Below are 71,648 nucleotides of genomic sequence, written 5' to 3'. Positions count from 1 at the left end.
TTAAGCTTCCCACTTCGGCTCAGGTCATGATCTCGAAGTCCGTGGGTTTGAGCCCTGCATCGGGCTCTGTGCTGACAGCTCAGAGCCCGGAGCCTGCTTCGGCTTCTGTGTCTCCTCTCTCTGCCCCTCCTCCACTCGTGTTCTCTCTCTCTGCTTCTCAAAAATAAACATTAAAATTAAAAAAATTAAAAAAATAATTTCAAAAGAAAACTTATAAAATTACCTTCAGAATGTTTTTAATGGCATTTATATTTAAGATGAGTTGTGGAAACATTTTAATGTAGTTGCTGTCGGGGCGCCTAGGTAGCTCAGTCGGTTTAAGCGTCCGACTTCAGCTCAGGTCGCGATCTCGCGGTCTGTGAGTTCGAGCCCCACGTCGGGCTCTGTGCTGACTGCTCAGAGCCTGGAGCTGCTTCAGATTCTGTGTCTCCCTCTCTCTCTGACCCTCTCCCGTTCATGCTCTGTCTCTCTCTGTCTCAAAAATAATGTAGTTGCTGTCATTGAAGTGGTACCTGTAGAAGTTACATGTCTTAGGACCTACAAAGGACTTAAAGGTTCTGTTCTCTCTCCACACCCCAGAGCCTCATACCAGGCTGGTCTGGGTTTAGAAGAAGGCAGTGACGTGGAACTGTGGTCCGTGGTATAGGGTGGAGGTAAGGGAGAGGCTGAGGGTCCCTGAGAAAGGCTGTTATGCCATATAGGAAAGCAGTCAAGGATCCAGCTTAAACCTAGGTTCAAATCTTAACTCTGCCCCTGTGTGATCCTGGGCAACTCGCTAAACTTCTCTGAGTCTCAGTTTCGTCACTGGCACAAAGGAGACAAGCATGCCTCACTCATTGGGTTTTCATGAGAATTAGGTGAGAGGAAGAGTATCACGTGCTTAGCTCTGTGCCTGGGAAATAGTAAGTGCTCAATAAATGTAATTGTGACCCTCAGCAGTTTCTCACAGGCGAGGGAGAGGGGGGAGTCTTGATCACTAAGGCTTTTACTCAGCTTGAGCACCAGAGAAAATATTTAGTGAGTGGATGTTGAGTGGCTGCATTTTTGTTCTCACAGTTGAAGAAAAACAGCAGTGCAGAGAGGTTATGTGACTGGCTGGCTCACAGGTCCCAGGCGAGGATTATGAGGGGGTAGTGCTGGCCAGGGTGCGGTGGGGCTCCAGGAGGAGCTTTGCATAGGAGCCTCTGTGCAAAGCCCGAGGGACTGACGCCATTCCCAGGGTGCTGTGGGCTCAGGCGCCTCTTCTGCAGCTCCAGGACAGGGGGAAGCAGAAATTGCCAGCTGGCATCCCAGGAATGTGGACTGTTTTGGAAAGCTTGCTGGTGATGGGGGACCAATTTTATCTACTCTGCCAGGAATAGACAGATACGGGACAAAATCCCTGAGGGCTCCAGTCCGGTCACACACCGCTGTCAGAGGCAAAGCCACGGCCAGGACAAAATGAACTCAGGGTTTTGATTCATAAACTTACAGCAAGGGAACCCTTCTGCAGGTCACTTTTGTTTCAGCAGGGCTTGAAAGGTAGTAGGAAAGGACAGTTGCTTTACAGAATAGAAAGAGGAGATACTGAGACAGTCTCTGATTGGCAAGTGTTCTCTTAAGGTGGGAATTTCGGAAGCAAGGGGACTTTCTTCATTTTTTTAAATCTTTATTTATTTTTGAGACAGAAAAAGAGACAGAGCGTGAGCAGGGGAGGGGCAGGGAGAGAGCGAGACACGGAATCCAAAGCAGGCTTCCGGCTCCGAGCTGTCAGCACAGAGCCCGATGTGGGGCTCAAACTCACAGACCGTGAGATCATGACCTGAGCCAAAGTCAGACACTTAAGCAACAGAGCCACCCAGGCGACCATCAAGGAGACTTTCTAATTGGTCTTCAGGTATATGTGGTGGACCTTCATTGGCTCACTTGCTGCAGGGTAGCAAGTGAGCTGTGAGATATTAAAAAAAAAAAAAAAAGATTGTTTCATGTTAGAGGCAGAGGGTTTTTTGAGGCTGGCCATTTCCAGAAAGAGGTTGGTAGGGTGCATTTTTGCTATCAAATTGCCATCCTGACCCTTATGGGGGAGTGGAGGAGGTGGGCCTGCCATCAAGGCAGTTTTCTCTGCAGAGATTTGAACCAGAAGGGCACCGGCCAGGGAGCCAGGAAACCTGGATTCTGAGGCCAGCTCATCACTGACTGAATGGGTTGTCTCCCCAGACCTGTTTATTATCTGTACATCAAAGAGGTATGACCACCCAAGAATATCAAGTTGCTGACCCTTGGGACAAATCCAACCTGCAACTGTGTTTATTTTGACCTGTAATTTGTTTATTAAGATTGTTTGTTTTGTATGCTATTAGAAAGGGTATGCATTCTCCAATCCATAGCCCCCCCTCTGCTCCAGGCTGTATCAGACCTGCCAAGTTCCTGCTTTTAGGTGACCTACTCTGTCACTGTGGGCATCTGTATCTGTGGCTCCTGAACTAGGTGACTTCTGCTGCCTTCCTGGTCCTGGCCTTCAGTGGGTCTACCATTCTCAATGGGGCCTTCTCACTTTTGCTGCCTCCCACAGTCACCTCACGTCACCCTCCACAATTATTTGACACTCCGGCTTCTTGAGTCAATTATTCCCTTCAGAAAACTGCCGAGAGAAATGATAGAATTAACTACCCGAGAGAAAATGAACAGAGCAACAAGCTGTAACTACGGAGACCCACAATGGAGGCTGAACCCCAGGGCCCCACTCGACCTTGTCCTGCTAAGAGTGGTCTTGATGTCTCTCCCTGGTTGGAAGGGACCAGTCTGGCCAAGCCCGGTTCATGCTTAGAGCCGCAGCCTTCCCACAGCAGGGCAAGAAGCTGTCTCAGCTGCCTCTAGGCTCCAGGACCAGCAGACAAGGAAGCAATACCTTCCACCCCTCTCCTACAGCTGGCAGGATCAGGATCAGCACCCCAAAAGGGAAAATCCTTTCCTCACACACTATGCCCAGGAAATGGTTGCTCTGTCCCTAATTTGAGGCCCGGACACTGTTGTGTTGTTGGAGCCTTCCACCCATCCTCAAACCACGGACCAGATAAATCGAGTTGAACCGACTTCAAAGCAAACACTGAGCAGAGCCATCTGCGATTCATTCCTGTGCAGGCCCTTTTCTAGTTATGTAACCAGAGAGATCCAGACAGAAAGACATAGATTGCAAGAACTCTTTCTTTTTTTTTTAAAACCCCAAACCTTTACAGTATTGGGATAATTATGGCTTTCCTAGCGTTGATTGCTTTAAGCTGTCAGTAATTTGAGTCGTTTTCAGAGTCGATGACCAACTTTTTATAATTGCATTATATCTTCCTACTTCCATCCTTACATAAAGAAAACAGAATCCTGAGTTAACAGGGCTTCCTTCAGAGCACCTCACCCTGGGTACTTTGTCGTTGGAATGCCACAAGGACTTTTGTGGTCTCATGACACACTTGTTTCCCATTCCACTGTCTCATTGGAGAATGTCCCTTAGTCCCCTACCTGAAAGAAGAGGAAATGTGAACATGCATGGGCCAGGAGTTTTCAATGAGTCGTTCATACATCACCCAAAGTATTGTAGCTTATGGATAAAAGGCAATGAAAAATGCTAGAGGCTTTAAGATTATATTTCCTTCCTTCCTTCCTTCCTTCCTTCCTTCCTTCCTTCCTTCCTTCTTTTCTTTTCTTTTCTTTTCTTTTCTTTTCTTTTCTTTCTTTCTTTCTTTCTTTCTTTCTTTCTTTCTTTTGCAATTTTTACTACATTTGCAATTTTTAAACATTTTGTTTTCTTGGCATAAAAACTAATACCTATTAAAGTGAGAATTCTAAAAGTATAAAGATGAAAATAATTATCCCAAATCCTTGCCTGGATGGAGTATTCAAACAGTAGGTGATGATAATATTTTAGCACATTTATTTCCAGTCTTTTATCTATATTTATATTTATTTATATTTATACTTATTTATATTTTTGAGAGAGAGAGAGAGAGCACATGAGCATGCATGAGTGGTGGAGGGGCAGAGAGAGAGAGAGAGAGGGAGAGAGAGAATCTTAAGCAGTCTCCATGCCCAGCTCGGAACCTGATGCCAGGGCATGATCTTATGACTGTGAGATCATGACCTGAAATCAAGAGTCAGACACTTAACCAATGGAGCCACCCAGACGCCCCTATGTTTACATTTTTAGACTCAAAAGTATATTGCATTTATAATTTTCTATCCTGCCTTTCTACTTAAACATTGGCCCACATACTAAAAAACTATATAAGCTTACTTTTTAATAGTAACACAATTTCAAATGAAGTGGACGTACCATAATTAAAAAAAAAAAAGCAAATCCTCTAATACAGGACAAAGGTTGTGTCTACTGTTCTGCTACTATAAATGCTTCAGGAAACATCTTTAGCTATACGTTTCAGATTGCTTTCATAAGATCTAGTTCTAGAAGTATAACCAACTCTGCATCAAAGAGCATGAAAAGTTTTTAATGTCCTTAGTACATTTCAGAAAAGTTGAACCACCTTTTCACCATGAAGTATGAATATTTTTTTAAGCCTTACTTTCCTGATAAGTAAAAAAAGTAGAGTCTCGTGTTAGCATGAATCTACTTTGGTAACCAGTTAAAATAGCTGGGTTTTTTTCAAATCTTTTAAGCAATTTGCATTTGATTCCATCTGAAACATTCAAGCCCAGGGACTGAGGCTCAAAAATTTTGAGCTTTTTGGTGCAAAGATGCTCCCACCTCAGTATAGACCATCCTGTGGCAAGAGCAGCGAGGCAGAGAGGAGAGTTAGTTGACTAGGACCTCCAGAGGAGGAATAAGTCAGGAGTTGTCTCCATTCCTGGTTATATTAATTATCTATTGCTGCTTAACAAATTGCCCTCAGAACTTGATGGCTTGGGGTGTCTGGGTGGCTCAGTCGGTTGAGTATCTGACTCTTGGTTTCGGCTCAGGTCATGGTCTCACAGTCATGGGACTCAGCGCCGATTTGGGCTCTGAGCTGGGCATGGAGCCCCACTGGGAATTTTTCTCTCTCTCTCTGCCCCACCCCCCAACTCTCAAAATAAATAAGCTTGTAAAAAACTTAATGGCTTAACAGCGAACGGTTATTATCTCACAGTTTCTGTAGGTCAGAAATGCAATAGCAGTTTAGCTGGTGTTTCTGGCTTGCAGTCAAGTCATTGACTGGGGCTGGAGGAGCGGCTTGCAAGGTGGCTCACTCCCATGGCTATTCGCTGGTGGCCTCAGTTCCTCGTCACATGGGTTTCTCTACGGAGTATCCTCACAACATGGCAATGGCTTTCCCTAGAGTGAATGATTCAAGAGAGAGATTAAAATGGAAGCCTCTGTACCTTTTATAACCTCATAGTGAAAATGATATGTCACCTCCTCTGCCATGTTCCGTTGGTCATACAGACTCACACTGTTACAGTGTAGAAGGAAACAATAGACGAGTGTGAAGACCAGGAGGTAAGGATCATTGGAGGCCATCTTGAAAGCTGGCTACCACACTGGCTATGGGCTTTTGCCAGCTCCCTTTGTGAGGAGAGGAATCAGTAGCAGGACCCTTCTCTATGATTGTTCGCAGTGTGTTCACGTTCACCACACATAGTTTCGTTTTCATCACGAGGCTGGTATTCGCCAGTTCATTTTGTCTCAATGAAATCTGTGATTAAAAAACTCTTTGCTTATAGTTACAGATAGAAATCTGGACTGAGTGACCCGTGCACTTCAGAGCCTGGTGTCTGGTTGGGGTTGGGGTAGTGGTAGTTGTAAATCCAAGCAAACACTGCCATGCAGAAGCTGTCTGAGTCTGGCAATCTGGTGTTTGGTCACTCAAAGCTCAGTGGTGTGACTGGTGGCAGAGGCAGAGGATGCAAGAAGAGAAGGGAACAGGTGGACAACTGCTCAAGTCAGTCACAAGGTGGGATGAGAATCACAGGCAAGATTTAAAAAAAATTTTTTTAATGTTTATTTACTTTTGAGAGAGACAGAGACAGAGCTTGAGTGAGGGAGGGGCAGAGAGAGAGGGAGTCACAGAATCCGAAGAGGCTCCAGGCTCTGAGCTGTCAACACAGAGCCCAACGCGGGGCTTGAACCCACGAACCGTGAGATCATGACCTGAGCTGAAGTCAGACGCTCAACCGACTGAGCCACCCAGGCACCCCACAGGCAAGATTTTTAAAGTGGGAGTGGGTAAGCGAAACACAGGGAACCTCTGTCCTGGCAGACGGATGGGAGCTAGAAGGAGACAGGAAATAAGGTGTCATGGCTAAGGAATATGACCTGAACCTGAAAACATGTGTCAGTGGCTATGATCATTAAAGTGTATGAATATTACTCCAAAATGTTCTTGACCATCAATCTAGAATTAAGATGCTGAAGAATTAACCAAATCAGGTCTCTTTTCTCCCTACAGCCTTTCCTCTGGCAGCTTCATCAATCTTATACCTTCATCTACTTCTATTCCATGGTTGGCTCCTATACATATTTCTTTTTTTTTTTTTAATTTTTTTTTTTAACGTTTATTTATTCTTGAGACAGAGAGAGACAGAGCATGAACGGGGGAGGGGCAGAGAGAGAGGGAGACACAGAATTGGAAGCAGCCTCCAGGCTCTGAGCCATCAGCCCAGAGCCTGACGCGGGGCTCGAACTCACAGACCGCGAGATGGTGACCTGGGCTGAAGTCGGACGCTCAACCGACTGAGCCACCCAGGCGCCCCAGCCTATACATATTTCTAACCTTGCCATGTTTCTCTGCCACATTTCCAACTTCCCATTTGACATTTCAACCTGGTTGACTTAACAGCACTTCAAACTCAGTAAGTGCAAAACACAACCTAGTTTCCTTCAAAACCCGCTCCTTCTTCCCTGTTGTCTATTCTGATCAACACACCACCAGGCACCGCACGTTGAGACCTAAGGCTGGGGAAGCAGAGACGTCACATAGATAAGGGGTTTTCTGCAGTGAGTCATTTTAAAACTTTATGTATGAGTAAACATCGACAGTTGGCAACGAGCAAGTTGAACAAATGCGTTCATTCAACAAATATTTATTACACACTTACCATGTTCCTGAAGATACAGTTCGAGGCATGGGGGCTGATTGGTAAACAAATCAAGCAAGGTTCTCTGCCCTCGTGGATCTTTATTTGATGTGTACCAGGCTTCTGAGTTTGGCTCAGCCGACACTTTTACCAGATCATTGACTAAAGCCCGGCAGGAAAGATTCCCCTGCTTTGTCTTGAGTGTGTGCTGCCTATCAGCACTGGGTTCTGGAGTATTAGGCAGGGAGTAACATTCCAGAGAATGGCAAGAAGTAGCAAGATCCCCCGGGAGACGACAAGGCAATTGTAATGGGCTGAATAATGGCCCTCAAAAGATGTCCATATCATAGTCCTCGGAATTTGTGAATACGTTCCCTTACATGGCAAAGGACGCTTTGCAGATGTGATTAAGGATCTTGAGATGGCGATATTATCCTGTATTATCTGGGTGGGCTTGATATAATCACAAGGGTGCCTATGAAATGGAGGCAAGATCAAGGAGGCAGAAAAAGGGATGTTAGAAGCAGAAGTCAGAGTCATGTACTTTGAAGATGGAGGAAGGGGCCCTGAGCCAAGGAAGACAGGTAGCTTCTGGAAACTGAAAAGAGCAAGAGAACAGATTCTCTCCTGGAGACTTCAGAAAGAAGGTAGGCTTGCTGACACCTTGATTTTAGCCCCGTAGGACTCATTTCAGATTTCTGATCTCCAGCGCTGTAAGATAATAAATTTGTGTTACCACTCTATTTGTGGTAATTTGTTACAGCAGCAACAGAAGACTAATACAGCAAGCAAGTAGGCTGGCTTGCCACAACTCCATAGGTACTGCAAGTAGATAGGGAGACTCAAGTCAGTTTATCACTGACAACACGCAAACAGCAAGATCTGCAGGGAGCGACTCTCATGGAGCAGATTCCCTATCCCTCGGTCCCCTGGGGAGATGTGATGGTCCCAGAAGGTAGCTACGCATGTAGCTACAGTGAAGGAACCCAGGGCCAGGAGCTCAGCACATTTTGCATCAAGCAGTAAGCAAGCCACTCCCCGCTCCACCAGGGAGCAAGTGGACAATACACTAGCCACCCTACGGTCACCTTGACCTACATAATTGTCTACGTGACTAGCTACAGCTACAGAAGTGGCACAAGGTCGGACGACTGTTAGCCTAGCAGTTTGGCACGTTCGGCAAGGACGTACAGGGAAGCGCCGGGCCCATGCTGGGCTGCCTCTCTCCAATACAGAGCACCCTCCCTCTCCCCACAGACTGCTCGCCCAAACCTCAGCCCAGCCTTACCAGGGCTGAGAAAATTGCCGTGATTTACCGAGGAAACGTTCATTTTCAGTCTCCAGAAAATGCCCCTTTGTCCTCCAGGCAGTCCATTTCGGCTGCCAGGACTCAAAAAGTTCTTGCTCAAGACTGAGAGTTGGGCAGAGGTGTTCCCACTTGGGACTGCACGAATGCCCGCACAGTTCACAGTGGGCCAAGCAAGGCCAGCGGGCAGTCAGAAATGCTGCCCTGACAAGGCCCGCAACCTGACCAGAGCTGAGCTTCAATAGGACCTCTGTGCAGGGGAGCCAGTTGACTCTGGGCCCCCATGAGGGACCTGGGAGACGGATTAACAGAGCCGGCAGCCTCCGGGGAGGGACTGAATCTCGGCCTCGTCTCACAGCCAATCACGTGTAGGAGGGACAAGTAGCGTTAAGAGATGCCCTCTAAAATATTTTCCTTACTACAGGGTTTGCATTTCCTCCTGAGAGAACGCTACTGGGGCCTGGACAGTGATTAGCTCATGCTGACTCAAGGATTCCAAGAGTTTACACTCTAGCCTATCACGGGTTTAAGTGTGTGCACAGGCATGTGCACGCGTGCACACAGTTTTTTCCCTTTGTCATGGAAACATGTGCAACAAGGAAATCCAGAAGGCATTTGTTCTTTTTCTCTAAAACATCATACTCGAACATTCCCATTTCAGCATGTTATCTAAGCCAGCACCGCAGGGCTCTTCGGTGGATGAGAACAGGCTTGCTTCCTGCTGTGGATTGTTTTTTCTTGTGGTTGGTGATATGATTTAGGCATAACTTGGCGGTAGGAGGGCATCCCAACCCCCCTTACAGAACTGCAGCTACACCGTACTGCATGTCAACATCCAATCCCCAAACAAAATATATTCATTAAAAACATTTTTTTTAACGCTTACTTATTTTTATTTTTTTTTTCAACGTTTTTATTTATTTTTGGGACAGAGAGAGACAGAGCATGAACGGGGAAGGGGCAGAGAGAGAGGGAGACACAGAATCGGAAACAGGCTCCAGGCTCTGAGCCATCAGCCCAGAGCCTGACGCGGGGCTCGAACTCACGGACCGCGAGATCGTGACCTGGCTGAAGTCGGACGCTTAACTGACTGCGCCACCCAGGTGCCCCAACGCTTACTTATTTTTCAGAGAGAGAGAAAGAGAGTGCGCAAATGGGGGAGGGGCAGAGAGAGAGGGAGACACAGAATCCGAAGCAGGCTCCAGACTCCAAGCCGTCAGCACAGAGCCTGTTGCGGGGCTCAAACTCACGAACCGTGAGATCATGACCCTAGCCAAAGTCGGACGCTTAACTGACTGAGCCACCCAGGCGCCCCAAATAACAAAATATATTCTAAACTCCAAGATAAAGATACTGCTTGATTTCAGTGAAATTCTAAAAAATGTGTGTGATAAAATCCTATTAGCTCATATAAGTGGTTTAAATTTTAGAACTTAACCTACAGTACCCCCAAAGAAGGTTTGTAATCACATGCTTCAGCTAGTAACTAAAATGTGTGTTCCCAAAGGTTCAAGAAGTAGTTAACAACTATTCACATTGAGACACCTGAGTACTGACCCAGGGAAGGCAGCCACAGGGCAGGGACCCTTGCTGTGTGCCTCAAGCCCAGAATAGTACCAGGCACACAGTGAAGCCTCAGTTAGTGTTTGTTGAATTGATTAATGAATGAGATTTTTTTTTTTTTTCTTTGAAGGCTGGCCTGGACTCTGTTTTATCACATGAACTTAGAAAAAAATCTCACTGAGATAAAAGCAACCTGAAAAATAATACGTGTGGTCTGATCCATTTTTTTAAACTTCTAATTAAAGAAAAACACGGCATTTAGAAGAGCATAGAAGAGGGGCGCATGGGTGGCTTTGTTGGTTGGGTGACCAACTTCACCTCAGGTCATGATCTCATGGTCTGTGGGTTCGAGCCCTGCTTCGGGCTCTGTGCTGACATCTCAGAGTCTGGAGCCTGCTTTAGATTCTGTGTCTCCCTCTCTCTCTTCTTCTCCTCCCACCCCCCCCCCGCCCCCCCGCCCTCCGCCCTTGTGCTCTATCAAAAATAAATAAACATTAAAAAAAAAAGAGCAGACAGAGAAGAGCCAGCCTGGCTGGCTCAGTCAGTGGAGCACGTGACTCTTGATCATAAGTTCGTGATTTCATACCCCACCTTGGATGTAGAGCTCACTTAGAACTAAAATCTTGTGGGGGCTTGGGTGGCTCAGTTGGTTAAGTGTCTGACTTCAGCTCAGGTCATGATCGCACAGTTCATGAGTTCAAGCCCTTCATCAGGCTCGCTGCTGTCAGCTCAGAGCCCACTTCGGATCCTCTGTACCCCTTTCTGCCTTTCCCCTGATTGTGCTATCTCTATCTCTCTCTCAAAAATGAATAAACATTTAAAAAATAAATAAATACAATCTTTTAAAAAAGGATCTTCTTAGAAAGAAACTACTGAGAGATTAAACTTTGCACTGCTTGCGATGGCTACGTCTGAGGACCAAGGCTACCAGATTTTGCATAATTTTGGTATTTCCGTACTGTTCTGCCTAGTGAGGATTGCTGTGCTACATTTTTGGGTTAGAAAATAAGAATTTGTAAAAGACCTCTTTTAAAAAACCGTAAAAGGTTTAAAACACGTGACCCAATAGAAAAATGTTAACTTGAGAAACCAAAATTTCAGAAGGTTCATCACCTCCAAAGGTCATGATAATTTCCTAGCTTCTCATCAAATGATCTCTAACCCCCAGGAGAGTGGTAAGTTTTGTTTGGTTTGGTTTGGTTTTGTTTAAAGAATGCTATAAAAAAAAAGTTAGTAGAATGTTATGAACTCCATCAGGTTCAACATTTATTTATTCAACAAGTTTTTATTGAGTGCTGTGCTTACTCTATGAGCCAGTAAGTACAACGGGAACTGTGGTACAAAGAATAATCTGGTGGAAAGAAGTCAGGGTTCTAGATGGATTTTTTTTTTTAAATCACCTAAAGTCCCTGCAGAATCAGGACCTGAGACTGTGGCATTTCCTCTGTCGAGGTTGGTTATTGCCTATTCTCCATCTTAAGACTTTATTCCTACTTATCATCATGTGTAGAATGCCCAGTTAACACAATATGGTCATATGTTGTTTGTCCTGTAAATTTATCATAATTGCAATAGAAGATACATAACAATCTATACATTCGAAGAAAATAAACCTTCTAATGAGGACTCAAGTTAACCACTTTAGGGAATTGCTCTTTTTGATTGTACTTTAAGGCCATTAAAATATTTATTTAGTGATTTATTCATCCTGTAGACAGATGTAGAGATCGGTCTATTTTTCACACTACAGTGGCATTTTCTTTTTCAATATTCTCTTTAGCCTTGTGGTCAAATGTGCATATGATACTTCCTCATAGTGACACATGCAAAAGCGTCATTCATCAAATGGTATTCTCAGGCATACTTTTCATTATTCTTGCAAATATTTAAACATAAGGAAGCCCTATACTCTTTGTGCAATATAGAAAAAAATCAAAGATGTGATACAATCCGTCACCAGTGTGGACTTGGGTTTTAAGGACAGGGTCACCGTATTTCACATAAAGTTCCCTCTTGTTCTTTTTCCTTCTCCTCCCTCCCCCATACCAAATCCTTAACTGTACATGGTCTGATGCTAAATCAAGGTAAATGAGACGTGACCTATTAAAAAGGAAATGAATAATTCAAAAGAGAGGAAAATTGCATTCCTGGCTAGAAGCATGGACGTCATTGCTTGAATGTATGGGTTTATTCTCCCACTTCACTAGATGATTTTGCCTTTTGGGTGGCATGTCTTCCATCATCCAAATTACCTCATGAAGTCAGCAAAGTAAGTCAAACCATGCTTTGCTGCTATCTACTTTGAACTTTTTTCAAGGTTCTTTTTAATGAGTTCTTTTTAATTAATGGATGTATATATAGCAGACCTGTCCCTGATGGGTCTCTGAAAATAGTTCTTATTAAATTCCCTAAAACTTGAACTAAATCAGGAATTAAATAATCTGTGCAAGCAGGCACACAGGTCGGTGTTCCATGGGCAAAATTATTAGTAGAATCTCCCATGTTTTCTCCCTCCTCCTCTTCCTCCTCCTCCTCCTCCTCCTCCTCCTCCTCTTCTTCTTCTTCTTCTTCTTCTTCTTCTTCATATACTTTAATATAATTTATTATCAAATTGGCTTCTATACAGCACCCAGTGCTCATCCCATGTTTTTTAAGTACCAGTGGAGCCAGCCTTGTGTCCCATGGTGGACTACAGGTGAAGAGGTGGGGTGGACTCAGGAAATGGTCCCAGGCAGTTCTTTCACGTCCTTCGGGTTAGCCTGAGTGGGACAGGACTCATCCAAGAAGGCTGGGTCTGTACCAGTAGAGCAGAGTCAGAGGGCAGACATGCTTTGGCTGCAGGGCCAACAAAATATTGTCTATGATGCTCTCTATTACATGTCAGTGACCAACCATAAAACAGACTCTTAACTAGAGAGAACAAACTTGAGGGTTGCTGGAGGGGAGGTGGGGGGGATGGCTGGATGGGTGATGAGTATTAAGGAAGGCACTTGGTTTGAGCACTGGGTGCTGTATGTAAGTGATGAACCACTAAATTCTACTCCTGAAATTAATATTACACCATATGTTAAGTAACTGGAATGTAAGTGAAAACTTGAATGAATGAATGAATGAATAAATGTCAGTGACCAATGTGATTTTGATCAGACAACTCGCATAGGAACCAAAGAGAATTTGATAACCTACTGAGGTGGCCAGTTCCTTTAGGCTCTGTGTCCCTTGTCACTGTCTTGCAAATCGCTGCATCTGGTTGTTGCATAGCTTTTCGCTTTCTTTCTTTCTTTCTCTTTTTACTTATAACAAGGGGGAGCAGTGGAGAAAAAGTGTTTTCACACGTTATAATCATCGATATTTTCTCCTTATGAGATGAACAGCTTCTGGTATTTCTAGCCAATCAAGATCGGTGTTGAGAGTAAGAATAAGTAGATCTTACTATGATTGGAGCAATTATTAGAAAACAGACTTGGATCATGGAATTTTTTTTTTATTCATTTCTTTAAAGTGGTGGGAGGTGCAGGCTGGGGGGATGCTGTAGCGGGCATCAGAACACAGCTTGGAAAGCTGCTATTCAGTAAGTGCTCTTCTTGATAAGGAATCCGTAGGGCTCTTCCTTCTAAATTACGTAAAGAATGAAATCAAGACAGGAGATGTGTTTGCAGATGTCTTAGAAAACCTGCAGTGGAAACACGGGCAGTGAGCTGCCTGGGATGGCCAAAGGCGCGGTTCAGGTGAACTTTTGAGTTTGTGGTTTCGCAACTGCAGACCATAGTGTAAAGTTTCGGGCAAAGCCAGCTCTCTTCGCAAAAGGACTCAATGCTACCGAAGGACTCAGTTGTACTCGATTTACTAAGTGTGAACTGATCGCAGTGAAGTTGGTTCTAAAATAAGAGCTGAAAACATCGACAGCAACAGCTTGGTCCTAGAGTATTTATTTGGATCCTTGGAAGTGTCTGTGATCTGGAAGGATAAACACCAAACTGTTAGTCACAGCTACTCTTGGGGGTATGATGTGGGGAAGCCGAATGAGAGGACGGCATTTTGTTGTGTTTTGTTTTGTTTACTTTGCGCCCTTCTTGTCAGTAGGTATTGCACTAAGAAGAAGAAGAAAGAAAAGAAAGGAAAAGATTACAGTGCACTGAGAGAAGCCTCTGCTTGTTCTTACTGAGCTTCCCCTTACCGTATGGGTGCAGCTCTGGGTGGGGCTGTCGAGTGGCTAAATTAACATCAGACCGCAGCCTTGCAAGGGGGCAAGCTTCGGTAAGACTGCCCAGTGTGGAGGCGGCAGGCTCGTTCTCAGGGTCTCGAGGTGTGCTTATGGGGGCACAGTTCCCCCCGGGCAGAAAATAACAGGGGGCCAGCCACATAGCTGCAGGAACAGCTGGCGGGGAGGGCGTGCCAGCCCCACAGGGACAGGTATGTAAAAATGGTAGGTTCGAGGCCTTGGTGCTTCCGAAAGAGTCTCACCGCTTTTACAGAGATTCTGTGTTCCCACCCTTCACACCTACCTCCTGGCTTTTAGAATTTCTTTTAATAATGATGGCCTGTCTCAGCTGGGTTCAGAGGAACAAAACAACTATTTTTGGTGTTTTCATTTGTTTTTTCACTGAGTTTCAGAGAAAAGGAGATCCGACTTTCCTTGATAGCCAGACTTTGAGGTGGCCGAAGGCATAAAAAGGAGGAGCAAAAAGCCAATGCTGCTTTAAACAGAAACCCCTCCATCCTCCAGAAGGTCGTCTTCGAGGATTTTCTCTGAAAATCCTGGGAAGTGGGGTGGGGAGAGGGTGCTTGGTTATAATAACATATATAATCATTTAAAGATTAGCTTGCACTGTAATGCGCCTTTCCATGTGACAACAAACAAGGTTGGCGGGGCCTCCGTTTGCCAGGCTGATTTCGAGAAGCCTTTGAACACCGACCCTTGTGGTCCGGTAGAGGCCTCTGACTCACTGACCTGTCTGTGTACGGTCCACTTGGGAAACAGAAACTTCCCCGGTGGCATGGGAAAGAAAACACCAACCTAATCCTGAAAAGGGAACTTTAAACCAAAGCCCAACCAAGAAAGAGAGTGGGAGAGAGACTGCCAGCTGAGCCAGGCCAGGAAGAAAAGTCCCATTGTCCTAGCACAGACTGGCTAGGAGGCACACGCTCCCGCCTCGCTTGGCTGGCTCTACATGCCGACACTTCCAGGACCCCAGAGCATGCATTCCAGAGGTGGGCAGCCTTCATCCAGAACTCCGCAGCTGGAGGGAAATCACGCCGGAGGCCTGCGGGTGTCAGGAATGGGGAGGTTATGACATGAAGAGTCATTAAACACTGATGGGGCTAACCTCAAACCTACCAGAAAACAGGAATGCTGTGTCTGGGAGTGTTGGGTCCATGGGAGGAGAGGAGGGGGTGCGTCAAGAATAGGGCAGGTGGGAAAGGGGAACAGTCCCGGCTCGGCTAGAGGTGAGCCTGGAGAGCCCGCTGCAGGAGTCAGTCCAGGTTCTACAAGATTTTAGCTGTCTTCAGGGCCCTAGCAGCTGCTGCTGAGAAGGAGATCCACTTGCCAGAGCAAGGCAGGCACTCGCCCTGGAGGACAGGGGCTGGTGGGGATCTGCTTAAAAACGACAAGCTGGAAAGATAAAAAGCCCCAAGATAAAGATTTTAAAGTAAGCGTGGAGAGATCATTGACAGAACGACAAAGTGGGATGAGGCTGGGGTAAAAGTCAGGAGGCATGGATTTCAGCCTGTGACCCTGGTTAAGTCACCTGCCGGCTCTGGGCCCGAGGTCAGTTAGAGTGAAAGGGTTGGGCCCCGGCATCAGCCATCCCTTCTCTGCCTGGCGCCCTGAGATCCTCTGAGCATGTACCTCCCGAGTTCAAAGAAAGAGGCTTCCTTACCTGCCTACTCCTCCTCTCTTGTCATCCCGTCCTTGGGACTGCTCTCACGAGATCTCCAAGGCCTCCCCCAGTGGGAAGTCTCCCCACTCTGTGACTAAAACGGTTCACACCAGACGTCTCAGCCCCTCAAGCCAGACCAAGATGGAGGAGCGCGGCTTGGAGAACTTAAGGGGTCTGAAACCTGGGGAGGGAAGATGCTGTCACCACTGGTGACAAGGGCCTGAGAAGGGGAGTCTGGGCACACAGAAGACAGCCTACAGGACTCTGAGCTTCCTACCCTGGTCCTCTTTCCTCCTCTTCACCTGGAGGAGGAAAAATGGAAACTATTTCCAGAATTTAAGAACATTTTAAAATATGTCCTTTGTTATAAATGGGTTGCATTTCCAGATTCTTGTTGATCTAGGTGTGACTGTGAGAAGTGCCTGGGCTTAGATGCAAGCCTGGGGTTGGCCTCAGCTCCGACTCTATTTCTGTAGCCTTGGTGAAATCAGAGTGCCTCTCCAGGCCTCAGCTTCCTCACGTGGAAATCAAGGGATTGTCCACATCTCCAGGGTGAGCCCTGAGGACACCCAGAAGGACTACAACACTTAGTTAAGGTGAAGGACAAATCCATGGGTGGCTCCTTTCACCTGTAGTCAAATGTGGTCTGAGCAAAGGAGTGCCTTGATGAGGAACTCAGAATCCAGGCCCAGGACGACAGAGGGAAGGGGCAGATACTCAAAATGTGAGCATTTATCTCTTCCAACCTCACCCCACCCGGCCACCTTTAGTTATTAAACAACAACAACAAAAGTGAAGGGCTGGCTAAGTGACACGATCCCTGATGTCCTTGCAGACGTTTGCTCGTGTTGTGAGCACGAACCATCTTTGGCACGCTCTCCTCTGCCATCCTCTCCAGCTTTTCCATCCTTGTCCACTTGTAGCGGCAGGACCGGCAGGACCCTGAGCTCACACGAGTGACAGTGGTGCAGCGTCCCTGGGGGAGCTGCCTAAAAGCACAGCAGTCTCTGCCCAAACGTATGCCCTTCCCCAACAGCACAGACAGGCGAAGCGGAGGCCAGGTCTGGTTTTATGGAAGGGCCCCATGCTTGGCTTAATGCTCTGGTGTCAGCATCTTGAAAAATTTATTTTTAATTTTTTTTAACGTTTTATTTATTTTTGAGACAGAGAGAGACAGAGCATGAACGGGGGAGGGGCAGAGAGAGAGGGAGACACAGAATCGGAAGCAGGCTCCAGGCTCTGAGCCATCAGCCCAGAGCCCGACGCGGGGCTCGAACTCACGGACCGCGAGATCGTGACCTGAGCTGAAGTCGGCCGCTTAACCGACTGAGCCACCCAGGCGCCCCAGCATCTTGAAAATTTTAATGATTTTTTTTTAACATGGGGCCTTGCATTTCTGTTTTGCAGTGGATGCCACAAAGTGTGGAGCCAGTCCTAACAGGACACCTTGCCACTGGGCAGCTTCTGGAACAGAAGCTAGTGGGGACAGAACTGGTAGAACACCCTGGCCGCAGACTAAAGGGCAAGAGTTGACGGGATATGTGGACATGGCTAAATATACACGTGTGCAAGCACAGAACAGTGAAAATACACTTGTAACTCTCAGCTAGAAGGATTTTTTTTTTTCACCAAAAGCACAAACAAATGCATTTGTCCAATGTGGGTAGATATACACATGTGTGTGTATATATTTATGTACATACACACCTACACAAGTGTATACACAGAAATCCTTAAAATGGCCAGGGAGACCTTGAGCAATTTAAGGTCAAGAGCAAATCAAATGTCAACTTGCATGTGGTTTTGCAACAAGCAAATTTTTCTAAATCAGCTCATTCAAAAACGCTTGTAAAACATCTAGAGTTGGAGACCTTACGGGAGTGACTTTTAAACACAATATGGTGGAGGAGTCAGGGCATAAATCTGGTTCCGGACAGTCACTTCGCCAGAAGTTTATGTCTTGTTCATGCTCAGATCAGAGGGCGTTTACATGGTCACTAATAAGGAGGGAGATGCCACGCACACTGTTTGGCTACGCATAGACCCTTGAGAATGAGACCTTCATGGGATTCATCTTTGTGTCATTCACAGATCCTAGCAGTGTGGCTGCACAGAATCTGTTAAATCCACACTCGCCTCTCGAACGAACCCTCACCTCCACGTGGATGGGATTGTTTTCTTACTACCCACCACACATTTGATGAGGGTGGAGGAATGTGTATTTAGCTGGGTAAAAATATCACGGATCAGTAGAACATTTAACAACACAAGACCCGTGACTCTTATCTAGTCCGACTCTCTCATTTTAGAGATTGGAAACCGAGGCTCAACCAGTCTCAATGAGTTATCTGAGGTCATACAGCTAATCTGTACCGGAACCTAGCTCTTCTGACATCTAACCGAGTGAATTTTCCCACTAACTCACTCCGCCTTAAGAATCAGGAAGCATAAATAGTCTTAGGTGTTTACTCACCACTTATATATAGTCTTTGTAACCCTTCATTATGGAGGATAAAGGGCTCAACTGTTTTCATTGCTGCCTGCAAAAAAACTTCACAGCCCGCTGCCGTTGCTTTTCGGCCAGCCCCTGTGGAAGATAATTTGAGATCTAAGGCAAAATGAGAAGGAAGCAAGGTCTAATAAAAGCTTTTTATTTGTAGATTGGAATTAAGTACTCTGTGCCCAGACTGTTGGCTTCCTCTTGACTTCACGGTTGCCGCTTTAAACGCTTCAACGAGCAGAAAATTGAAGAGTAAGAGCGTCAATCACTCGGTCCTGCCAAGCGACACCCCCTCAAACCTAAGCGAAATGTGATATTTTGCTTGCTCAGAACAACTCCAAAACCACCTCAGCTCCATTCATACCACGGGTTTGGAGGAAGCTGCAATATTTTATGTCACCAGGGAGCATCCACCCCTTGATGGGAGTCCTTAAAGCTGAATTTCTAAAAAGGATCATCCCAGTCCCGAGGGGCCAATCAGATGCTGTCCCGAAGCCCCAGAGAGCAAAGTGTGGGGGCAGGACAGACATCAGGTCGCTGCTTTTGGGGAGGGTGGAGCAGTGACCAGACAGCATTAAGCTTTAGCCAGGAAATTAGCGAGGTGCAAATTGCATGGTGGTGGCTGCAGGGCAAGAGGAAAATTGTAGGCCATCGCCTGGAGGGAGAGAGAAATAGCAGGGTGGTATTTTGGGGCCTGGCAACAGTGGGCCACTGGGCATGCTCCTCGCTGCCTTCAAACACACACCTACAACAACAACAACGTTTCACTGAAGTGCAATATGCAAACAGAAAAGTGCACAAATCATGAAACGCGGTGAACTTTTGAAACCCTAACAGGTAACCTACACCGGGGTCAAGAAAGAGAACAGCCCCTTCTATCCCTTTCCCGTTGCCACCCCCCTCCCAAAGGGGAGCTGCTGCTCCTATTGGGCCTTGTCTTTTAAATGTAAGCCAAGTGGCAACTGAGGAGGAGACAGTGTGGTGGAGTTGCTCCAGACTCTTCCCACAACTCCACTGCTGCAGGCCCGGCCCGGCAGCCTGCTGGGTCCTAGCTAGCTCAGAAGCCTCTCTGGATCTTGACAGGGTCAGGCTGGGAGAGGAAGAGCGGGCAGGGCCTTGAGAGGAGGAGGCCTGAAGACACAAGTTGCAGCAAAGGAGGGGACCAGAAGGTAGGCTGCCCACACCCCTTGCCGCCTGGCTTCAGACCTGGGCTCTGCCCTGCCTGAGACCGATAAGGGTAATTCTCCAGTCTCCTCGTGGCGTCTAGGTTCTTGGTCTTACTTGACAGCGTTGGGCCATTCATACAAGGCTTCTCTGTCTTTTTTGGTGTTTTGGGGGTTTTCTCTCATTGTAGGATCTCTGGGTTGCCTTATCGGGGTCAGCCATGCTGGGGAGGATATCGGCTGTTTTGCTCTCCTGGCTTCCTGTCAGGCAGCAGAGTCAGGCCTCCATGGTGGGCAGCTTCCACACTGATTCTTGTGGCCCAGAGCCGTGGCTGGTTTTGCTTGTTTTGCCCCCTGGCTGCAGCGGACTATGGTTAGACACTGGCTCTGAAGAGAACCAAGCATGTTTTAAACAGGTTCTATGTTCTGGCTCTGAGTTTTGGCTCAGCTTTCGTCTGGTGTGTGGTAAGTACTCTTGGTGCTTGAGGAGGAGTTTATACCTGTGGGAGAGAAACCCATTTCAATTCAGGCTTCAAAAATAACAGCTAGATTCTTCTTATATTTTCAGTGGAGTGGTGAAGATACCCTTACACTCTCAAGGAGGAGATCTGTGGCAATCCTCACTGAATCCTTGGCTTGGGGAAAGGAGTTTCCTTGTCTCTCTTGGCGTATCTCCAGATACTTCTCAGTGAACCGCAGTTCAGCTTGCCTGGCCTCACTTCATTTCTCTTCTTGCTCAGGCCACCTGGGACTTCTCAGGGGTCAACTTCAATGAAGCCTTTCCAGTCCTAATCTTAAATTAGCCTGGTGTACTGTTGACCTCCCTGTCCACCACGACATTCTCTTCTCCCTTCATGCCTCCAGGTGTTTCTCCTGCATCTCACGTTCCTCCAAGCAATCTCTTGGATAATATCCTCTTCCATTGTTGGTGCTGAGCTTTCCTAAGGTGTTGTCTTCAGCTCTTTCAGACTCTGCACTCTTTTCCTGAGCAATCGCATACATCCACCTGGCTTCAGCCTTAGATGTAGATCTCCAAACAGACTTGTTTCCTTAAAGTTCTGTGGTGACCATTGGCCTCTTCATGGATGCTCCATAAATATCTATCACAATTGCTTTCAACTCTGGCTGCATATTAGAGTCATAGTTGCTTTAAAGAAAAAAAAAAAAACATGTGTGAACTTGACCACCTTAGCTATTGATTTAGTTGATCTGATTGAGACCTGGACATGATTATTTTTAAATCCTCCCAGGTGAGTCTGATGAGCCATCAGAAATTAGGAGACTAAGGGGCACCTGAGTAGCTCAGTTGGTTGAGCATCTGACTCTTGATTTCTGTTCAGGTCATGATCCCAGGGTCGTGGGATCAAGCCCAGCATTGGGCTTCATGCTGAGTGTGGAGCCTGCTTGGGATTCTCTCTCTTTCTCTCTCTGTCTCTCTAACATACTCTCTCTCTAAAATGAAATAAAATAAAATAAAATAAAAATAAAGACTTTAGGACCCTGAGGTACAAGGCACATATGTAGAGAGCTGGAGTGCTATGGACTTTTGCCTCTCCACACTAGGCCTTCCTCAAGGAAAATAAGTCACATCTCTGGCTCTTAGACTTTTCAAACATCTTCACAGCTGTTAACGGATGAATCTGTGGCTCCAGTGAGAGTTACAAGTGATCCTTGGCCTATAGATGAAAAAAATTGAGGCTGACAGAAAGGACTGGTTCAGAAGACCAGTTTCTCCACCCCTCCACCCCTTTCCCAACATAAAACCTTCTGTGGCCCTGCTTGAATTCTGGGGCAATGTTGGTGTTTTGAAGGCCTCAAGCTCAATTTGCCATTCTGCCAATGCCCCGAGCCTCTCTGACTACAGAATGACCAAGAAGACATGAGCAGAGGGCCTAACAGGAGATGTGTTTCTAGGCATAGTATCAGAAACCACTAGAGAAAGCAGTATAACCCTGAGCCTCATTCAGTTTCCCCGACAAAATGGGGGTAGCAGTTTTTGCTGTCAGAGAAGGTGTGAGAAAGCAAATGAGAGACGGTGAAGATGCTAAAATCCTGTCATTTGTATTCTAATGTAATCCAGAATTGAGTTTATTCATGGGGGAGGGGGTCTTAAATAACCATAAAGTGTATGTGCAGTAAGCAACTTTAGAGATAATTCTGTCCAACCACTGTGTTTTACAGGAGAGGAAACAGATCCAGTGGTTAAGGGATTCCGCCCGAGGTAACACTGCCAGCCAGGTGTCAGGTTTCCTAGTTGAGTGCTCACTTCCCCCAGACTTCCCCAGGAGTCTATAGTGCGCCCTTGTGGTTGGGTTTGAACCTTCACCCATCATCTTTCTGAACAGGGCACTCTGTGGTGCATCTGGTGACCTACCTTTTCCAAAGAACACCAATGCCATTTTTACCCCGTTCTGCCCATTGGGCTTCCCTCTCTACTCAAGATTCTGAATATAGGCGGTCTGAGGTTCTCTGCCTAAGGCTTTGCAATGTCCATGGCCTTCCAACCTCTGCCTGCTGTGACTTGAGGATATCTCCCCAGTGAGGTAAAATTTGGGGGCCAGGGAGGTGTTAAAGTTAGAAGGGACTCTAAAAGGCTGGATACCTGCTGTCTGGCAGCAGAGAAATCTCTGTTTGACTCTGGGCTGACCTTGGACCATATATAGATTTCTCTTTAAGCCTCAGCTTTCTCACCAATGAAATGGGCATCATCATGGTATCTACCTTGTGGGGGTTGTTGTGAGAATCGAAGGAGAGAATTTCCCTAAAGCAGCAGTACTCAGTTATGACTGCGCTTCGGAACTACCTGGGGAGCTTAAAACACACATATGCGCTGATGGCCGGCTCCCACCCCTAGTAATTGTGAATTAATTGCTCCAGGCATCTGGATTTTTAAAATTCCCCCAAGCGATTCCAACTGTGCAGCCAAGATGGAAAACATGGCTGGCTGTAAAGGGCTCGGCGTAGCACTGAGCAAGTGATTAGCGCTCAAGTAATTTGCTTCTCATATGAGTACAACACTGATGATCATTCAAATCTCCCTTCCCTACTAGACCCTCATAGCCCTCTGGAAGGAAGACATTCTTCCTTTTGGATTTTCTGGAAAGGCTCTTTCTCCCCCAACCCCCCCCCCCCCCCCCCCACCCCCCCCCCCCCCCCCCCCCCCCCCCCCCCCCCCCCCCCCCCCCGTCCCCAGTTCTGCCCAGAAATCCCATCCTGAGTTTTCCTGAAACACTGCTGCTGGGGAAGTGAAAGGCGTTCTGATGTCAGGTGACCGTTCACAGATACATTCCCATCCCTGGCGCCTCCTGGCTGTATCTACCGGGAAAGATTGTTTTACCTCTCAGTGACTTCCTCCTATAAAATAGGGGGAAACTGTCATGTATTAAGTCCCCAGAGGGGCTGGGCACTCTGCTAAGCAGTTAGGACAGTATCTTGTCTAACTTCTGTGTTGAAAATTATTAGCTGTGAGGAGGAAATGAGACAAAGCCCATACACAAAAAGCCTCCAGACACACCTGACCCTCAGGCTGCGCCGGTAGAATGGGACTAGTGGTCTCAGAAGGTTATCTCCGTGGCGCAGAGTCTGTAGTCACTGCCTGGAGCACCTGACAGAGATGGGGAAGGCTTCGGAAGGCGGAGGCGACTCTCCCCCGCCCGCTGGCTTTACCAAGGCACAAACACCATCTCCAGTCCGCCCCCTCCTGGCTCATTTCCGGCACCTCTTTCCACCCCAGCCCTGGTGGGCCGCGCTCGGACTTGAGTTCGAGTCCCCGGCGCTGGAAGCGAAGGCCGCTGCGAAGTTCCCCGGCCCTGACCCTGTGGGACGTGGTGGGCCTCCCCGGGGTGAGCGCCGCGCGTCAGCGAGAGGCGCACGCCGCAGCCCCCGGGCCACGTCGTGTGGCTGGAGCGCGGTCGGGTCCCCCAGGGAAGTGCCAGCTGAGCCCCTCGCGCGCGCAAAGGCAGCTGCGCGCACACCCCTGGGCGGCGGGCAGGGCGCCCCCGGCCAGCTGTGGGCAGGCCCCTCCGCTCTTCTCTCAATCTAGCAGGCCAGAGCCCAGTGCTCTCCGCTCCTCGCGCTCGGGGGCTGTCGCGCCGGCGTCCAGGCGGACGGCCCTTCCTTGAGGTTCCCCAGCTGTGTCTCTGAGAAAACAAACTGCTGCCCAGGCCGCGGAGAATCAGGCGGCGCAGGAAATCGCTCAGTGCCCGGCGGGCCACATCACCCTTGGCCCTGGCTCCCGGGCGGAGCACTCGGGCCACGGGCAGGCGCTGTGGGTTCAAGTGCGATTCACTGTCCTCGGCGCACTGCTTGGGGTTCCGTGCCCCCTTTGGGGGTGGGGGACGAACCGAAATCCCTGTTCGCCGCGACTTGGCTTCCAATCTCGGCTCCTCAGGAGTCTTCGCTGGAACTTCAGCTAAAGCCTCAGTTTCTCCCCGCCCGGTCCCTCTTTACGTGGGGTCGATTTCAAAGTCTGGCTTCCAATCCTTACCTTGCCATTTATGGCCCTGTGAGCTGGGACGGTTTACATGATCTCTGTTTGCCCCAATTCCTCAACTGTAAAATGGGGATAACATTCCTATCCAAATGGGGTTGTTGGGAGGAATAAATGAATGAATGTAAAACACCACAGTGCTAGGCACATAACCACTGTATGAGTATTAGATAGTATTAATAAAGTAGGAATTATAACCAACGTTGCTATATTATATATAATATGGAGTGTTGCTTTATTTTTTTTTTAATTTATTTTTGGGACAGAGAGAGACAGAGCATGAACGGGGGAGGGGCCGAGAGAGAGGGAGACACCGAATCGGAAACAGGCTCCAGGCTCTGAGCCATCAGCCCAGAGCCCGACGCGGGGCTCGAACTCACGGACCGCGAGATCGTGACCTGGCTGAAGTCGGACGCTTAACCCACTGCGCCACCCAGGCGCCCCTGGAGTGTTGCTTTATTAAATGAGATAATGTGCGTAACTTGCCAGTATTAAGCAAGAGGCGGATAAATAATGCATATTAGTGTTACTGTTACTCCCTGGGAATCAGATTTCTCCTCCTCCTCCTTCTTCTTCTCCTTCTTCCTCTTCCTCCTCCTCCTCCTCCTCTTCTTCTTCTTTTTCCTCTTCTTCTTCCTTTTCAAATAGAAGTATCTTGGCGTCGTCACGTGTTCATCTGGGGTTAAGAACTGCACGCATTGGCGCTACAGGCTCTATATAAAATGGACCCTGAATTCGTGCCCAGTTTTAATTTCCTTGGGTGTTTTGAAAAGGGCTCATCAACCTTGCCAGGCCAGTGCCGCGCTTTTGTTTGCAAGAGGGCAGTGAGTAAATTATATCCTGGGCTGAGTAAAGCAAGAAATAAACACATTCACAGTAGGACTCTTCGGATGAACTATTTTATTTCTCTTTTGTGTTTGTTCTTGGTCGTTGATGGTCTGCTGCAGACTAATGCGAGGCTGATGTGTCTTAATATTAATGGTTTGGAGCTGAAGACAGCCATTCTCCTCACGCCTTCGGGCGGCCCCCGGCAGGGCTGGGAGCCACCAGGAGGCCCAACCTCGGGCAAGGCAAGGTTCTTTTTGCCACTTTCTCCCTCTTGCCCAACACGTCATGTCTAAGTTCCTGGGGAAGCCTCTTCTGGGTTGGGAGTGAATTTAAACATTTCTGATTCTATGATCATCATTTTCTGCCTGACCGAAAAGCGGGCGTGCCCTCGCGTGCTGGGGTGCCTCTCTCCGCCTCGGTTGGGAGTATTTAACCCTTTTTTATCCGGGAAGGTTGCCTGGGCCAGCACCCGCATTCCAAACCACCATTCCATCCCCCCACTCAGGGCACCTGCTGTGAAGTATGAAAGGCGAGCACAGGCAGTCCTTGGCTGGAACGTTGGTGAAGGCAGTCTCGTAAAATCCAGCCAGGGCGGGTGATGAGGTCCACATCAGGGGCTGCCCTCTTCCTTACTGCCTGGGGCGCTGCTGGCCTGACAAAACACCGTCGGTAAAAGTAGGTGCCACTGAAAAAAAAGATAGTCACCAGCCTCTACCTGTGCAATTCAGTCGGAGATTTCTGTCCCTAGCATGGTTCCAAATTCATTAGGGACTGCGTGTCCATGCCCAAACCTTCCTCCACGGGTTTTCAGTGAAGGGCACCCGATCAGGATCTGAACAGGAGAAGGACTAGCGTCCAGGGCTGGGTTCCAGCATCTTGGGCTGTGTCGAAGTTCTGGGGACAGAGGGAAGCTGAGGAGAGAGAGAGAGAGATGCCCAGGGTGTGAGCTCTAGGTGGAACCAAGTTGCTGCCTTCTAAAGGAAGACCTGCCTCCACCTCGGCCTCACCGGAAAGACAAACCCCAAATTAAGCTTCATCCGGGCAGCTTTCGGGAAGGGGGGGCCTCGGACGAAAAAGCGGATGCTAGGCAGAGTGTGCGTCCCGGGAACCAGGCGCACCCGGAGCTGTTCGCGGGCGCGCTGGGTTGCCCGCGCCACCGACGCGCAGTTGTTTATGAACTCGTTGCGCCCGCGAGGACGCGGTCGGTGCTGGATGCCTTTCCTCGTGGAACGGAAGGGCGAAAAAAACTAACAACAACAACAACAACAACAAAACAAAACAAAAAACCAATCTTTCGCAACGCTCAACCTCCCCCTGGCATTCCGATACCTGACGGTTTTCAACGTACACGAATTTCTTAAATGCCACAGCAACGACTCTGTTTATTTGTTTTGGTGTAGGAAGGTTAGCAAAAGCACCAGAGCCGTCTTTCCGGCTTCTCTTTGATTCTGTCTCAGATTTACGGGTTTCTCCTCGGCGACACGGTCCGGGCCACCCGCCTGCCCACCCACCCTCCCTCAGACAGGGCAGCGCGAGCACCAGGCCCCGGTCACAACCGAAGCCCAGAGGAAGGCGATTGCAAGATTTATCAACCCCCTCCCCAGGACCTCAGATTTCATCTCTTTCTTTTCCCCCTGCATGTTCAGTTTGTTTTCTCAAGACCTAAGCAATTTTTAATGTACTCTATACTTCCCGCTTAATCCTCGTCGTTTATTGTATAATTATAGTTTCAAAGTGATTATGTAATTAAAATCATGTTTCGTTGCAGCAGGACTTCAAAAGGGCGGCAGACCCCCGCTCTGGCATTATTTTCTGGTGATGTAATAATTTCCCTGTGATATTTAAAATAAACACATTAGTTCAAGAATTCTAAACATGTCTCAAAGTATATAGTAGGCTTGATTGGCACGAGGCTGGGTTGTAAAGAAATGGTAAAACCTATCACTAGTTTAATATATTTCTATGCTCCCATGCAGGGTAAATTATAGGATAATGGGGCGCAGGCGATGGTAAGCTCTGTTTATATAATCCATTTCTTCACACGAGTTCCCATTGCTTTCCCTTCCCTTTGCTGTATGTGGTGGTTCTCTGATCCCCTGACCTCAGCCATGTGTTTTCACTTTTTCTTCTGATCTCAATTCCATGACCAGCGGGGAATAAAATACAAATTGAATAGTAACCATTCACAGGCCGCTCTTTTCAAACTGTTGTTAAAACCTCTTTGTCTTGTCTAGCGGTTGATAGATAAATGTGTTGTATTTCGCCTTTTTTCCCCCCTTCTTCCTCTTTTTTCCCCCCTTGGTCAGCGAAAAAATAACCCTCCTCAGCCCAATTATGCTCTTTAAAAATTAAAACCCACACCTCCTTTCAGGCCCTCTCCTGCGCGCCCTGCTCTCCCCGGGTCGGCCCATTGGTTCCTCGGCGGTAGGAGACACGCGGGATTCACCACGTGGAATAAAGAAGCCGCGGGAGCTGAGCGCGGCTGGGGGAAGGCGCGGTGCCCCCGTGTGAGGTCCAGGCCATTGTGCCGCCGCCTGAAGGTTCATTTAGCATCGAACCTGTATTGCCTCTGATCTCTGAGCGGCGCTCCCAGAATCGGCTCCGGGGACTGGGGGACGCCCCTCCTAGAAACCGGAGGGGGGCTGGGGTGAAGGAGCCCGGGAGAGGGAAGTTACAGTGGTCTGAAAAATAAACCTCCTCCTTCGCCCGCCTTTTTCTTTTCACGGTCGAACCTGCTTTGAGGGCGAGGTGGACAAGTGACCGAGCTGTTAGACAGTTTTTCTCCCAAACGAGAAACAGTGGCTCCTGATTTCTGGGCCTGGCTTTTTCTAGTTCTCTCTCCCTCCTACCTCCTCGGCTTCTTTTCGGGAACGTAAAGGCAACGTTTAAAAAAAAAAAAAAAAAACGTAGACACGTCTCCCCTACGCCTACCCTCTTCTTGCATCAGAGATTGTTCGGCGGCAGCGGCGCGGCAGCGTCTTTGTTACTCCCCTGCTACCCACCGGGGGCGAGAGGGGAGGCAGAGAGACCGTCTGTGCGCGCGGAACCCACTGTTTTATGTCTGCATCTCCAAACTGCAAAGTGCTCCTCACTCAGGGTTATTTTAAAGCGAGCTAACGCCGCCCTTCCCGGGAGGGAAGAGCGCCACCGCAGGGTGGCTCGGCGCGCACCGCGCCCTAGGCGCACGGCTCTGCTGCCGGGCTTTGCTGGCCGAGCGCCCTGGGCCCGGCTGGGCGCCTAGTGGCCGAGTGGGAAGCTCGCAGCCGCCCGCGCCGCCAGGCTGCTCGCGGCGCCCGGGTAGGGTTTCCCGGGAGGCGCAAAGCAACCCGAAATCCACGAGGCCGCTTGACAGCGCTCCTCGGCGTCGGCCCGCGTACCTGTAAGCTGAGCCCCGCTCACATGCTTCATATTAAACCTTCGTGCCCGGTGCCTTTTCTCTTTTTTTTTTCTCCGAGAGGGTTCTTATAAACTTCCCTTCGTTTATTTAGCCTGGTTTTCATTGCTCCAGTTTTGCATGGGTTGCCTTTGTTTAGTTTATTAACCCACGGGGTTACTTTAACTAAACATTTGGACTGAATACTTCGGGGTTGAATTTCAACGTTTTCTAACGAAATTACCGAGTTTTTTGAAGCCGCACAGAGAACGCTGTGTTGAGTTTATTAGTCAATTTAACAGACTATAAGGGAGGGGAAAAAAATGAATTTAGGACAGCCCGGGTTCGTACCCACTGGGCGGAAGCAGCTCGCGAACCCTCGGGGTTGGGGCTTCAATAGCGCGAACGGTGCGCGGGGACGGTCGGGGCGCGCTTCCCGCTACAGCACAGCGTGCGTCCTGGGCCCCGGGATCTTCTCCGCCCGCGGGCCAGGCTCCAGAGGAGAGGGTCCCAGCTGGCCGCACAGCTTCCTATTCTGTCTGGCTCCGGGCCGCGCCAGAACCACCCGCACAAGAAGAACTGGGGACAAGGGAGGGGGCGGGGCCCTGATACTGGGCTGCGCGTCCCCAGAGGGGCCTCTCGGGCGCTTTCTTCAGGTTCTTGCCCGCCAGAGGAGTTGTATTTGTTGGCAGCGGAGGGTGAGCTCTGTGGCCCCCCCTGGTGAAGGTCAAGGGGGAAAAGGCTGTAGTGGAATCTGCCAGAAATACTAGAGGTGAGTGGGCGACCGTGCTGAGCGGGGCGCGGAGCAGAATGGCAGCTCCATCCTCGGGTCGGGTGCACCCCACAGGCCACTTGGAGACTTTGAGGGTTTGGTTCCAAGCTCAGGAAAGCTTGGGAGAGCCACGGGAGCTGGACACACGGGGAGGTGCGACCTATCCTCTGCAAGGCGGCAGTCTGGGGACAGAACCTCTCTCCATCCACCTCCCGCTTGGCCTAAGTGAGCAGGCATGCTGAAGAGGGAGGTACTGACGCTGCTTTCCGGGTCGCCCAAACTGGGGCAAGGGCAGGGACCTCTCCCCGCCAGCTTTTTTCCTAACCACCCACCTCCCCCACTTCTCACACACTCATCTTCTGCCAGATTTTGGTACAGTGATGATCTAGCTAAAGCGCCCTTGACCCCCTAGGCTTCTGAGACGAAACTGAGATCTTTTCATATCTTCGGTGAAGATAATGAAGTGGAAGCCCAAACACAGGAAGAAGGGAAAAAAACAAAAAACAAAAAACAAAAAACAAAAAGCCTTCCACTAGCTTAGGGGAGATAGGATGAAGGGTAGGGAGGGATGAAACACTGAGATTCCCTAATTGGTACACCGGGCTGGTGGAAAACAAAACAAAACAAAACAAAACAAAACAAAACAAAACACGATGAAAGGCAGGGTTTCTTTACTGTAGCAAACAGCCGCCAGGCCCTGGATCCCCACAGTTTCAAATTGAATTATGATGGGTAGGACGTACCAGAAGTTCAAAATTCGAAAGATACCAAAGGGTGTAACAGGCAAAGGCTCCCATCTCTCTGGGCCTCCCAGTTCACCTCCTTAGAGGCAACCACTTGTTAGTAGATGCTTGTGAACTGTCCTGGAGAAACTCCCAAGCTTTTGAAAAGCCCCACTCACTTCTTTCGTTGCTCTGCTTCCCCACCCTGGCACTCCCTGTGCACTTCGGATGCTCAAAGGCTCTGAGAAGGCCAGCCCGCCTCAAGCAGGTGTTACCTGTCACCCGCCCTTTCCCTGGCATGGCTCAACTCATTTGCCTCGAGTTCTACTAGTCTGTCATACTTGGAACTTACTTCTGTCTCCTGCACACAAAGGAGAAGCCCAGTCATCTCTCTCGCTCCTCTCCAAGTCCTGGCTTTTCTGCTTCTGCAGCATGATTTTGGCCTTTTCTTTCCATTTCTTCTGTTCTGTTCCAGAACAGGCCCTTATTTCTCCTAGTTTGGACCATTGGGACTGCCTGCCAGCCAGCTTCCTGTTCTTTCACACCTTCCCTCCAACCCATTGTACACTCATCACCACATCAGTCGTCTAAGGCCAAACTCGATGTCCCTTATCTGATGAGAAGTCTCCATGGCTTTCCGCTGCCAGGCTGCAGACTGCTGCTAGAACAGGAACCCACCAGATCCATTCCAGAGAGTCACATCCTTGGCTTCTCTGACTCAGACCTCTGCTCTCCCCACTGCCCTCCTGCCACCCCTCCCCTGACAGCTTTTGTCCCACCCTTTCCCAGCAGCCAGATCCCTCCAGCTCTCCTGTCCCTGGACCTTTTCTCAAACCTTCTAATACTTGGCAGACCCTTGTCCCATCTCCACTGATCAAAATCCTTCAGTCTTGCTCAAAACCTGCTCACTCTCCAGCCATTCACAAGCATTCCCTCCCCTGACCCTCAAGGTAATTTGTTTTCGTACCACTTATAGAGATGTGCTGAATAGTCACTTGGATGGGGCACCCGAGTGGCTCAGTCTTAAGCCTCCAGCTTCATTTTTTTTTAAACTTTTTTAACGTTTTATTTTTATTTTTGAGACAGAGAGAGACAGAGCATGAACGGGGGAGGGGCAGAGAGAGAGGGAGACACAGAATCGGAAGCAGGCTCCAGGCTCTGAGCCATCAGCCCAGAGCCCGATGCGGGGCTCGAACTCACGGACCGCGAGATCGTGACCTGAGCTGAAGTCGGACGCTTAACCGACTGAGCCACCCAGGCGCCCCAAGCCTCCAGCTTCAGCTCAGGTCATGATCTCACAGTATGTGAGTATGAGCCCAGCGTCAGGCGCTGGCTGGTGGTGCAGAGCCTACTTAGGATTCTCTCTCTCTCTCCCTCTCTCTCTGCCCCTCCCCTGTACACATTCTCTCTCTCCCTCTCAAAAGTAAATAAACTTAAACAAATTCTTTTAAACAGTCATCTGGGGGGCGCCTGGGTGGATCAGTCGGTTAAGTGTCCGACTTCGGCTCAGGTCATGATCTCACAGTTCATGAGTTTGAGCCCCTCGTCAGGCTCTGTGCCGACAGCTCAGAGCCTGGAGCCTGCTTCGGATTCTGTGTCTCCCTCTCTCTTTTCCCCTCCCCTACTTGCAGTCTGTCTGTCTGTCTCTCTCGCTCTCAAAAATAAATAATGAACAAATTTTTTAAAAAGCCACTTGGATGTTTGTCCTAGTTCCTCTTCTAGATTATACACTGTTAATTCCTAGTACCTACAAAGCAATGATTGTCTTTAAGTTAATAACAGCTCCTTCACTATTCCCCCTTTCTCTCCCCTGCTAAAAAAGAAGAAAGGACACTGCAAGTAAACATTAAAATACCTTTCTCTTTCTTACATACCCGTTATTGTTAGCTGTTAGATTATCTTGTTGAAGTAAATCTCACTGAGGTATGACTAATTTACAAAATTAACCCTTCTAGAATACGTATGCATTTTAAGAGAACCGGTTATTCCCGTGAATCTCCACATTAGTCAGGGAGGCCGAGTGGCCACATTGGGCCACTGTTTGTCACAGAAGAACAGTGAATGATAACTTAGGGGTCCACTTCTGGAGGGCCATAGAATACTTGGTGAAGGTGCTCTCACGGAAGAATGTGTAAACATTATAACTTCTGCATCAAGGTGTCTAGCTAGATTAAATTTCACAGATGTTTCTCCTCATGCTCTCTGCTCTTCAGGGGTAGGAAGGCTGACTCCTGGAAGCGGGAGGGAAATCTTTCCCAAGTTCCCCGCATCTTTTTGGTCACTTGACCTCAGACTCCCATCAGTACAACCGTAGTTTGTTTCTGAGCCAGTAAGGTGCCAGGCAGACAGAGAAGAAGGGAAGTTCGAGCGTCCCCTCCTCCCTTCCCCATAGACTCCATCAGGAACCCTGAAAGAGAATGTGATAGAAATACAACTGTGTTGGCTATGCCCTCCATCCCTAAGCCCCAGCACCTTGCCCTTCAGCCAGATTGCTGTCCTTAAGCTCCTTTGAGAGCTGAGCTGCCTCTTGTGCGACTAGTTTTAATGCTTGACGGCTCTGCTTTGCACAGAGATTCTATGAAGTGTGCCCTTCCTCTACCCCCACCCCCACCACAGTAGGAGGCATGGCAAAGGGGAATTCATTACTCAGGACGTATTTGCTGCCCACCCGCTATCATGCCTGCCAAGCAGGTGCTGGGGCTACCTTGGCAAGCAAGATAGACACAGGCCCTGCTCTTTGTCTTACCTTTCTATTGGAGAGACTACAGCAAAGGGATTTGGGGCTTAACCCCATGGAACCCAGCCTTAGTTGATGGAAAGAACACAGAGCTGGGAGTCAGCCTTGGGTTCCATCAGTGCTGTTTACGTCCCGAGAATGATTAGCTCATGGATCAGTTTCTCACTTCTAGACTTGGAAGGCTTTGTTAAATTGACCAAATCAATAGACATTCAAATCCTCTAGACAGAAAGTATTCATATGATCGGATCTGGAAGTTTAATTGTGATTATAAAAGGAAATCTGATCGGTTCTGTGTAATAGCAAAAACAGACATACACTCCTCTCCCACTCCCCACCCCTAAGGAAAAAAAAAAAAAAGCAACACCCTGGAAAGAGTCTGAAGTTAAAATAAAAAGCAGCTGGCAATAGGCCCATCGTGTGTGATGATAATTAGACAAATGTTTTCCAAGTATGGGATGATCTTGTGAAGACAATGGCTGTGGGGGTGGGAGGGCAGAAAACTTAGGAAAGGGAATTTAGTAAAGAAGTGATTTCTGCCTGCCTACAAAGAGGATGTCACACACTCTCCAATTTGGTACCTTTTATTTTGTTTTCATGCATCCTGGAAAACATGTCTTCAGCTAAGAGAGTGAAGAAAAACTTGAGGCTTTGATTTACAAAAATTAAAGCCATGACTAGGCTTTGGATCAAGGTTGTGTCCTGGGCCTGGAAAGCCTCATCCTTCATTGTCTCAAACCTTTCCTGCCCTGAGGAAAAAGAGCTGAGTCTTAAGCTGAAGCAGCTCTTTTGCCATCTGGGGCTCTGACTTGGTTGACCCTCTCCCAAATTATTGTAATCCTGGGTCTGGAATGGATATAGATCTGGTCTGGGTGACGGCAGCTGCCTTCTGCTTCTGGGTGGCTTGGGATCTTCTGCGTAGGCCCGGGAGGAGGCTGGGGCTGCAGGGGAGGGAACACAGGTACCGTCAGCAACTTGGCCGGCTCAGTGCGAGATCTGGGCCTCTCGTTCCCGATCCCCATCTCCCAACGAAATCTGTCTCTTCAGAAATTACATTAGACACTTACACCTCAGTGTGAATATTGAGGTAACGTGTTAAGTCACCGAGGGTCATTCCCATTGGAAGCTTGGGCTTTCATTGTAGAAAAAAGTCATTTCTGCCCATTAAAAGAATTTCACGTATGTGAATGTGTGGAGGAGGTTCTTGGTGGGAAAGGAAGTTGAGGAAGAAATAAGAAACTCTACTAAGCTAGCTTGTCCAGCATTGGGGGAGAGCGTAGTGGAAACCCCTCACCCTGAGTAAAAGAGCGATAGCACTGTGGGAGGCATGCTAGATTAGGGGCAGAAGAAAGACAAATGGTAGAAAGATTGCTTTCCTTTAATAAACGGACCCGCCTGCTCTCTGCTTCAAAGGGAAGAGGAACAGATCGCCTAAAATTTCTACAGCATTTACCCGGAACTCTCAGAGACTCGGACCTCCCCACCTTTGTCCACTCTGACTTTACCATGGGCTTGTGTTGTGTGTTGCATGAAGGACGGTGGCTCCTGTGTTCAGAACCAGCCTTGGAAGAGCTCACAAACTGAGGCAATTGCAAAGTGTATTAGAGGCACGCGGCGTACGTTATGTCCCTGGTTGATAGCCTTTGGCACCTGGTCGTTTGCTTCTAGGGAAAATTAAAAGCAGGTTATAATTTTACTTTTAGTGAAGGAGGGGTTTTTAAAAAATGAAAATCATTTTCTTTTTTTTTTTTAATTTTTTTTTCAATGTTTATTTATTTTTGGGACAGAGAGAGACAAAGCATGAACAGGGGAGGGGCAGAGAGAGAGGGAGACACAGAATCCGAAGCAGGCTCCAGGCTCTGAGCCATCAGCCCAGAGCCCGACGCGGGGCTCGAACTCCCAGACCGCGAGATCGTGACCTGGCTGAAGTCGGACGCTTAACCGACTGCGCCACCCAGGCGCCCCGAAAATCATTTTCTTATATCAAATCCTACAGATGCTGTGTAAAAATCCAAATAAATTCAGAAAAGTATAAAGAAGTGGAAAAAAATAAAAGCAACCTTAAAATCTGACCTAAAGGTAAGCGTTGTTAACATTTACGAGGAAGTAACTCTCTATGCATATGGGTCCTTACAGCTTGATATCCACACAAGTCAAATATACCACATGAGCTTTTCCTCCCTATAACAGGGTCTGCACATCTTTCCACATTCCATGTCAATAAATGTAGGTCAGTCTCACTCTTCTTTTTCCTTCTTTTTTCTTCTTGGTGTTTAACGTGAGCACGGAAAAGTGCACAAATCCTATGTCTGCAGTGTCACAAATTCTCACAAAGTGAACATACCTATGTAGCCAATAGCCAAAGCAAGAAACAGGACATCTCCGGCATTCCAGAAACCTCTCTTGCCCCTCTCCTAGTCACCACTCCTTCCCAAGATAACCACTGTCCCGACTGCCCGGGATTAGCTATGCCTCCTTCGAACATCACGTAAATAGTATCATACAGTGTGATTCTTCCTTTCAGCTTTCACTCAACATTATGTTTGTGAGATGCATCCATATCATTGTGTTTATTGTTCACTCACCCTCATGGCTATATGGCATTCTTACCGAATGCCTGTAACCACATTTTACTTACCCAGCCTCCTTTTGACAGACATTTGGGTAGGTTCCCGTCTGGGACCGTTATGAATAGCGCTGCTGTGAACATTCTTCTGCATGTTTGTGGTGAATATATATGCACGTTCCTGTTGGGTATGTACACAGAAGTGGGATTGCTGGGTTGTAGGGTAAATGTATGTTCAACTTTCGTAGATATTGCCAGATGTATTATCATTTTAATGGGGAGGCCACATGGGATTCCATTGTATTCATGCATCACATTTTCTTATTTATGTAACCAGACTCCTACTGGTGGGCATTTACTCCGTTTACAAGTTTTTCTTTTTCTTTTTTTAAAAAATTTTTTTCAATATATGAAATTTATTGTCAAGTTGGTTTCCATACAACACCCAGTGCTCATCCCAAAATACCCATCACCCACCCTCCCCTCCCTCCCACTACAAGTTTTTCTATTACATACAATAAAGGGACCAAAGCAGCAGAAGGCTGAGAAATAAACTGCTCTCCCCCTGCTTAACCAAGGGCTCAGACCTACCCAAGTTTGTATAGCTTAGATGATTTTTCACCTGTCATGACATTATTCATGAGAGAAAGAATAATTAACCTTTGTCATTCTCAGTGCAGTCATTTTAATGATTATGAAGAACAAAACCAAGTCAGGAGTCTGCCTCCAGAATTGGAAACATCACCTCGGTCCCCAGTTCTGTTCACCTGTGAATACGTGAGTATAATGTCCTCTCCCATTTGTACTCTTTACTCTAAGATGCCTCCCCCAGCTTGAATCTTTAATATCACCTGTGCCAAACTTTGGTGAGGTGATCATTGAGCTTCATGACCCAAATGGCCATCAGTGAAATGCAACTCAAGCAATTTTATTTTTTCTAAGAGTTAGTTCATTCACATAGTTCAAGAATTAAAACAGTATGGAAAAGTATGCCGTGAGAAGGCTTGCTCCCATCCTGTGCCTAGCTATCCTGTTTCCCACCTCACCTGCCTCAATATGTAACCACATTTATTACCTTGGTCTGTATCTCTCCAGCGTTCACGCAAATCTAAGTAAATTCTTCTTTATTTCATCCTTTTTATGCAAAAGGTAGCATATTATTTACATTGCTCTGCACCTGCCTTTAAAAAATTTTTCTTAGGGTTTATTTATTTTTGAGACAGAGAGGGAGAGAGAGCAGGGGAGGGGCAGAGAGCAAGGGAGACACAGGATCCGCAGCAGGCTCCAGGCTCTGAGCCATCAGCACAGAGCCTGACGCAGGGCTCAAAATCACGAGCTGTGAGATAATGGCCTAAGCCAAAGTTGGGCATTTAACCAACCAAGCCACCCAGGTGTCCCTGCACCTGCCTTTTTCATTTAACTCTATATTCTGGAGCCTCATCCATAGTAGTACACAAGTTGCAACAGGGATTGACTGTTGTGTTAGTGAAGACACGGGACAGCTGCCACATGGCAGAGAACTTGAAGATACTGGAGCACATGCTCACTACTTTTTAGTTCTTCCCTTCATTAATGTTTTCCAGTTTTACACCTGTACACAATCTTACTGGAAGCAACAGAAGCTGTGCCAACCTTCCTCAAAGAAAGGACAAAGGATCACTTTAGCTGTTTCTTCTTACTTTGATCTAGAAAAATGCTTTTTGGGGAGCATTTTCTTACACTGGCTTGAGCTAATTACCCCATATTGGACTTAAAGAGTTTGTGCCTGCTTTTGGCTCTTTGGATTACAGTCCGGACTCACATCTTCAAACTGCCCCACTTCCCTGAGCTCAAGACCCACATTTTCCACTGTGAGCTGAATGTTGCCACCTGACGTTTCCACCTGAACGCCTTGTCCGTGCCTGACACTCATCCAGGCTCTGCGAATGCAGTGTGGTTGAGTCGAGGAAGATGTTTCTGCTCTCCTGGAATTCACCTAGAGTTGAGGAGACATAGACCACAAACAAATACGCAAACAAGAAAACTTCAGGTAGTGCCGAGAGCCTTGATGAAAAGAAAACACAGAGAAGGGACAAGACTAGATGGCCACTTCAGGTGTGAGGTCAGTTCAAGAGGGCCTTTCTGAAGAGGTGATGTCGAAACTAAGCAAGCCACGGGGGCATTTGGGAGAAGAACATTCCAGAAATAATATTCTTTCATTCATTCAAATAGATGAAGGTGATGTGGTTTGAAAAAAAAACTGAAAGTGGTTAGTAAGGCCGGAGCATAACGAGCTTGTAGGAGAGTAAAATTCACCATCTTTCCTTCCAGCTGAACTTGACCCCTCCATTTCTCTGACCTTTCATTGATGCTATGGGTGTCCTGGAAGTCCTGTCAGGAACCCTTATAGGCCCTCATCCAGCTAATCACAAAGCCTCGACACCAGTCCTTTCTAATTTCCACTGTCACCACCATATGCCCGCTGTTACTCCCTCATACTCCTGTAAGGCTATGCTGAATTTTAAAAAGAAATAAACCATCAAAGTGACTGGAGAGAATGATTTTTTGACAGTAATTAGGCCTAAAAGTCTTGGTTTTGTTTTCATTGCTTTTACATGGTTATGACATAGGGCAAAAAAAAAAAAAAAAATCCAAATAATTTCAAATAATCATTTTGGGACTTTGTGTGTTTTGTTTGGTGGCAGACTGTTTTCACGGAGGAAGGATTGAAGGAAAGGAACAGACAGGGAATGGGAAGCCCCCCCCGGCCCTCCCAAGCTGAAAAGGACAAATTTGGCATCACGCTGGGAACCTAGGTTTGCAACACATTTCTCTTTCTAGTATTCTGCAGCAAGTGGATTTAAGTCAAGCAAATTAGAGTGTTTTTTTTTTTACATTGTTTTTCTCATGCTGTTAGCAATTCTTTACACTTGATGGGCACTTGGTGGAGGTTTGCAGGTGAGATTTCACTTGTTCGTTCAGTAAATATTTTATTGAGCACCCTACTGTGGGTGAGCCAGGCACTGCTCCAAGAGTTGCTGATACACTAGTCAACAAACCTGGAAAAAGTCCCTGTTCCCAGGAGCTCCCTTTATAGTGGAGCTTACATGTTTTAGAATCGTTGGGTGTGGTTCCAGCTCACCGCCTTCATAAGGGGATGATCCCAGGAAAGTATTTTCTTGACTTCAGTTTTCTTATATCTGTCCAAGTCTGGATTAAGGCCTTTGGAGACCACTGATCTGACCCCAGACTCAGCCCTTAGCAGCCACTTGTCCTTGCTACTCTGTGTGTTGGTTTTCTCACCTGAAAAATCGACATAAAATTACTATGCCTCATTAGAGGTATTACGAGTATTAAATAAATTGCATACATATAGTACTGTCTGGTATACACTGAGTGCTTCATAAATGGCCACCATTATTATTACGTGCTCTCTGGACCTAATAGATATATATAAAGTATGGTTTCTGCCCCACCGGGGTTCAGTATCTACTCAGGAGGCCAGAGTAAAATGCAAGATGTAATCACTACCAGTACCCAAGAGGATATAATTAAGTGATTCAGTAAATTGTAGGGTGTTAACTATAAATTCCATAGGAATTCAGAGGAGGAAAAGATAGATTTGGGCTGGTGGAGGCTTGGATTGGTGCCTGGTTTTGCAAGAGAGGCATAAGGGAGGATTCACAGGGTCCCAAGCCCCCAGGCCCAAGGATGAGGCAAGAGAGACTGAGAAGTTGGCTGGATGGAAAGGTAGAGTCCAGTCATAATGGGTGTGGAAAGGCAGGCAATGGAATTTAGACTTGGTATGTCAAGAAAGAATGAGGAACAGCCTTAGAAATCCCACTCAGGTCAATCTAGCTAGGTCAAGGGAGGAGAGGAGAATGACTACTCCTCTCCATCTGAGTTCTCCCCCTGAGGAGGGAAGGCTGGTGGGGGTGGGGGGGCGTGGTGATGGGAGGTAAGACCCTCTTGACAACTCCCCACCACACCAGTGAGGGATTAAGTTGTGAAAAGCACTTCAAAATAAGTAGTTTGGTTTTTAATGTTAATTTCAGGGTATAATGTAACCTACAAGTTTTAGCCTAGGAGGATGGTGTGCACTATTTGGTTTGCCAGTTAGAGGCAGGGTGTTATAACAGTATTTGGCAGGAACATCCAGAGAACAAACACAGCCTTTTGTGCATCTGTCCCGCCTCTCTGCCACCTTTCTCAGGGAGCTGATGATGCTGGTGAGGCTCAGGGTACTGACACTGCTTCTGCACTTGAGGGCCGACTTCATGGTTCGGCCAGAGGATTCTTTGCTCTCTGCTTTCGTCCCTCCTTTGTGTAGGAGTAACCATCACAGTGTTCACAAGATATACAATCAGGCATGCCCACTAGTCAAAAGGACCCTTTATACTTAGCCTTATTTAAATCAAGGGCTCAAAGCATTTTAAACACGCTAACTTGGTAGCCTTCTTCTAAGCCTGGGGAGAGGGGAGGTCGTAAAATGAGGTTAGACAATCCAAGAGGATTGGTTTTATCATAATGGTTGGGAACCTGAGTGGAAAAACACTGATATATAATAATCCAATTAAGGTATCAGGGTTGGGAAATCGAGTTCCTGCTTTTCAGATTAAAAAAACGAAAGCAGAGAGCAATCAGATAATCTGGATTTGCAATCAGGTATTTGGGAAATCTGGGCCAGGGAGAGGCCGGGCAGAGAAGCAGACACCTGAAATCCTCCAACACGTTACACTACCAGCTGCATTCAGAGCCGGCAGAGGTGGGATGACAAAATCAATCTAATCCAGTAGTGGTAGGATATAGACAACATAAAATTTACCGTCTTAACCACATTTAGTTGCACAGTTGTATAAGATTGTATAAGCAATCAGCAAAATTCTCTTGATCTGGCAAAATGAAAACTCTGTACCCATTAGACCACAGCTCCCGATTGCCCCCTCCCTGCAGCCCCTGGCAACCAGCATTCTACATTTTGTTCCTGGGAATTTGCTTACTCTTGGTATCTCGGGTAAGTGTCCTCATGCAGTATTAATCTTTTTGTGGCCGGCTGATTGCAGTTTGCGTAATGTCCTCAAGTCTCATCCATAGTGTAGCATGTGCCAGATGTCCTTATTTTTTAGGGCTGAATAATATTCCTTTGTATGTATGTGCCACATTTCATTTATCCATGCACCCATCAAGGGACAACCAGCGTTCGTTACCTTTTTAAGGCAACTATTTTTTATTTAATGTTTTGTGTAGGTTACACATTCACATGGTTCAAAATTCTAACTGTACAAAAAATTAAATAGAAAGAGTTTCCCTTCTGCTTTTGTCTCCCAGCCACCTAACTCCTCTCCTCAAAAGGCACCAATGCAAATCCTTTCTTCAAGGTCTCCAGCATTGTTTATACATGGTAGCATGCTAAACACGCTGTTCGGCAACTTACTTTTTTGACTTGACAACATTTGTTGAAGATACTGACATACACATAAAGAATACACACACACACACACACGTGCATACAACAGCAGACTCACCTGGTATTGTCATAAACACAGACAGCTGAATGAGAGAGGGCGGTTGGGACCTTGACTCTCCCTTCTGGCCGTGCACAAAGGAAGGGCTTATGATTAGATATTCCTCAGGTGTCTCACCCTGTCCTCATAACCACTCTGCAGCATATTCTTCTGCCTGCTCTGTTATCAGAATTCAAGAGAGGCAAAGCAACTTGTTCCAGATGATAGAGCTGATTGATAGGAGGGGTCTGGTTTAAAAGTTGGTGCCATGCCTTCTTGCTGTGGTCTTTGCTAATGCTGTGTCTCCTGCCTGGAGGGTCCCCATCCCCCACCGCACCTGCTGTGCAGCCCATCCGGTCGTGTCTTCTTCAGGCCCAGGTGCATCTTCATCCTTGGGAGGCTCTGAGGAGCTGAAGGAAGAGACGGACACAAGGACAGTCCCACATAGTGTTCACAGAGAGTGTTGGGGGTCCAGACTACACTTCGAGGACTTCCTTCTGTCTGGAACGCCATCCCCCCTCCACCCCCCACTGCACCCCCCTGGCCCTGGCTCCTCCTCGTCAGCTGTGAAGAGTTCTGACCTCTCTCCGCCTCTGAACCAAGCCCTCCTCCTGTATTCTCATGGCAGTCACTCTCCACATGTTGACTTGGGGAGCTGTTTCCTTGCCTGTCAACAGACCGGGAGTGTCTCGAGGGTAATATTTGAAATTGTTTGACGCTCACCTTTGTCGCCCCAGCTCGTCACTCAGAACAGACCTGAACTGAAATCTCTCACATGATCCAATAACATGTAGACAGACGCAGGAATCAAAGATGAAGCCAAAAAGACCAGGTTGGGAGGTGAGGTGCAGGATGGGGGGGACGGTAATACGTGTGTCATAGAGGGCTTGGGAAGAGAGGCCTGAGGTCTTCCTGATGGGTGGTGGCCTCATATTCATGGGTGATCGGATAGGTTAGAGGAAAAGGGTCAGTGTAGACCATGCCTCAAGGTCATGAGTCAGGACCCACCTTTCCCTAGAAGTCCATCCTGCCTACCTCAACCCCATAGACCCTTGGTTTTTCTCCAACCAACATATTCTCCCCAAATGTCCTCACAAATGACCTTGCCCTTTTGGGAGATGACTTTTGACTTGGGTCTTGTCTTGCAAGTAATAATAGCCCACCCTCATAGAGCACAGCCTATGTGTCCGACCCTGTTCTAAGCCTGGGTATATATTCAATTATTTAATCCTCACAGCGACCCTATATGGAAGGTGCTATTTCTCTACCCTTTCTACCAAGAGGAATTGAGACACAAACTGATTAAACAAGTTGCCCAAAGTTCACACTGTGGTAGGGCCCAGATTCAAACCCAGGCACTTTGGTGTCAGAATCTATGCTTGTAACCATCCTAAGTGGAATGGAAGCCCCTTAGAGGCCCCGTTTCCATCTACCGCCCGCACCCCGCCCCCCCAACCTAACCCATGGAAAATCTCAGAATCTTAGTGTCATCCCTACAGAACAGTGGGCAGTAGGACTGCTGATCAGAACTGCCGTGTCCCTGGCTATGTTAAAGTTCAGGTTAGGGGCACTTGGGCTTCATAAACGTGTTATGTCCCCTTACGGGTTTCATGGCCAAGGCCACGTTTGTGGTCTTTCTGTGCATGGCCTTTCTGTGCAACTTATCCTCCTGCGGTGAGGGAAGAAAAGCAGCTCTTTCTGCCAAGGAGTGTTGGTGTATCTGCTCGCTCTCCAGGAAAGATGTGGCCGGAGCTGTGCAAGCCCATGTCACCTGCAGTCTAGACGTGGACCCCAAACAGAGGGTGGCAAGGCAGGCAGGTTTTCCCAGGGCCGGGGTGTCCCGGGGGTGCTGGGGAACTGGGAGATGCTGTTCCCACCGCCTTAGGGGGGAGCAGGAACGCAAGAATTTAGCTTGCAAACAGATGGAGATTTACACGGTAAATTACTGCCCTTTCACTGCTGGTTTCTTAGGAAGGAGAGGAAGGGAGAGGGGGAAAAACAAGAGCTCGACCTCCTCCTGGGGCAGCATGAATTAAGCATGGGGTGACAAGAAGTTCTGCCCAGCTCAGTCTCCCGAAGTGCACTACCCAGAGGCTTTCCTCACACACCGGGCATTTGGGGTTTGATTTGCGTTAAGCACAGAGTTAGTGCTGGGAGTGTTTTGACTCTCATCTGGAAGTGAGTCGTGGCATTCTACTGTCACGAGGGCAAAAACCAGCCCTAAACTCTACATGGAGAGCAGCAAGGTTATCACTTAGCTGCTTGATGCTGGGGCCAGCCCAGTCACTCCTGCACATTCTAACCCCCTCAAAATCGAGTCAGGGTGATTTACACCAGGTTAGAAGTAAAAAGGCTGCTTTTAGTTATTTCACGCCATGTGTCTCCTACAGGGTGGCCAGCTGGGGAAACACCTGTGTGGGCTGCTCAGGTTTTTGTACTGATTTGCAAAGGCTCCCACTGATCCAAATGTCATAGCCGGTCTGGTATTCAAAGTTGAAATTCCTTGATGCGGGTCAACTATCTTGTGCAAACGGAACCTGATGACAGTCTCCGCAGAGGAGCAAGTATGAAGTCTGATTCTAAAGTGACATGACAGATCTCCAAACAAAGAAATTAGAACTTGCATGTTTGCAGTGGTTACCTGTGAGGTTGACGCTGACATTTTTCTTGCTCACAACAGCTTTGGAATCTTTCTCTGCAACTCCAGAACTTACAGTACCTTCTTTTTTTTTTGCATGCCTGCGAAGCAGCAAAGGCTTGTTTTTCTGAAGGTGGGTTTAAACTTTGGAAAACATCAAAAATAGTTCAAAGCCATGTCTGGCGAATCAGGCCAATAATCAGGGTGAGTGATCTCATTTGCTACTTGAAGCCAAAAAGCGTAACTATGAAGTCATGTATCTGATGTCCCTCCTGGACTAGCCCTGAAGACCTCCAAAAGGAACAGGGCTGTTTTTAGGCAGTCATAGCATTCTGCATTATTGATGTCAACTTTGAAGGGCCAGTATTTACTTGCCTAAATAGGTTGTGAATTACCTTTTTATTTAAAAAAAAATCAGCCTTATTACTTAAAATCATACATATTTATGTAAAAACTCTTCCTCTCAAATAACCATGTGATTCTTGTTGGTGTATAAGCATATTACCTAGCACTGTTTTTCCTGTATTTATCATAGGCCATTAATTTATTTCAATAGTCCCTACCATTGCTCCTGAGTTTTCCTTGGCAGAAGTCCAGTTCCTGAATGTACTGCCGAGCAAGGAGCAAGTAGTTTATCATAACAAGGGGCTGGGATTATTGTTGAGAAAAGCAGAGGGAGGTCACGTCTACACTGCACACTGCCCCCCCCCCCCCCCCCCCCAGCCCAGGCCAGCTGAGCTGCAGACGAGAGGCTGGAATTTGCTTTGGGCTTCTCTTCTGTCCAGTGCAGTCTTTCAGGGAGGTCATCCCATGCTGTTCCGTTCTTTTGTGGTTTACTGAGTCCTCACCTGTGCCTGGTATCTGGCTGGGCACCTCCGAGAAGGGGAACGTGGTTGTCCCCCTCGAGTCAAGGTGTGGGAAAGGCAAGTACCGTGAAGGAGGTACAGAGGATGCCCTAAGGTTATGTGAAGGGAGAGATCTGACCGTGGAGGCAGAAGAAGGGGCCCAGAAGGGGGGTGACATCTGAGACACAGCCCTCAGAGGGTGGCGATGGCAGGTTGGCTGGAGCGGGCTTGCTGCAGGACCCGAGGCCACCAGCCCTTCCTCGGAGAGCGGAGTCCCCAGCCAAGCCCTGACAGCTGGGCCGGTTCTGCGTCTGGGATTACAGCATTCGGTGAGAAGTTAATCACAAACATGAATCAGCCTTGTTTTTTCCTTCCCAGCTCGGCTCCCGAGCTCTGCAGGGGAGTGGGCAGGGCCCCTCGCGGATGTACAGGAAGTCATACTGGGGGGAAACATGAAGCCAGCCATTTCTCACCGGAGCCAAGCCGTTACCTGTGTCTGGGGATTGCCCGGGGGACTGACTACACTACCTAGGGGCAGAATCCCCTCAGCATGGCCGGCAGGAAGGAGAACTGTTTCACGGGCCAACTGACTTGTTCATTTCCACCCAGGCTGGTGCCCACTGGGCAGTTTGACGAGTCAGGGAGCCCCACCCCAGCTCTGCAGCTCCCCCTGGGCTGAACTGCACCTAGGTCAGAAACCCTCCCTGGCTAAGGTTTCTGTTCTCTCTTCTCCCAGCCCCAGGGGTCAGTTTACATAGAAAACCCACTTCTCTTCCAAACCAGCAGGACTGGGTTGAGACCCTCGGTTCTGCCAAAAACCCCTCCCTCCCCAACCCTCTGTAGGAATGTCCCACGATCTCCCTACCCTCACGTTCCCTCACATTCGCACTGCTTCAGCGCTGCAGTCATCCCACGGGCTGATATTTGCAGGCTGGTTGTCACTTACAAACACCGGTGACGGGGTCAGCGTCCTCTGTGCTGGCACCCCCTTGCCCTCTGTTGACAGATTTGGTAAATGCCGCCCGTGGTTGTGTCCACGCTGACCCTACAGGGCAGCCATTTAGCGAATGCTGTGCTTGGCTCAGAGTGATGCCATCACGAAATATTTTCCTTCCTTCTGAATTCTGTTTGCGAAACCCTCAGCTGCCAGCAGTTCTTGACAAAGCAAAGGCCTCAATGTCATCAGAGGGAAGTAATCCTCCCCAGAATCTTAGTAAATCTCAGTAGGTTGCCGGGACTGCGAAGTATTTCATTTCTTTGTTTCTTTTCTTTCTTTCTTTTTTTTTTTTTTTTTTTAAGGCATTAAAGTTACTGCATACAAGTAGTTAATCAGAAAGCTTTAGTGACTTGGATTTCAGAGGTGATTACACAAGCCCACAAATGTTCAAGAAATTCTCCGAGTTTGAGTGTCGCATCTATTTATGTAGCAAAAGGAATCCGATTCTTTTTTCCCTCTGCCCCAGGAAAGTTCCATCTGGGAAATAGGCACTAGGGAGTGCTAGAACCAACAGGGTCTCTTACTGTCAAAACCTAAAGCAAGTCAGTCCCACCCCTGGCATCAAAAAAAAAAAAAAAAAAAAAAAAGTGGATTTGAGTGGCTCGATCCAGAAAGGAGAACTTGCAAAGGGGGTGGCATGGTCCAGAATCCAGTGAGACGGGTAGATGGAGATCAAGATGTACCGGGAGAGGACTGAGTAGGCGTGGGAGGAGCACACAGGAAAAGGCATGAAAAACATTCAAGGAGCTGTTCTCCCTTCCAAGCGCATTGAGTGGCTGCAGGAAAGGGTCAAGATAGTGTGTGCGAACAGACATGAGTGCGTCCTTTCAGCCTAGACAAACATACACCAGAGGTTGTGCACACACTGTGACCTCAACGTCAAAGTCACTCGTTATCAACAAAGCCCGCACTCACATCTGGACAAAGGCCGAAAGATCGCCCACAGATGCGCTAGCCCACCCCCACCTGAGACATGAATAAACAAGCATGCTGTCCAAAGCTGTCCCCTCTATCTGTGGCAGACTGCAGGGATCTTCTCTCGGGCTTCTCCCGGTGTCTTTCAAAGTGAATTGTTTGCTTAGACCTCTGTTTTGACTTTCAACACAATTGAACACATTAGCAGACCCGCTTAGGTGGGGTTTGCCAGGCTGTGGGTTGGCATCCTTTGGTGGGAGAAGGGGCGTGGTGGAGCACTCGGTGATGATGTTGGATGGGGAGGTCCTACAGGCAGTTTCCCGTTTCAGATGAGACTTGAGACCACGCCCCTGGGAAATGGAGGTCGTCTAGGTTCTTCAAAAACCCTGTAGCTTGGCCAACTTCTAACCCAAATTTTTATTCCTGTCCGCCTGAAAGCCCCCAGAAGCTTTCACCTGAATGAAGCCCACCTCAGGCGCTGGCGTTTTGCATGTTCCACAGCTAAGGAGTCCCAGCAAGATGCAGCTGGCTTTCCAGGTAAAGGAACAAGGTTGGTTTTTGTTTTCTGTTTTTTGTTTTAATGTATCAGATTTCCTTCATATGGATTCAAGTGAAGAAATTCGTCTTTTAATTCTGAAGGATGATTTCAAAAAATACTAACGGACATCTCTATAAGGAAAATAGAAGTAACTTTTATGAATTTTTCAGCCACTTTTCCTAACACTGCCCTTTTATTCATCTGGTGTTTAGACATAAAGCACACATTTAAGTGCCCTCGTTTACAGTGGACTAGATACACAGACATCCCCTCAGCCCCTGCTGAGGGATTGTTGGTGTATGGAACCAACATGTCTTGAAGACTCGTGTTCAAGGAAATGTCAGAGTGGAGGAAATGGTGTGCGGTACGCAGCCTTCCAGCAGCTTCTATCACCATCCATTCTGCCCATCACGCTCAGTAATGGGAGAGGAGCAACATTCCACACATGGGGAATCAGAGGCCTTTCCAGAGAAGCTAGAGTGCTTATCCACCGAGGGAGTGATCTGGTGCCAGTAACTGAAAAAATGTTGCAGAATGTTCAGTACAAAAGTGATCTGCTAATGGGCCTACAACCCCCAGAAGACCCAGCACTTTTTCAGATGTACAAGAAGCAACTGAACAGCTCAGAGGTCCATCCTCATCCAAAATTTATAACACAATCAATCCATTCCATATGTTCCTGCAACTGGAAGAGATTTTGAGTGTGTTTAAATGCTGATGAAAAAGAGCTAGTCACAAAGAAGAGAGGTCGAAGATACAGGAAAGAGGAAGACCAATGGGAGGAAGACCCAGGAAGAGGCAGGGCGTAGAATCAAGAACAGGCACCAGGACTGGTCATAAAGAGTTGGAAGGCAGCCTCTTTTACTGTCCCAGGAGGGAAGCTACCGGTGGGTTTGTAGCTTTGCAAGGAGTAAAGGATTCTGAGACTGGACACCATCACACCCATTTCTGTGTATAGGGAAGAGTTCTCCCAGATCACCCCAGTATTTTTGCAAGTGCAACACTGTACTGTGCCTGTCCAAGGGGGAGAGAACAAGGGTGAGAGGTCCAGGCTCTGAAAGGAGCAAGGTTATATGAGCAATTCCTTACATTTGTAGGTTGGGTTGTTTTTGGTTTTGTTTTTGTTTTCCCTAAACATTTCACTTTGGAGTGCTTGGGTTTAATCAGAGAAGCCGGGAAACGTTCTGGGGATGTCATCTCACAGACTGCCCAGAGAAGACAGATTCAGCAGATTCGGGAGCAGAACCCCCAGAACCCCCTCTAGGGGCTGTGAGGAGCTATCAGTCTGGGCCTGGGTGTAATGCCCTCCCTCTCAGGAGGAAGGATGCCAGAGGGAGCTGCTGCCTAACACATATTGTGTTCGACCCGGAAATAATCCTTTCAGTGTGAGTATGCAAATGATGTCCTTCCTCTATCAGTTTGAAAATGAAATCATGTTTACCCAGTTTGTTTCAGATGAGAACTCCTTACCCTTAGGGTTTGTTTTTACACTACTTTTCACAGACCTGGCACACAGCAGTCACATAATAAAAACTCACTGAACGAATAAATGACCTACTATCTAAAGGACAGTTAAGTACCCATAGAGTAAACATGGGAAAATAATTTGGAAATGACTGAAACTCCATTGATTCAACCCTTAGGGATTAAAGGGTTAGTTTTACATTCGACCTAAGGATTTTAAACCCTTAGCTCCACCACCTGTGCCCTGTTAAAATCTTATATAGCCTTTCAGATACCCTAGAAAGTGGGCCAACAAAGCATGGAGACACAGTATCACAGAAGTAAAGACGGAGAAAATTTCAAGGGAGAGGAAGTAGCCAGAGGCTCAAACACTGCTGAGAGGTTTCAGAAGCTAAGGGCTGAGAGGCAGAATTTGATTTGGTAAAAGGGAAGTTGCTCACTTTGTGATTTCCCACCTGCCTCAATTCCCTCATGTTGTGAAATGAGGAAAGAGAATCTTGTTCTACGAGCCGGACAGGAGCATTCCTTGTGATGGTGCGAAGATTGTGCTTTGAAAGAGTATTGGTTAGAAGTGCGTTTCGCTGCATGTAAGAGAAATCAAAACACAAAGTCTTAACCAAGTGGATTTTATTTTGCTTAGTTAAGGAGAAGTTTTGAGACAAGCCATGAAGAGCTGTTACAAATGTTGAAGGTAGGCATCAAGGACCTCCGGACCTTTGGCTGTTTATTCCACCATTCATCGTGTGTGGGTTTCATCCTCATGGTTGCAGAGTGGCTGCCCAGCCTCCAGCCATCATTCCTACCAAGAAGAAGAGAAAAAGACATGCAAAATTCCCATATTATCCGAGTCTATTTTCATCAGAAGCCCCCATCCTGTAGACTTTGCTTACAGGTCATTAGGCCAAATTGGGTGACACGGCTGCTCCAATGTGTAGAGGAGTCTGGGGATGTGAGTATTTTCACCTGAGCACATTGCCAGTCATTTCTTCTGGCAAGGGAGCAGAGAACCTATACTGGGGAAGCAACCAGCAGTATCTTCTGTGGGGTGATTATGTGAGAAAGGTTAGGCTTGAACATAGCAGCATGCAGCCTTCTTAGACTTATTACTTTTCTTTGTGAGAGACAAAAATATTAAAGCAATCCATTTGATTCTAATTCTAACAGGAAGTAAAGAATAAATCACCATCAGCCCCGGGCTAGTTTTCCTCATAAAATGGGGGGCACTTAGAGGGATCCACGTCCTCTAAACCTCTGTGTTCCAGCCCTTTTGGTCTTACCGACAGGGCCTCCTATTTTTTAAAATTAAATTCCACCTTGCAAAAGTAGTTGGAAAAATCCAAGCTCCGCAAGTTGCTAGGAGACCCGAGGGGCTTTATTGGGTGAGTGGTCTGGGGCCTGCGTGGCTGAATTTCTCTCTCCTGATGACAGACATGCCTGAAACGTGTTTAATCTCCAAAGCTGTGTGGACGTGGGCAGAGTTTCAGCTCTGAGCAGAGGGCGATCCCCCCATCACAGGCTGTGGCAAGTTCTCGGGAAGAGAAGCCACAGGCTGCCGAAGTACAGAAAAGGGTTTGCGACCTTCCTTCCATCAGGCGGCGACCCTGCTAGAGCAGTCCCATCTTCAAGAACCCTCTGCCCTCACCCTGTTAAGGCTTGCTCCCCGGGTTGCTATTCTCAGACCAGCGAGCTCCTGGGGGAAAGGGTCTGTGCGATGCAGCCTGTGGTCTCCGAGACGAGCCGTGGATGCCAGGATGGATCTGCTTTTCCTCCCAGCCACACCCTCCGCCTCCCCCCCCCCCCCCCGCGCCATCTTTCTGCCCTGTCTCCCTGCCCTTCCCCCCTCATTGCTGGAATGATATCTTTGTTAGCTAAATTGAGCACGTGCCAGATGCCCTTCATCTAAATGAGCAAGTGCTTTCTGGGACGCGGCCTGATGAAAGCATAGCCGAGCAGAGCTCCGTGAGCGCGCCAAACCCGGGCTGCCGGAAAGGAAAACCGTGTTATTTTAAGAGGACTGCGTGTGCCGGCTCATGGTCAGACACCAGGAAGAGGCAGAGTCGCGTAGCAGGATCTTCATTCCTGTGCAGCCCTCCCGGCCCGGCACCCTCCGGCTGCAGATGAGAGATGGCTCTGGGGAAATTCCATTCTGTAATTCATTTAAGCAGGATAAACAGAGCTCCCGCTCTGGAAGATTCGGCCCAGAGCACAAGGCGCTCGGCGTCTGCATGGGGTCTCGGATGTCCACGGGCACGCAGGAGTCAGGCGACCTGAGATGCAGCCGGCCCTGACACCAAAAAAGCCATCAGACCTGAGTAAGTGACTTCATCTTGGTCTGTCATCTGTGAAGTGATTCGAGTTGCATAGAGCCCTGAGGGCTGCAAAGGCTTTTAGAGTTTCCAGACATTTGATTTAAATTTCATTAAAGTGTTTTTCCAACTGTATATAAAAAAACAGACACAATCAAATATGACATGTGCCAAATTTTAACCCGCTAAAGACTGCCGACGTGTTCATTATGAGGCCATATAAACACCTCTTTGCGGGGAAACCTTGTAATAAAGCTGTCTTGCCATCTATCTAATCGAACAGTACCCCGAGGTTGCAAAGAAAGTTATCTTTAAAAAAAAAAGCCACACCCAATTGTTACCATGTGCAACTACTTATCTGAGTGCACATTTTTTCTTCTCAATATTGTGCAACCAACTAGTCCAGAGAGAGACTAGGTGCAGAGGCAGACCTGACTGATCCTATCCACCTAAGTTCAGTTTGGGGGGGTGGTTAAAATAGCCTTATTATACTCACGGGATAGCCTATAATTTAAGTTCTTTTTAACTTCAAAATGCATCCACAGGAATAAAACACTGCTCTTATTTTCTGTGGAGGTGTTCTAAACAGTTTGAAAATTGTTAGAGCAGAGACTGCGGAAGGGGCCTATTGCTTTCTGAGTTTTGGTGGCTGCGTGCCCAGCTCTGGGTCAGGCAGTCACCAAGACAGGATTCCTCAGGCCATGGGCAGCAGTGGGCAGAAGAGGTTGGGGGGGCTGGTGGTTAATGAAACTTTGCACGTATCCACTGTTCACTGGCAGAGCCCAGCCTTGGAAGGGGGTGCTGGTCATTTCTAGATTGCTGGAGATTCAGGAACCTACAAATGGGTACAGGCAAAGGTGAAGCTGTGGCCTAGACAGGCAGTGAGCACATCAGACTGGTTGCTGCAAAGTGGTTATGGGGCTGGGGGCGCCGTGGGGGGAAAGAACAGAAACTTGGGGACTTTTAAGAGAAAGCTCCCAGTGGGTAAAGCTTGGTCCTTAGTCCTCGCTGCTGATTTTGAATAATTATCTGTGTAGGACTTCAGGCAGACTTGCTGTCTCTTCGGCCAGGAGAACCTTGTTACCTGGGTATTTGATTCCCTCTCCGTTGGGAACTACAAAGAGCACAAATAATCCCCCACCACTGCCCCTTCTTTCATTCAGCTAGCAGTTGAGACAGTGGTTCTCACAGTGTAGGAATCCCCTGGAGAGCTGGTCAACCTCCAGATTTCTGGCCCCTCCCCCACTCAGGGATTCTGATTTAGTAGGTTTAGTAAGAGACCTGAGAATGTTCATTTCTTGCAAGCTCTCAAGTAAGCCTAATGCAGCTGATCCCTGAACCGCACCAAGTAGCACTGATTTCAATAGTGATGGGACACTCACTACATTCAGCATGATACAGGGGGCCACAGAAGACAAAACAGGAAATCCTCAGTTGAATAAAGGGAACTGGAAGCCCTCTTTCATCATCGTGATCAATCGGAGATTTAAAGAGAAATCTTCAGTTGGGATCCACAGAGGATAGAGGGGAGAAATCGCAGGGACATGGAGAAATAAGACAGGGTCCTGGCCTTTGACCTATAGTCCATATAGTTGTCTACCCCAGAGAACAAAATGAAGATGAAAAGCAAATCCAGGTCAAGAGCACACTCTTGCAAAATGAACACGAAAAGTGAGAGAGAAAGCAAAAGTGCTTCGAAAGCATTCTCCAAGTTGAGGCTAACAGGCCATGGTTATCTGAGCAGCGTGATGAGGTGCTTTCTTGAAAGCTCTGTTGGGAGGAGGGGCGTTCATGTGATGCCAAGAGCAAATCTTACCCAATGGCTGCAAAGAGAGCCAGAATCTGTCTCTTCGCAGACCACTGACTCCCTCCATTTTCTTTACACTTCTCTTATTATTCCCACAAGGAATACCTTTCTTTGGCCAAAGAGTTGCCATGATATCTCCCTGTCCCCCTCATAGGTTTAAAAGGTATGCTTAACAGGATCTCCTATGCAGCTGCTGTTCTTTGATATAGCAGCTGAGAAAGAAAGGGCTCAGGACAGATCTTTTGCCAACATGGTGGTGAGTGTGGCTCTGTTATTTTCAAATTTGCTGCTAAAATGCCATATCCAACCTTTTGAAAGAGACACACAGATGGCCTGTAGTTCAGGATGCTGTGTGTTGTGGCTACAGTTGGGGAAATCATATGACTCATTTGTATAAACTTAATAAACTATTTTTTTCTCTCATAATGTAGCCATAAGCATTAATTACAGCGTAGAAGTATATGTATTTGGACCTATAAAATCCTCCTAACCAGCCAAAGCAAAAGGAAAAACTATGGAGCATTTGGAACTTTAAAAATGAATTTTTGAAATGACCCTATTGGAATGGAGCATTTTTGCTTCAGCAGAGTTGGACTCCAAAAAGGAAAACAAAGACTAAGACATAAACCAAATTGCTTTTAAGAATTATCCTGTGGCAAGGTTATTTATTTTACTTGGAAAAACCAACATAGAATGTGTTTGCACTGAGTGATCCATATTTACATGTGGTGGAGATAGTACTCAACTTAGTACAAAAGCTCATTTGAAGCCAGCGTTAGGAACTAAGAATACATTTTCTCATAGACAAAAAAAATTGTCATACATGGTGGAAAAAATGTGGGATGGGCACACATAAGGCTACACAGCCCATGATTAAGCTAAAGAGCAGGTCAAAGGATGCTCACCTGGGTAATGGAGCCCCAACCTTCTGAACAGGAATTATGGGGACAGGAGACTAGGCAGAGAAAAGTGACACTTCCACCTTTGCTGGGTGCCTGAGTGTTGGAAATGGATGTTTCATTTCCTCAAGAAAATGCGTTTTTAAAAAATGTTTATTTATTTATTTTTGAGAGAGTACAAGCAGGGAAGGGGCAGAGAGAGAGAGGGAGACACATAATCTGAAGCAGACTCCAGGTTCTGAGCTGTCAGTGCAGAGCCCGACGTAGGGCTCAAACCCACGAAGTGTGAGATCATGACCTGAGCTAAAGTTTGACACCTAACTGACTGAGCCACCCAGGCGCCCCTCAAATAAATGCATTTTTTTTTTCAACGTTTTTTATTTATTTTGGGGACAGAGAGAGACAGAGCATGAACGGGGGAGGGGCAGAGAGAGAGGGAGACACAGAATTGGAAACAGGCTCCAGGCTCTGAGCCATCAGCCCAGAGCCCGACGCGGGGCTCAAACTCACGGACCGCGAGATCGTGACCTGGCTGAAGTTGGACGCTTAACCGACTGCGCCACCCACGCGCCCCTAAATGCATTTTTATTGAGTATCCTGTGTGCCAGACATCATGCTGGGGTGAAGGGTTGTCATGGGCAAGACTGAAAGATCCCTGCCCTTAGGGAGCAAATATTTTAATGGGGAAGATGGATGATTTAATAAAGAATTATAAGTGGGAGCTTCTGAAATCATAGGAGCCCCTGACTCAGACTTGAGGTATGAAGGAAGGCTTCCCAGAAGAGGTGACATCTAACATGAGACCTAAAGGGTGAATAATGGTTAGCTAAGTGAGGGGGATCAGAGGGTCAAGGGGGAAAGAAGCCCTCTCCAATCAGAGGCATCTGTGTAGACAGAGTCCACAGTATGTGAGACAGCAGGCTGATGGGGGTAGGGGGAGAATGTGATGGCTTCCATTTTGGAAATGTTGACTGACAGGTCTGTGAGATGTAGGTTGTTGTGTAGAGAGTTGGGTAGGGATATGCAGCTCAGGAGGGCGGTCTGGGCTTAGAGTACAGACATGGGAGGCATCTGCATGAGGCTAGTGAGAAGGGAGCCAGTCACCCAAGGAGAGTAGGACCAAAGAAGCCAAGAAAAAAGATCCAAGAAAGCAGAAAGAGCTCACTAGGGTCAAGGGCTTTAGAAAGGTCAAATAAGCCAACAACCAATGTCTCCATTGCATTTTGTCACAATGTCGCTCGGGCTAGACTGAGGTTGCTCGGAAGGCAGTGGAGGTGGGATCCAGCAGGCAGAAGACTTGGCACCAGATGGAAGGGCAGTGGGAGACGAGGGTAGACTGGGTGGGCAGGGTTCAGGCGGCCGCAGGGGCAGGGGCAGCGTGTAGTGCGGGAATAGTAGTGAACAGCTGAAAGAAAGCTAAGTGGAAGGAGGAAGGTGGTCTCGAGGTTTGAGGCGAGGGGGGAGTTGCTCTTTAGTTCCCTAAGCCTGCCTCTTTCTTCACCCCCAGAATGCCCACCTGCTTCCTTAATCTTCAAGCTGCGTCCTTCTAGCCCTCCCTGCCACTTTGCTCCCTTTACAGATCATCACAATTCTCACTCCTCAATCTAGCTGTTTAGGTATTAGACACCTGATTGAACAAATTTGTGCTCAGGTCAGAATGGCAGATGGCTCGTAACCCTATTTGAGGCATTTGCATTTCTGTGGAAAGGATCTTGGTCACCTAACTAAACCTCTGCTTCAAGGGTCTTCAAATAGAGGAACAAATGCAGCACACAGTTTTAGGCAGCGGGTCAGGATAACTATCTGGAGGCTGCCTCCAAGGGTACCTTTTACCCACAAAGCGATCCAAAGGACACATGCCAAGGAAACAGAAACGTCTGCAGAGAAGACCTTGTGCAGCCAGCTTCCTGATGTGGATGGAACAAGATGCCTGGAGCAAATTTCTGGATGCTCTCCCAGCTCTCCCTCTTCCAGGCGTGAGAATGGCCCAGAATCTGGAGATCACGGCTCCTGAAACAACCGATACAATGAAAGCCAGCAACCTAGCACATCAGCTTCCACTGGGTTAGGCTCACATTGGGTAGCACACATAAGGTATAAAGCAATGTACCGTGACAGTTGGAATTGACCTTGTAGACAGTGTCCACTGATGACAAAGTAATAATTTGCCATAAGTCAGCAGTAAAGAGCCCCTTATTTTGTCATCCGTTACTGCAGCCTGGGGCATTGGAACTGTGAAAATATGTTTAGGATGGAGAAGTCTTTATTCCTCCCTGTGAGCTGTATACAAAATGTGTGGGAGTGTGTGTGTGCTCCCTGATCCTTTGGGCCCCAGGGATCTACTAGCACAAAGAGAAACTCCACTTTTAATAACCCTGAAGTCTGTCAGCTTATGTCTTCAGATATGGAGTTCAAGATCTTTGTATCTTGAATCAGAAGCAATTTTTTAAACATATTTTATTGATTATTATTATTATTATTATTTTTTACATTAAAGAGAAACATGCTCATTGGAAGGAGCCTGGAAATCACAAAAAGGCCCCCAAACAGAATGAAAGTTATCTCTGATTCCAGTTCCCAGGGCTAGTCACTGGAGTCTATTTTGATCCATTTCATTTATGTCTTTTGCATTTCTCTTTCTGGGTCTCTGGCTCTCTCTGGTGCTCTCTCTCTCTCTCTCTCTCCCCCCCCCCTTTCATTAGGGATAGTATCTCTATATAATTGTGTATCCTGCCGTCTTAACTTAACTAAATCAGGAAATGTAAAAGCAGTAACAGACCTTTATATTTCCACATTGTCTCCTTTATTTCTGTCTATATCTTTCCCTCTCCCTTTGCCAGTATGTCTTTATTTTGGAGTATTTCCATTTTTTTCAAAGTTCAATTCAAAATGTAAAACAGTTTATGCTTTTTGAGTTTTATTTCCTCCTTACACTTGTTAAAATAGACCAGTAAAAAGAAAAGTTTTCCAGATTATGATAGATCCCCCTCCAACTATATAACTGGTTCAATTTAGAGTCTTAGGATAATGATCTGCCACCATATGTGGGTTATAACTTGAGGTTTGCATAAAAATATGTCTTGGATTAAGTGACTATGCCACAGTGCCGGGGAACTGGCTTGTTTCTAGGAAGTTCAATATGCCTGACTTTTGCTTGATGCAGTCGCTAGAGCTTTCTGATGAAGGCAAATAAAGCAATCAATTAGGGCTGTGACTTCAGGTGTGGTCTCTTCCCAATCGAGGTGTGCTCTGTGTTCAAAAAGCTTTTCTACAAAGGAGGCATAATGCCTCGGAAAGCAATTATCTTATTAAAGCCTACACTTGTCTGGGGAGCTGAGGTCAGCCACAAAGCCATTGGAAAAAAGAAGTTGTCTGCCATAGAAAGCAGTTTCTTTGCGGGGGGGGGGGGGGGGGGAGGGTCGGTATGAACAACTGTGCTTTTGAATTGAGTGACCATCCGAGACCACGAGCCCATGTCGATTAAACACAGAGCAAACCTCGGACGTGACCGCCCCCTTTCCCTTCAAATCACTCCCGTTTCAAAACAAAAACAAAAACAGAAATACTTTAAACTTAGCTTTCCAGAGCCAGTGCCCTCCCCCCAAACTGTCTGTTACTGCTTCTGCTTGGATTATTTTCATTTGGGTTGTGTTTTTCTGACCGAAGGCCAGGCCCTTGTCTTTGTGTATTTGTAAAGTGCCATGTCTACTTACTAGTCTTTAGAAATTACAGACAAAACCAGGAATGCAAGAGACACTGGCAGCTTTTCTGAACTGATACTCTGCCCGAGAACCAGAATGGAGTACTTTCATAAGGCAATATTGAAACATTCTCATTTCAAGAAACTAAATTAAATCTACATTTGCTGAAAATGAAACCATTGGCAAAGTGTCTGCCCTCCCCCCCCCCCCGCCCCCCCCCCACCACACACACATGGTTCGTTGTGATGCCATGTTAACGAACTGTTGTTTTTCGATCAGTATGAAAGGGAGCACATCCTTTCTGGCAAGTGAGGCTCATGACAATTTCATGACAATGATGGTTGAGTTTAGACTTCACGCCACCCTCTGTCCTTTTTGGTGCCACCTTCCTGGAGATCCAGAAGTTTGTTGGGCATGATGGTTTTCATCTTATGAGATGTATCTGGCTGTGTTCAAGTTGCAGAATTTAGGAGCCGTAGGAAAGAGAACCCATCATTGGAGAGACACAGAACTGTGAATATTTGGGTTCAGTTGATAGGTGCTATGAGGCCAGGTCAGCAGAGCAGAAACAACATGGAGGCAAAGTGGACAAAGCAGGATTCCTTCCTTCGTTCCTTCCTTCCCCCCTTCCTCCTTCCTTCCCTCCTTCCCTCCTTCCTTTTATCCTTCCTTCCTTCCTTTTCTTCCTTCCTTTGTTCTTTTCTTTCTTCTTCTTTCTGTCCCTCCCTTCTCCTTCCCTTGATGGAATTGGGTATAAAACATGGGGTCTATAAAATCTTTGTTTCTTAGAAATTTACTTCCTAGTTCTGTAGAAACAGTTGTATTAGATATTGTCTATGATTTAATAATATGCTTGTGAACTCAAAGATCTAAGCGCTGTATAAAATCAGCCAATTATGCTAAACTAGTATGTCTGCCTGTATTGTGCTTGTCATTAGCCTGCAAAGAAAGGCCTTTAAAACTGATACTTTAGAAAGCATTTGAGTGCATTTGTTTGGTATTGTTTTCTTTTTCAGTGAAGTTTAATTAGTACAAAAAATATCTTTCCTTCCCTTCCTTCTTTTTCTCTCTCACTTCTTTCAACTGAATTTTGTAACAAATCGACTTCCTCACTTTGACAATAGACGTGGCTTCAAAAAGGCAGAAATGACTTGAAAATAACGTTTGAGATCTCCGTGTCATGAACTTTCTTGCTTAACCAAGTTTGTAAAGCAATTCATATATCCGGTGTGGGTTGAACAACGGAATAGACCTTGAAGGGATTTGTGCCCAAACGTCCCCTCTTCCAGAGCACAGTGATGACCCCAAAGTCCACAGGGAAGCAGACCAGCCTAGCAAAATTCCTTGCAAGCTGGACTGTCCTAAAACGAGCTGGCAGCTTTGGGGCAGCCTATGTTACTAGAGTGCTCGACCAGGCCTAGTTGAGGCACAAGGAGGCCAGGAAACTTTCAGTTGGAAGAAGTGTATTGAATTTAATGACCCAGGCAGGAGCAGAGGTCACTGCAACAGAACTCTGAAACAAAATCATCCCACATGGAACACTGCTGTCTCTTTCTCTTTGAAAAAACCCAGGAAAGTCACAGGCAGAGCCAGAATATAAACTTAGAAATTTTACTTTTCATCTTAGGGATCGATAACTGAAATATTTAACAACATGCCCACCTCACAAAAATCAGGTTGGAAACTTAACGGTTAAGCTTTCATCACAGATTTTGTTCCAAATGTGCACTGTTGAGGAAAAGCAGTTAAAATATACGTTTTCAAACAATTGTGACTACTACAAGAGGGTTTTTTATGAGAACATTGTTTAATATAGTCACATTTCATTTCTAAAAATAGACAAATAACAAAATGACTCGCAGATGTTGATTTATGAGAAAAATAGTGAACTGTATAAACTGTAATGTATATGAAGGAAGGGTAGGGGCCCTCATTAAAAGCCCCTCCATAAAAAGTGCCTCCTGCTCTCTGACTTCCCAGGAAATTCCTAGTCCTGGCTGGACCCCCGCACGTGACGGACACCGGGACAGCAATTGATGATGACGCCCGCGTCCAGCCTAATGCTCTCTGACAGGAGGGAGCACAGGTAAGGGCAGATTTTCTGAGCTGGCAATTCTCACTAGGTGGTCTACATCAGAATCACCTGGAATGTGGCTTAAATGCAGATTCCCAGGCCTTGCCCCTAGAAACTCAGATTCCCTTTGGAGCCCAAACGTCTGCATGTTGAACTTGCACTCCAAGGCCTTCTGCTGCAGGAGGAACATGAACCACACCTTGAGAAATGCTCCCAGGGAAGCCATTTGCCCACTATCAGAATTGTGCCTGCAGTTTGGGGTTCACCCGGCCTTTCCAGTGGTTTCTGTTAACAGCTGAGGGAGTCTTTAATACACACGCTTTGGGGAGCCTCAAAGTCATTAGAGATGACCAAGCCCACATTATGCGTTGAGTCTGTAAACTGTTTACAATTAACATAAGCGTAATTATCTAGATCAGACTGCCATTAATAAAGTGCCATTAATAAAGTGGTCCTGGAAACACACCTAATCCCTGCTGAGCTATATTGTAATTACTGTCAACATCTTCAAGGCCCCTCCTGACTCAGCCCCACCCTAGTGTTCGTCCCTGGGAGATTGAACTTCCTGCCCCATTGCAGGAGGCGGTTGCCATGTGTGGGTGGAAGTGGTGGGTGCTATTGTGAGCAGAAGCTTTACAAGCCACCGTGTGGTTCTGCCCTCTCTCTTCCCTCCGCCAGTCCCACCCAGGAAGTGCTCCTTTAGTCTGCACCCGCGGGGAAAGACAGACGGCGGAACCCGCAGGTTCCAGGAGTGAGAAATAAACCCAACCTGCTTTACCTCCTGGAGCCCGAGGAGGTGTTTTGTACCACAGTGTAACTGGGTGAAACCGGCCACTAATACGTCATATGGCTGCTCATTAGCGCTGGTGAAATACTAAGCCGGGTGTGGCTAAGGGAAAGGTCTTGGTCCTCAGTGGGTCTGGGATTTTCTTTTGTCATCCGAATTCTTTGTGTTCCGCACCAGCGTGTGTGTTTCCTTTTAATGGCATATTTCGTGTTAACTGCGGAAAATTAGGAGTCATCTTGTAACGCTCAAAGTTCAGGGTTGCAATACCAGAACTTCATCAGCTGTATCTCTGTAAATTAATCCCTAATTGCCAAGAACCTAGGAAGTTTCCTCCACTTCCGATGTACTTTGCGGAGGGGCCTGGCACCAAATACCAATGAGCAGGACCACTTGCTGTATGTGGGGTTTTGCAGCTTCTTGTCTCACTTTCCGTGCCGAACGTGCTGTGCCTGTCTTAGTGTCTCCATGGAGCTGTGGCCATGAGAAATGGTGTTTACTTGCCTCCGCTTTGTGGTGAGAGGGAAAAAAGAATTCCACTTGAGACCATGCTTGGAGAGCTCCAGTATGGGCTTCACAGTATGTTCTGTATAACGTTATCAAATATCTCTGTGAAAACTGGTGTGTTATTGCTTAACCATTTCACGTCTCACCGTGTTAAGCCAGTGTCCTTGTGTTATTGTCAGAACACGCCCGTGAGTTCCGAAGGGTGGGAGAGAAAGGAGTGCGCTGTGCGAGCTCACTGAGAATTTTCCAGAGGCCACAACCCATCTTAACTCTAGGGCTTCTGGTACTGGGGGACCAACTTTTTCCGCTAATCACACCTCTATTTTGCCAGGTCAGCTTCCAGATTTCCTACATTGTGTTGGGCTCACGCCCTGGGGCTAGTTTAAGCATAGACAAAGGAATTTATTCAAAGCTAGTGGCTTGTATCTTGGCCTTAGAATGGCCTCGTAGCAGGAATTAGGGAATTGTTGGGAGCCAGCCCAAAGCCTCACCCTCCAGACGTCTCTCCAAGTGTCAGTCATCTCCACCTTCCCCTGCCCTTCAGCCCCTACGATGCCTACAGCTCCAGAATCCACAGGTTACATACAGTTCCAGCCTCAAGCACAGGAGGGACCGTTCCATTTAGTCTCAATTCTCATGCTCATCAATTAGGCAAATATTTATTGAACACTAACTATGTTCTAGTCACTGTTGTAGGTGCTTGGGATATGTGAGGGAATGAAGAAGATCCCTGTCGGGTGGGAGATGGGAGCCAGAATCATGTTCCATAAATATGGTTGTCAAAGGCCCAACTCCATAGATCTCAGTAAAAAGAGGTCATTGTCAGCTGGGCAGACACCTCAGAAGGTGACACTGGCACAACCAAAGAGACAACGCCAAATGGGAAGATTGTACCTTTTTAGTTCACCCACGAGGACATGATCTCATACAACGTTTTTCGTTCGCGCTCTAGCAGTGTGTTATAAGCCTTATGCTATCACTCCTTGTTGGTTTTCTTTCCTCAAAGCCGGGTTGGTGATTCATGCTATTAACTTCATTTCAGAGAAAAGCAAAAACAAAACGAACGGGGGCAATACAAGAAAGGAGTTAGATGAAGTCCGTGTTGGTTGGGCACCACTCCTAAGAATTCTCTGGAAGCCGACGGATTCCTGAAACATGGTCCAGTGACCACCAGAGTTCATTTCTGGAATGAATGAATAGTTTTCTTGCAGTGTCTCTCAAAGCTGTCCCAAAGCGACGCTATTTTTCTAACACATTCTATGCAGCTTTGTTTGCATTTTTGTGAACTAGATGGTGCCGTGGGCCACGGTTCTCAACCTTACTTCTTCTGCTCCTTGTGGCCGTGCAGCAGGCCTCCGGTTGGAGGTGTACAAAGCTATGGCATGAAGAGTTATTTTGTAACTGAAAATGTGTATTTGGCTTTGAGTGAAAACAACCAGACCCAGAACCTGAAAGGAGCTGTTTCAGCCGGACTGTGGGGACAGTGCAGCCAAGAGGCCAAGGAGAAGCAGGAGTGAGACTAGAAATGAGGGATTTACCTGACACTGCCACCGAAGTTGCCGGAAAATCCTGGAGACTCGTCTCACTGGAACATGCGGTGACTTCATCCCCTAACGGGTAGTTCCATTTAGAGAAAGAAGAAAACGGTTGCAAGTGGCAAGTGAGTCCAGTAAAAAGTGAGGATTTGCTGACCCCTGTCCCCATAGACAAACATTAACCCAGCAACACCCAAAATGCATGTGAGTCTCAGAGGTTCCTTCACAGAACATCACATGAGTGATTTCTGGGGAAGGGAGGAGGAAATTCCGGCAAAGAAGGTCACCCAGGCAAAGACCTAGAGGCAAGAAGTAACACACACAAACACAGTTGGAGGGGCCGTGCGTTATTTCCGGCTCATGTTGTAAGGTAGGGAATCCGAGGAACGAGGCTGGTAGAGGTGGACAGTGTTGTTTTTGTAGAGATTTGATTTTATTCTGTAGGTATAGGAAACCCTCGAATGGCCTGATTCGGATTTTGGCTGTTGTTGGGAGACAGTGTGAGTTTCTCACTTTTGTTGCACGTATTGCAAATGAAGTACTAACTGCCCTTTTGTTCTTTCAAGGATGTTTGTTCCAAGAATCCTAGCTTCCCAAGCAAACTTGGAAGATAGACGTAGTGACTCTCTGGAGCAAAGAGCAGGCAGCTTTGCTTACAGCCTGCTATAAAAAGATTCACCTTCCCTTGGGGCGACTATGTGGCTCAGTCATTTAAGCATCCAACCCTTAATTTTGGCTCAGGTTAGGATCTCACAGTCATGAAATCAAGCCCCATGTTAGGCTCTGCGCTGGGTGTAGAGCCTACTTAGGATTCTCTCTCTTCCTCTCCCTCTGCCCCTCCCCTGCTCGCATGCTCTCTCTCTCTCACTCTCTCAAAAAAATAAAAAAATGTTCAGCTTCCCTAAGCTTAGGGTTTCTCAACTGGGACAGAATCCCCCTGCATATGTAGCATCTGCCTGGGTCACTCCATGTTGCCCCTCTGGTTCTTGGGGAGGCAAGGGGAACTGAGATGAATGCTGCTTGCTATGCTGGGAGTTATTAAGTCCTGTGCATCTGACCCAGGAATCTTGTGTATTCTGTCAGCATCCATGAAACTGCTAGAATCCAAGCTAACTTGTTAGCTCACAAGTAGGGTAAATCCTAGAACCTGCGTGGCTCTCAACAGCTGTATGTTGGTCCAATAGTATGGAGGCTGTTGCAGTGACCCAGGTGAGAGATAAATTCCTTAGCTGGGACTATGAAAGTAAGTATGGAGAGGAGGCAATAGATCCCAGAAATACTTAGAAAGCAAAATTGATGGGACTTGTGATGGTTTGGGATTGGAAGAGTTGGCGAAGGAGAGAGGTCATAGATGATTGCAACTTCTAGCTTGAATGTTTGAGTCACTGCTGGAGCTTCTGACTACGAGGGTGTTAGAGAAGGAATCTGGCTTTGGGAATGGAATGAAGAGTTCAGTTTTATACAGGTTGCCAACCTTTGAGGTGCTTGTGGGACCTTTGGGTGCTTTGAGGTGCTGATGGCCAGAAGACCTTACCGGTGCATGTATGAAACTCAGGGAGAGATGCCAGAACTGTCCGAGACTTGGGAGGCCCCAGCATAAGACTGGTGTGGTATCCAGCCTCCAAGATGGCTCCTAATGATCTCTGCCTCCCAGTATTTGTTCTCTTGTGTCGTTTGTCCTTCATTGTATCAGAACTGGTCTGTATAAGCAGTAGAACACAGCAGAAGTGATGGGGTGTGACTGCCAAGCTTAGGTCATAAAAGACACTGTGGTTTATGCCCTGGTCTCTTTCCCGATCACTTGCCAGAGGGGAAACAGGCTGCCACATAGAGAGGTCCCTGTGAATGAGCGACTATGGAAGCAGATCCTCCAGCCCCAGTTGAAACTTCAGAAAACCACAGCCCTGGCTGACACCTTGACTGCAACCTCCATGAGAGATCTTGAGCCAGAACCACCCAGTTGGGCCAGTCCCAGGTTCCTGACTCTGAGAAAGCAATTATGTGAGACAATGAACGTTTGCTGTTTGAATTGCTAAATGTGGGGGTAATTTGTCACGCAGCAATAGAGAACTGATACAAGTGGTAACTAAGTTGTGATCTCCTTCATCCCCTTTCACTCTCAGCAGATGATCCCCATCCCTGGATTCATAGAACCAATGATGCCAACAGGCTGCAACTTTCTCCGCACCCCCCCTTCATTACTCTCACCTCTAAACATATTAGCTCTGCACTACATTTCCCTTCCCTCTAGTCTTAAAGAAGACTCACCTGTCTGCCCTTGCAGCAAAATAAAGGCTTTTCCACTCTACTCTGTGTATTAATTTCCCGGGGCTGCCATCACAAAGTACCACAAACTGGGGTGGCTTGCAACAATGGAAACGTATTCTCTATAGTTCTGGAGGCCAGAAGTCTGGAATCAAGGTGTTAATAGGGTCATCCTCTCTCTGAAGCATCCAGGGAAGGATGCGTCCCTGGCCTTCTTCTTGGCCGGAGAGTTGGCCAGAAATCCTTGGCCTGCAGCTCTGCTATCTGCACATGACTGCCTTCTCTCTACAGCTGCCTCCTCTCTTCTTCCAGGGACACCAGTCGTACTGGACGAAGGACTCACCTTACCCCAGTATGACTTCATCTTAATTTGTGCCTTATTTATATCTGCAACAGCCATGCTCCCAAAGAAGGTCACATTCTGAGTGTCCAGGAGGTAAGACTCCAACATCTCTTCTTGGGAGCACAGTTCAACCTATAACACTGTACAAACGGGGGACCACAGACCATTCCTAGCTCTCATCTAACTGGCTCCCCTGTAGCCGAATCTGACACCGCTGACCACACTCCACTCAGAAGCTTCCCCCTGCCCCCGCCCCGGGTCCTTGGCTTTCAGGGCACCGCGCTCTCCATCCCACTGACATGGCCACTCCTCAGTCATCTCTTCTGGCTCCTCCTCTTCCACCTGTCTCTGCCATTGAGTTCTCTGGAGTTCAGTATTTGGCCTTCTTGTCTTCTAAAGCTGTACTCTATGGCTGGGTGAACTTATAGCCTCAAAAATGCAGCAGAACCTCTCTGTTTAGTCCGGGCAATGATTCTGAGTCCCAGACCCATGTGTCCAAATGCCAGTGAGTTAGAGGAACCTCAGAAGCCACCTGTCCCAAACTGACCACGCTCTTGATTTCCCCCTCTATACTTTTTCCCCTCTTGTAATTCCCTTTCTCTGTGAATTGTTCCCCTGCCACTGGGCCCCCAAGTGAAATGTCTCGGGCTTTTTATTGTTTTCCTGTCCTGTGCCCGAGTCACATGACTCTTACCTCCTATAGAACTCCTGGATCTGGTCCCCCTGGGTCTCCTTCGGCCTGGATTGGGCCCCCATCACCTGTCATCAGACCAAGGCCATGCTCTCCTTACTTGTCTCCCACGCCCCGCCCTGCCCTCACTCAGTCTTCCACACTGCTGCCAGAATCTCCTCATAACTGATCTCATCTGACCTTCTTCTCAAACTCCTCAGTAGGGCTTCTTTGCCTTCAGGATACGATCCAAAAATTTCTCCATGGCCACAGGGCCTGTCACTAGATTCTGACCCTGGCTGTCCTCTGAGGCCCACCTCACACTAATCTAATCTCTTGTCCCTCCTACCACTTAGCCCAATCTCTAGCCACACCAGATGACTTCATTCAGACATGCTGAGTTCCTTCATGCCACGGTGGGGGGGGGGGGGGGGGGGGGGGGGGGGGGCTCTGCCTTCTCTCTTTGCTTCAAATCTTGGAGAGGCGACCTTGCAAATGCACCTCTCAGACCTCCCACTACAAAATAAAATTGTCTTTGTTTGCAGATGACATAACTGTCTATGTAGGAAATCTCAAAGAATCAATAAAAACAAAAACGAAAACCAAACAAACAAAACCCCTTGAAACTAATAAGCAGCCATAGCTGAGGGGCAGAGCATAATGTGACTGTATAAAAGGTTTATCCCTGGGGCGCCTCGGTGGCTCAGTCAGTTGAGCATCCAACTTCGACTCAGGTCATGATCTCACGGTTCGTGAGTTCAAGCCCCGCATCAGGCTCTGTGCTGACAGCATGGAGCCTGGAGCCCACCTCAGATTCTGTGTCTCCCTCTGTCTGTCCCTCTGCCACTCATGCTCTGTCTCTTGCATTGTCTCAAAAATAAATAAACGTTTAAAAAAATTTTTTTTTTTAAAGTTTATGTCTGAGGCTTCCTTGTTCACTATCAGGCAGTCCTAGTAACTCCTCCTCTGGCCCTTTAACATACTTGTACAGACCTGTGTTCCAGCACTTTCCACACTGTGAGGTCATGACTTGCTGACTTGTTAGCACCCCACCTGGTCTGCCAGGTCCTTGTCTGAAGAGATGTGGCTCAGACCCTTCTTTGTTCCGATCCTCCACGCCTTTCCCAGTGCCTACAAACCCTGAATTGTTGGTTGAGTGTTGGGCTCCTGAAGAAAGAGAGGGCTTCCAAAAGCCACTTGGTAAAAATCTCATTTCACCTACTATTTTCTTTTTCTTCTTCTTCTTCTTTTTTAACGTGTATTTTCTTTTTGAGAGAGACAGTGAAAGACAGAGGCACGAGCAGGGGAGGAGCAGAGAGAGAAGAAGACGCAGAATCCAAAGCAGGCTCCAGGCTCCGAGCTGTCAGCACAGAGCCCCATGCAAGGCTCGAACCCATGTACTGTGAGATCATGACCTGAGCTGAAGTCAGACACCCAACCGACTGATCCACCCCAGGTGACCCTCACCTACCATTTTCCAACAAAAGCTCTTTTTGCTAAAGGAAAGGGGCAGTGCATATGATAGTCTCAGTGGGGGCCCTTCTCTCTTGAGAAACGTTCTTTTGCTTCATTCTTCAGAAACCTCAAAATCTGTGCTAGAACCAACTGCGCTAGGCCAGTACGTTTCCATTTGCTATGTCGAATCATCTTAGAGACGGCCGGCAAACGATTAGAATTCAGCCCCCAATGTCTATATGACAAATAGATGACATCACATCACATCTGGATTCAAACAGCCTCAGTCCTAATGTCAACAAAGTGGCTTTTGATATGATTTCATGCTGTATGGAAAACTGTTGCCAAGTGCCGTAACAGACGAACCGCCAAATGGCCTCAAGAAGAGGAATGTGCCGGCAATAATGGGTCTGTGTTGATGTGGAAGGAGCGTCATGGGGGGACCTGGAGCCCGTGGGAGCAGGTGATACGAGGAGAGTGAAAGCGGAAGTGTGCCGTGTGCAAATTCATTCACTGGCCCTGTCCTGGCCGGGGCTCTGAGTCGGCAAGCGGCAAGCATATCTGCTATGCTCACCACCAGGGGATTTACCTTTTGCAATTCAAGGTGGTAGAGGGGGAGGAGAAGGCCTGTGTGGGGATCACCCTTGTGAGGGGGAGGCTACTTTCTGGCTATCTCCCAGTTTCCTCTCCGTGGTATTTCAGGCCGAAAGTAAGACAAGTCTGTCTCCTCCTTCCTCCTAAATCACTCACTTTTGTCCTTTTTACTTAGAATCGCTTTTTTTTTTTCCCCTTAAACTACCTCTTTGCAGTACGTATTAAGCATAGAGGAAAATGAGCTTCTCACCAAATGAATGGATGCTTTTTTAGAGCAATAACCTGAAACACAGTATTGTATGACATAACACATTGCCCCACATCGTGTCTACCTGAGGTGAACTCTGAGTGCTGGGTAGTGTGTGCCGGGGCGGGGGAGGGAGGGTGGTCTTCTTCTCTCTGGGAACCTCATTACCAATGGCACATAAGCGAGTGTTTCGTGAATTTTTGGATGAATAAATTGTATTCACTTTTACTTTACCTGCAACAAACTTAAAAATTAAGACTCGTTTTTGGAGTGCCTGGCTGGCTTAGTCAGGGGAGCATGTGACTCTTTTTTTTTTTTTAATTTTTTTTTTTCAACGTTTATTTATTTTTGGGACAGAGAGAGACAGAGCATGAGCGGGGGAGGGGCAGAGAGAGAGGGAGACACAGAATCGGAAACAGGCTCCAGGCTCTGAGCCATCAGCCCAGAGCCTGACGCGGGGCTCGAACTCCCGGACCGCGAGATCGTGACCTGGCTGAAGTCGGACGCTTAAACGACTGCGCCACCTAGGCGCCCCGGGAGCATGTGACTCTTGATCACAGGGTCGTGAATTTGAGCCCCATGTTGGACCTAGAGCTTACTTAAAAAAAAATAAAGACTCACTTTTCATTGGCCGACTGGATTATATCGGAGACACTTCCCCACCCCAGAAGTTTATGAACACCCAGCAATGAAAATTAAGTTTATTTCAAAACACAAAGACTGCAAACCTGCTGAGCAAAATAAGACTCTTCTCCCCACCCAAATGTAAATTTTCGTCTTACTCAATCCTTATTGTCTGACAGGGATGGTTTTTCCATTCCCGTTGGTTGTCTGTAGCACACTGCTTGCCCCTTGGTGTATCTTTGTGTATCTTTGAGAGTTAACTAAACCCTTTATTGGTAGGTTTAGACACATATCTTATTCTAGACCTTGCAAGAAGATTTGGCCCAATTTAAAAATTGATTGTCATGAAATAAATGAGTTTTTGGACAGCTTCTTCTCTCTTAAAATCCTAATCCACCACTTTAAAATGTGAAAGGACCTCACATCAAGAAGTCATGGGAGCTCCTTAGAGCCCAATTTAAACTTTCTGTTAGCGTCAATTAGGAGGGGTTGTTAATGCGTCTCTACAACACTGATTTATTTAGAGAATATCATATGTTTGAGAGCTGCCTTGGCAAGGAACTCTGCTAAACACAGAGATACACGCTCCATGCCCACTGGGCTCACATAAAAGGGAAAAAATACGCAATAGGGGTTTACCTCAGTGGGGTGAGGCTTGATGTTTTCCAGATGGTGACACCACAAGTGAGTTCAATAGAAATATCTTTAGAAAAAGATGCTCGAATATTAAATAAGCAATGAATATACATCAAGCCCTGATCTGCTGCGTCTCTTGACATCTGGGCTGGGAGTGCCTCTTGTCCCCAGCTGCAGATGGGGTGGTCTCCTCTGGCAGTGGGAGGCCCCATTAGATTTCCCATTAGGAAGATTATTCTGGCAGGGTAAATTCTAGAACTGGAACACTGTCCACAAATAGATTCAGGACTTTTCTTGGGATGAGGAAGGGGGAAAGAGAAGAAAGCTGCAAAGGAGAGATGTTTCTTGGTTGCACGAATGAAACTGTATGCCTCGTATGTGAAAGATCAGGCACTTCCTTCTAAATTTAGAGTAAGGTCAGTAAATCCAACAGTCAGAAAACATTAAATGGAGTTGGTCAAAATGGTGCTTATGAAATAGCTCGGAAACACGCTGACCAAGACTCTAGAGAGTCCTTGATAGGATAGGAGGTAACTGATGAGGAACACAAGTGACCTCTTTGGAGGCAGGGACAGGCAAGACGTCTGCCTTACCTTAGGCACTTCATAAGTCTACGTCCAGGGAAATCGAGGCCATGACCAGAGCCTCACCGTATTACCTGCTCTGCCACTCCGTGTGTGTTTGTGTGTGTGCGCGCGCGTGCGCGCATGCTGTGCCCTGGCAGATGGCGGTCAGGAGGCCCCGGAAGAGGAGGTGGAGGTGGGGAGGTCCTTGGCCTCCAGCACTGCTGCCCTGGGGCCTGCATGATCCCCTTCCACCCTTACTAAGAAGGCATGAGGTCTCTTCCAGTTTGGGCCAAAGTATATAGAACGTTCCAGATAAATGAGTACTGCCAAAATATTGGGTTTTGGTATCAGGCAGTATCAGTGGACGGTTTTAGAGATGTGTGCTAGTGAGTGCAACCAACGACTCCAGCCCTGTTCCCCTCAGAAGCAGTGCCAATAAAGTTTTAAGCCTCATCCACGTGAGACAGAGCCAGAAATCTTTCAGTCTTCATACCGTCACTGATGGAGTGACATTTTAAATTTGTTTTTAATTCTTTTTCTATTTTTAAGTTTGTTTATTTATTTAGAGAGAGCTGGCGGGGGTGGGGGTAGAGAGAGAGAGGGAGAGAGAGAGAATCCCAGAGCCTGAGGTGGGTCTCGAACCCACCAACCACGAGTTTATGACCTGAGCCAAAATCAAGAGGTAGAGGCTTAACTGACTGAGCCACCCAGGCACTTGGATATTTTTTTTTTCCTTGAGAGACAGAGAGAGCATGCGAGTGAGCGTGGGGGAGGGGCAGAAAGAGAGAGAGAGAATCCCAAGCAGTCTCCCTGCTGACAGTGTGGAGAGCCCCATGTGGGGCTCGATCTCACAAACCATGAGGTCCTGACCTGAGCCGAGATCAAGAGTCTGACCTTAACCGATGGAAGTACTCAGACACTCTGATGAATTGACATTTAAAGACCTACTGAAATGTCTTTGAAATCCTGATGTCTGCCAGTATTTCCCAAACTTGCCTTAAAATGAAAATTACCTGGGGGCACGTGGGTGGCTCAGTTGGTTGAGCATCTGACTCTTGATTTTGGCCCAGGTCCTGACTTCAGGGTGGTGGAATGGAGCCCTTCATCCAGCTGCATGCTGAGCATGGAGACTCTCCCCTTCTCTCTCTTTATCTCTCTCTCTCTCTTTCCCACTGCCTCTCTCCCCTGCTCGCTCGCTCTCTTAAAAAGAAAAAGATGAAATTTACCTGGACTGCTCCTTAAACCACAAATTGCTGGGCTCCAACCCTAATTTAGTGAGATAGAATTTTCTGGAAAAGAGACATGATCATCTACATATTTTACAAATGCTCCAGGTGACACTTAGCATCAGGGTTCTCAACCCTGAGGGGTTTTGAATAATGCCGGTGCCCAAATTCTGTGCTTCAATGGTCCAGCAGTTCATATGTGGGACAGGGCCCAGCAATCGGTGTGTTTTCCTTGGGTGATTCTGATAAGCAGTCAAGGATTACTCTGAGGCACAGTGTTTGCCTTAGCTCCAACTTACAAGCTGTGGAGTCAGATTACCTGTGTTTGACTCTGGTCCATGTGGTAGCTTGCTCCTGTGCAGCTCCAGACGATTCATGCAACTTCCCCAAGCTTCGGTCTCAACTCTAACGTAGGAGCCACAATATGACTTATTTCCTGCCGTTTATTTTGAAGATTAAAGAGATAATTGTGTAAAATTCCTGGCACATTGCAAGCACTCAGTAGATTTTAGCTTGATGAATTTTACACGTGCCTCTGTGTTAAGAACTGGCAACCCAGAGATGGATAAGAGGTGACCCTTCTGCCCTCAGGGAGTTCGCCATCTCTGGGGAGAGGCAGGCATATGCCATAGGAGCAATATGAACAAAGTATGTTGAGCTCAGAGGGGCTGGTCAGTTTCACTGGCTGAAGAAAGCAGCATCAGGAACGTGCACGGGAGGTGACATTTGAAGAATGAGGACTATCTAGCTTGACTGAGAAGGTGACAGGCAGGCAATCCCAGTGAGAGAGCAAAATATGAGAGCAGAGAGGGTGCATGGTGTCTCTGGAGATGGGGCTTCAGAGTGGCTGGGCTTAGTGTTCAGGAGATGAGCCTAAGAGGCAGATTAGAATCCAGTTATGATGTCCCATAAAGGCTGTGTGGAGAGCTTGGCTCTTTTGTCAACAGGACCAGTCACCAGAGAATTTTGGTTTGATCAGTGATATAACTGGATCTCTCTTTTAGAACCGTAATCCTCACAGAAGCATGCAAGATGGGAATGCAGAATAGGGGATATGGGAGGCAGGTGAAGTCTGAAGTGGAAATGTCATTAATTCATTCAACAATTCATTGGAGTGCCTACTTCTGCCAGATACTAGATGTTGATCTACAGCAGTGAATAGGCCAGGGTCACTGCCCTCACCATTAGCGAGCGGGTGGTTACAATAGTCCAGATGTGTGATGGGGAGGTCTGCTGGGAACAATATTTTTTCCTTGGGGGAAAAGTAATCCAGATGAGACTAACACATCAGAAGAAGAGGGAGACTGTTTAGCATCACATGGCACCAAGGGGACATGCATGGGAGACCACAGATCAGTGGTTCCCATTCTAAGGCTCCCAATGATAAGGAAGGTCTGTGAACTATTTTCAGTTGTTTGAAAAGCTGAATATAAATACTCACTAGGTGATTCGTATTAAGAATGCAGATGCTCCCAAAGTTGACTGTATTTGAATATAAGATCAATAAAGAGGTAATAAATCTTTAAAAAAAAAAAAAAGAATGCAGATGCTAACTATGCTGGCTACATGTGGCTGTGTAACAGACTAGCC

The 71,648-nt window shown here is 47.3% G+C and overlaps 1 long non-coding RNA gene across 1 annotated transcript; it reads right to left on the bottom strand.

Annotated features, from left to right (window-relative positions):
• Positions 1-48,429: 48,429 nt before the first annotated feature.
• On the bottom strand, positions 48,430-61,589 carry LOC122489715. The gene is made up of 3 exons (XR_006298978.1): positions 61,436-61,589; positions 54,658-54,841; positions 48,430-48,618 (listed from the first exon to the last, which is right to left on the bottom strand). It is a non-coding gene; the product is annotated as an uncharacterized LOC122489715 (long non-coding RNA).
• Positions 61,590-71,648: the final 10,059 nt, after the last annotated feature.

The sequence above is a fragment of the Prionailurus bengalensis genome, chromosome A1 (assembly GCF_016509475.1).
Source record: "Prionailurus bengalensis isolate Pbe53 chromosome A1, Fcat_Pben_1.1_paternal_pri, whole genome shotgun sequence".
NCBI classification, from domain to species: domain Eukaryota; kingdom Metazoa; phylum Chordata; class Mammalia; order Carnivora; family Felidae; genus Prionailurus; species Prionailurus bengalensis.
This window is presented reverse-complemented; position numbering and strand designations above follow the sequence as displayed.